General features: G+C 38.7%; 1 protein-coding gene across 1 annotated transcript; it reads right to left on the bottom strand.

Annotated features, from left to right (window-relative positions):
• Window positions 1-15,379: 15,379 nt before the first annotated feature.
• On the bottom strand, window positions 15,380-51,696 carry LOC122004334 (uncharacterized mitochondrial protein AtMg00810-like). Its single transcript, XM_042559240.1, has 2 exons — window positions 50,834-51,696; window positions 15,380-15,593 (listed from the first exon to the last, which is right to left on the bottom strand). The coding sequence occupies exons 1-2, from the start codon at window positions 51,694-51,696 to the stop codon at window positions 15,380-15,382; spliced, it is 1,077 nt and encodes a 358-aa protein (XP_042415174.1).
• Between the last annotated feature and the right edge of the window lie 20,393 nt (window positions 51,697-72,089).

Raw genomic sequence — 72,089 nt, forward strand, 5'->3', positions numbered from 1 at the left:
TTCCGACAGTGGCAGCCTCTTCGTCGATCGACGTCTTCAGTTGCGATTTCTTCAGGAGATCATTATGAGTGGTTACCGCTTTCGTTTCGATTTATTTCATGCTCTCAAAAAGACCATCAATGGTATCAGAGCAAAGTTTTGAATGCATGAAAATCGACGCGGAGATCACTCTCAGGTTTTTTCTTCTTCTGTCGCGAAGAAGAAATAAACAGTGAATACTTTTCATCAATTGAATTGATTATTCAATCGATTCAAAATCGCAATGAGTTCTTCGATCGATTCATGGATCGATTGAAGAGAAATCAAAAACGTGAACAGTGCCATTTTTGACGAAGCACAGAGTTGAATTGATTCTTGAATTGAATGAAGTGCACAGTTTATATTTTTAAATATTTGAATCGATTCAATTCCAAGTTTGAATCGATTAAAGATCAAAGGAAAAAAGGCAGTGCTGCATGTGCATGTAAGTTTTTTTTCCTTCACATATATAAACCGTGGATGTTTAAAATTTAATTAAATATATTTATGAATTAATTAAATATATAAGGAAATGTATTTATTAATTAATAAATAAATATTTAATTAATTTATTGTTCAATTTACTAAAAATGGAACCAGACTAACTTGCCCAATCAAACCCAAGTCTGGTTTACATTATTAGTTGATTTAAGCAGACCAGTTTGATTCAATGATACCTAAAGCTGGTTCAAATTATTTGTTGATTTAACCAGCTCGGTTTATTATTGAAATAATTAGGGTGATCTTGATTACAGAAGTTTGGTTGATCAAATATGACCGGATTAGTTCTGTTGTGTTAGATTTGATCATAAAAATTAGATTTGTTATAATGGGTCAGACTTGGATGAATCAAACGGACCTAGGTTTGATTAATAAGTCTGAGATTGACTCAAATGAGCTTAAACAAAAACAGAACATAGGTCAAAAATCCCTGTCCAATTAGATTAGTCCTAATGAGGACAATAGATTAAGCTTATGATCCGGATTCTTGATCGACCGATCCAATGTGTCAGTCACATGAGACTCTCCAAAATAAGGAAATTTGTTTTTCTTAATTGCTTGTGCATTCTGTATATTTTGTTCTATATGTGGGAGTTGAATTAGACCGATTTTTGTTAATGGTCTGTCGATTTTATACTGACATCATGATTTTCAATTCCATATACAAAGAACGATATACACGATGGCTGGTCGCTATGAACGACAACATGAGCTATGGGAGGAGATCAAGAGGCTGGAATATGACCCGGATCACGGAGTCGGTAGGCTTATTGGTCGGCTTGATTGGTTGTTCTGGAATCTCGAGCGAGAAGGGTATCCAGTCCAAGAAAAGGAAAGAAGATGGTCTCTGGTTTATTCATTATCGGAACATTTAAGGCAGATAGCATTCCAACTTTGGGATGATTCTGATGGGCACATCTCATATTCAGAGATGTGTAGGGAGTTACTTCATTTGGAATGGGGTCCTGAAGAATCTGAAGAGGATCCAGATCCCGAAGAAATGGACCTCGAAGAATCTGAAGAGGATCCAGAAATTGATTCTGAAGATTTAGAGGAGGATCCAAATCCCGCAGAATCTGAGGATGATCCGGAGATGAACCTCGAAGAATTTGAAGAGGATCCAGAAATGGATCCTGAAGATTTTGAGGAGGATCCAGAGATGGATCCCGAGGAGGATCTAGAGATGGATCCCGAAGAATCAGAGGAGGATCCTCAAGAGTATGTAGAAGATCCAGAAATGGATCTGATGGATACATCTGAAGCTGAACCACCCATCATAGAATCCGGGATAAACGGGATGCAATTACCCACTACTCTAGCATTTATCCTAGTGGGAGTAGTGCTAGCTTATCTATGTTACTAGTGTTCTGTTTACTATCGTTATATACGAACAGTGTTAGCTCATCTGATTTTTGAGTCATGTAATAATTTCTGTCGTTATGTACGAACAAAATTATATAATGAAAAGTTATGTTATATGTTAACAAACATGGAAATGATTAGTTCATTTCATGACATGATTAGTTCATATGAATATGATTCATTCATATATCCATATGATTAGTTCATATGAAAAATGATTAGTTCATTTTAATAATGATTCGTTCATTAGATGGGATGTGTGTAATATGATTGATCAGTGTTGATTATATTAGAACATACAAATGATGAGTGAAACAATGTTATCACTTGATTTTGTAAACTAACTCTAATTTATACTGAGTCAATAAATAATTGCGTATATATGAATTACACTGAAATAATAAATAATGTGTTTATTTATATAGATCATGACAACTAAAAACATCATAGCTGAACTCAATAAGGGTGAGAAATTATATGGGGATAACTACAAAATCTGGCACCTCAAGATACAATACGTTCTTGAGGAACAAGAAGTTCTAAAGGTTATAAATCAAATCATGGAAGAACCGGTTGATGGTTCTACAGCACAGCACTGACGTGACCTTGGTGCCTATAAGACATGGAAAAGGAATGACTCCATTGCTAAGGGTATATTGATTAGTTCAATGGTGGATGACCTGGTATTTAAGTATGAGTCATTACCATCTGCTCATGTTGTCTGGGCATCCCTTAAATAGAAGTACAGTGGAATAAGTCTGAGTAAGCTCCGTCAACTAACTATCAAGTTTGATAGTGTTAGTTAGAGCCCTAGAGCCAATCATTTGATGATTGTATTATGGACTTGTTGTATCATATTCTATATAAATAAAAGGCATTTGTTTTGGTTATTATACTTACTTGTATTGGTGCCAAATAAACTAAGTATAATAGCGTCCTTGAGTAGAAGGTTCTCACCTATATCAATCGGTTAGTTGAATCGATAGTGAGATAATATAGGGAACACTACTCTTAATCATTCCTAGTAGAGTATTAACATTCAGGGACAATGCTAATGCAATAAGACTAGCATGTAGGTCAACTCGATGACGTGATCTCACAAGTCATGGATATAGAGATATCAAGTTGACACATGGGTATGCATTAGAGAATGTATACTGAATGACCCGCCATGAGAAAGTATCATGGATCATTATATGAGTGTCATATACTTTCTCATGTGGCTATTAGTATGACTACTAGTCCTTAGACCTAAAGTCACCATGGTTCCCTACATAAGGAGTTATGTACTTTGGTTTCGTCAAACGTCACCCGTAACTGGGTGGACTATAAAGGTGATTACTGGGTATGTAACAAATTATGCGGAGGGATGTGAGTGATGTAGATGGGATCTATCCCTCCTATATGACGAGAGAGACATCGGTATTCTTGATAGAGTGAGACCACGAAGTGCATGTCCATGCCCAAATGAGTCAATATAAAATATTGAGCTTATTTGATTTAGTGAGTCTATTTGGAGTTCAAGATTTAGATTGATTAGAGGATGACACGGTCTATGCCTCACATTAATCAATCTAGATGTCTAGGATAGAAGGACACTTGTCATATATTGTGAGGAGTCATAATTAGTAGTCACAAGGTGATGTTGGATCTCAACATTCTTGTAACTTGGGTAGGAATGATGTATTGCAAGATGCCGCTCATTGCTTATGTTTCTAAAGGAGTTTAGAAACATTGCCAACGTTACAAGAACCTATTGGGTCACACACAAAGAATAAGTGGATGGAGATTAGGTTCATTTGATGAACCAATTGGATTAGGTTCATATGATGCACCAAAGATTGGATTAGGATTAATTCAAATTAGACTTATTGAGTTAGACTCAATTAGATTCAATTGTTGAATGAGTCTAATTTAAATTTGATTCATTGAGTCAATTTATATTAATGAATTGAGATTCATTAGATTGAAATTGGCTTGAATCAAAGGTTGGATTCAACTCAACAAGGAAGAAAAATTGGTCAATTTTGACTTGACCAAATGGGAAGTTGAAACATCAAGTTGACTTGATGTATTGCCACTTCATGAAGGATGACTCATCCTACATGGCATGACTAGCCTTGCCACATCATCTCCAAGTCATCAAGGAGGTTGCAAATCCCATTTTCATTTAATGTGGCCGGCCACATTAAATGGAATGGGAGTTACATGTGTGGCCGGCCACATTTGTTGAAATGTGGGTTTTCATTTCATGGCAATTAAGTGTGGTTATTGTGGCATCTTCTTCCTTGTGTTCTTCCTCCTCCTTCTCTATTGTTGCCGTGGGTTTCAAGCAAGGAAGAAGAAAGGTGAGTGAATCTAATCCAAGAAGAAAGGTTAGTGAAAGTCACATAGAGTTTTTAGAGGAGTGTGTTCTCTTCTTTTCCTTTCTTCATCTTCCAATCCTATCCGAGAGCATCAAGAAGTGCTAGCACACTTGTGGTGTTCTCTTCTCCATCCTTGAGTGTTAGAGAACACATCTTGTTCGTGTGGATACTTCTAGAGGATTGTCTACGTTGACAATCTTGAGATCTGGCGTACCTTGGACTTGCGGGATTGCGAAGGGCTTCGCCTCAAAGGTATAACCTTTTTCCCTTGTAGATCTAAGTGTAGATCTAGGTAAACTCGTACTCGTAGTTTTTCAAAAAAAAATTCTTTGCACGGATCCGTTGGCTAGGGAGTTTCGGGGTTTCTGCGACGCGAAAAAGCGGTTTTCGCGGCCCGAAAAACCCAACAGATAGCTGTAAAAAGCGCTCGAATGTTACCATGGCCCAACATCTAAGGAAGATGGGTAACATGATTCGAGAGCTTAAGACTGCTGGTTATGCGTTAACCGATGAACAACAGGTTCAGACAGTTATCCGTTCCCTTCCTGATTCTTGGGAAATGATGAAACAGAATCTGACCCACAGTGAGAGTATCAAGACTTTCACCGATGTCTCACGCCATGTTGAACTTGAGGCGGAGAGGATTGAATTCGCAAGGATTTCTGGTCAAGCTTTTGTAGCTGAAGGTTCTGGTTTCAAGAATAAGAAAAGATGGTTTAAGAAAGGAAAGGGAAAAGGAAAGGAGGCTAGTACTGTTACTGTTAAAAACCAAATCAAGAAGAAAGGAAAGAGATATGGACAAAGACCTATGAGCAAGTTGACCTGCTTCAACTGTGGCAAGAAGGGCCATTTTGCTCGGGATTGTACTGAGCCTAAAAAAGTAGGTCCATTATTATCTTCTTTCCACGAGCAATATGTTGTAAGTACAGTGTTGTTAGCTGATTCATATCCTTTGTGGATTGTAGATTCAGGAGCAACGAACCACGTAGCACGTGATTGAGCTACATATGTGGAGTACCGTCGGGTACCAGCTGGCAACAAATGGATATATATAGGAAACAATGCAAGAATTGAAGTCAAAGGAATTGGCACTTGCAAGCTCAACCTATGTGGTGGGCGTACCTTGTTTCTTCATGATGTCCTATATTCTCTTGAGATTCGACGGAATCTGGTTTTTGTCATTTTTCTTCTTGATTTAGGTTATAATGTAAATTTTTATAGCCGTTGTGTGGAAATTAGAATTAACTCTGTGTTAATTGGGTATGATTATGTAACAAATGGTTTTATGGTTCTTGATGTAGAACTAAATAATAATGATGGTTGTTTTTCAAACATTGCTCTTACTAGTAATGTTGATGTTAATGATGAAATTTGGCATGCTAGGCTAGGACATATAGGACAAGAACGAATAAATAGATTAGCTAAGGAGGGCCTTTTAGGCACTCATGCTAAGATTAACTTGTCTATATGTGAGCATTGTCTTGCTGGAAAGACGACTAGAAAATCATTTGGTAAGGCTATTAGGGTTGAATCACCATTGCATTTAATTCATTCGGATATTTATGGTCCAATGAATATGAAGGCTAGAAATGGGAGTTCTTATTTCATTACATTTATTGATGACTTCACACGTTTTGGTCATGTGTATTTGATTTCTCACAAATCTGAAGCATTGGATTGCTTTATTCCTTACTTGAACGAAGTTGAGAATCAAATGGAATGTAAGGTTAAAACCTTGCGCACTGACCGTGGAGGTGAATATTTGTCTGATCAGTTCAAGATAATGTGTAATGAAAAAGAGATTATTAGACAGCTAACTATCCCTGGAACTTCACAGCAAAATGGGGTTACTGAAAGAAGAAATAGGACTCTTCTTGAAATGGTTAGGTCTATGATGGCGCAGGCTAATTTGCAAATCTCCTATTGGGGAGATGCATTATTAGTTGTGGCCTATATACTTAACAAAGTGACTTCAAAGTCAGTTCCATCTACTCCACATAAATGTTGGACATGCATAAAGTCGGATTTAAGTAATCCTCAACCTTGGGGGTCAGCTACCTACGTTCATGATAAGACTCACGAACATGGAAAATTAGGACCCAGAGGTAAGAAGTGTATCTTTATAAGGTACTCTGAGACTTCTAAGGGTTATGTTTTTATTGGTGAGCGACAAGATGGAACCATCTCTGAAATAGAGTCAAGAGATGCTACTTTTCTTGAAACTGAGTTCCCAACACGAGGTGAAGTTGATAAGACAATTCCTCTATATGAGATAGAGGAGGAGGATAATGTTCCTTTATCAACAAATCAGGAGATGCCTGAATCTAGTCAACCGAGTGGGAGTAATTTGCCACTGAATGAGTCAGTTTCTCAACAGTCTAACCTTTGAAGAAGTAGTCGTCAGATTATTCCTCGGAAAAGGTTTGATATTGAGAATGAGGCATTGATGATTCTCCCAGTTGGTGATGAGGAACCTCGAACAGTTGAGGAAACTTTGAGATGCTCAGTTAGAAAAGAATGGAAAACTGCAATGGATGAAGAAATGGAGTTAATGAGAAAGAATCAAGTTTGGGATTTAGTCGATCTTCCTCCGGGCCGAAGGGCTATTGGGAATAAGTGGATTCTCAAAGTAAAGAGGAAAGTAGATGGATCGATTAATCGATACAAAGCTCGATTAGTTGCAAAAGGATATACCCAAATGGAGGGTATTGACTTTGAAGAGACATTCTCCCCAGTTGTGAAGTTTGTATCAATACGTGTCATCCTAGCTATAGTAGTACAATATGACATGGAATTACATCAGATGAATGTAAAAATGGCTTTCCTTAATGGTAATTTTGACGAAGAAATCTATATGGTACAACCAGAAGGTTATGTTGCTGAAGGCCAAGAGAAAAGAGTATGTAGACTTTGGAAGTCTATATATGGGCTAAAGCAAGCGTTAAGACAACGGAACATAAGATTTAATGAAGTAATATTGTCTTATGATTTCGAAATGGTCAATGAGGATCATTGTGTTTAACCAAAGAAAGGAGAAAGGAAAGTTTGTCATTTTATCATTATATGTTGATGATATGCTAATAGCTGGAAGCGACATAAAGTGTGTGATAGAAGTCAAAAGTTGGCTTTCATCACAATTTGACATAATAGATATGGGAGAAGCAGAGTACATCTTAGGAGTGAAGATCGTTAGAGACCGATCAAAAAGGCTCTTGGGTTTGTCTCAAGAAGCATATATAACTAAGATGCTACAACACTTCAATATGTCAGATTGTAACATTGAACAGATGCTTATAGTGAGAGGTACTATTTTGAGCAAAAGTAAGTATCCCAAGACTCTTGAGGAAATAGACGAAATGAAGAAAAAACCATATGCTAGTGCTATTAGTAGTTTAATGTACACTATGTTGTGTACTCGTCCTAATATAAGCTATGGTGTTTCCTTAGTTAGTCGTTTTCCAGTTAAACCTAGGATCGAGACATTGGAAAGCGATGAAGAGTATAATTAAATACCTCAAAAGGATAACAGATTATGTATCTATTTTTTAAGGATCAAAGATGAGCCTGAGTGGCTACACAAATGCAGATTGGGCAGGAGACCTTGATGACAGAAAAACCACATCAGGCTATACCTTCTTGCTAAATGATGGCGCCATCTCATGGAATAGCAAGAAGTAGGCTTATGTAGTCTTGTCGACATTGGAAGTTGTGTGGCTTGTGTTGGAATGTATACTAAAAGCCTAACTTTTTGTATAAACATTTATTTAGAAATAAGAATCACATTAGTCAAATGTCTACATTTATGCTAAGTGTAGTTGTCCATTTAATTTATATTGTAGATAACATGGTGTGAAGAGACACACAGAAGATAATGTTATCAGATTCTTATAAATTATAAATAGTTGTTCACAACCAAGATGGAATGGACAAACCATTGGAGTGGTTGTAGTGTAATTTGGTATTAGTTTATCTAGACTATAAAATTACACTAGTACACTATGAGTGTATTGAGCAAGACCATTTGAGGTAGTTTCTTTTTATACTGACTATATAAAAGAACAAAACCTCTGTTATTATGGAAGTGCGTACTCTTAATCATGATATAATAACAAGTACGTATATTTAATATTTATTTCTTTAATTTATCAAAGGGTGTGATTTAGCTCGTTAAATCAATAGGCCCGATAAGTTGGGAAATAATATTATTTATATGATGTGTTGTTGATTATAGAATGAAACTATGTCTTAGTAATCTAGGTTGATGATGTCCCCTTGAGGAGCTCATAAGGATTGTCATGTAAACCCTGCAGGTAAACCTAGTCCGGCATGACAATGAAGTTGAGTGGTACTACTCTTGGAGCTAGATATTAATTAAGTGAGTTGTCAGTAACTTATTTAATTAGTGGGCATTCTATATCTTAAACATAGGGAGATTAATGCACTCATAATAAGAAAGCCCATAATGTAATTTGGGATCGGTGCTGTAGTTCAATAATAACTCTTTAGTGGAATGAGTTATTATTGATGAACTTGAGTTGAGTGTTCGGGGCGAACACAGGAAGCTCAAGCTCATCGGGAGACCAAAACCAATTTCTCCTCTCGGTCCCTGTTGTAGCCTCTATAAAACCTTGTATCCACTAAGTCCACTTCTTATCCAAGTAATGGGTCGGACATAACCTTGCTTGGAGCAAGGGGGTCGGCCAAGCAATGGCTTAGAGCTCAAGTAGTGGCCGGCAAGCCATGCTTGGTGACCAAGCATGAGGCCGGCCATAGGAATATGATTAAAGAAGATTTTATTTTTTGTTAAAATCTTTCCTTTTGGAGCCATTCATGAAGGGATTTAAAAGAGAAATTTTAATTTTTAAATTTTCCTTTTATAGTCATCTTCATGGTTTTAAAAAGAGAGTTTTAGATTTTAAAATCTTTCCTTTTATAGCTATCTACAAACGATTAAAGAGAGATTTTAATTTTGTTAAAATCTTTCCTTATTTGTAGTTGTCTATAATGTTTAAAAGAAAGAGTTTAATTTTTGAAAAAACTTTCCTTTTATGTAACCATGATTTAAAAAGAGAAGTTTTAATTAATCTTTCCTTTTTTGTAGTTGTCTACATGTTTTAAAAGAGAGAGATTAATTTTTAAAACTTTCCTTTATTGCCATGTACAATAGGAATTTTAAAAAGAGAGATTTTAATTGTTATTAAAATTTCCTCTTTTAAAGGGAGGCCACAAATAAGGAAGCTTTAATTATGTTTAAAACTTTCCTTTTTGTAGATGATCCTATCTGAGAAGCTTAACAAAACGGAAAGCTGGGAGAAAAACCTGCTGCTGATGAAGAATAATACCTGGCTGAATACCAATCCGAGAAACCCAAAGCGGATCAGGGAGAATAGAGTCACAGAATGTCCTCCTTGTGCGAAGATCTAATGAAGAGAGAGAAATCTGACTGAAGAAAGCTGAGATCCTAAGCTCCCAAGGCTTCCTACGCACAAGAGACCAACCAACACTATCGTCAGTGACCTAAGACCGGGGTGGGAATCCCTAGCTAGGCTCTCCGACGCTCAAGTTAGTGATCTCTCTCGGTGTGGAAGCAGGAAGAAGAAGATCAACAGTAGCTGAAAACTAGGGTTATGAATGTGAGGAGTGATGTGAACTTACCTCACCAACGGAGAGGATTTCCCTTTTTATACCACTTCATATAACCTCCGTAGTCATGAAGTGGACCCCGGTTTGTTAGAGTTTGTTATGAGATGACGCAATCTGCGTACTTGTGGTAAATGACTTTTAAGGAATCTTTTTTATACCCCAGATGTACCATCTTTGTCGTCTAGTACCTGCAACAAAGTCTAAAAACACATTTCTCGCTAAATATGTAACACCTGTTATACAATCACATATTGCAAATATCTTCATAAAACTACTTTATTTGAAATATTTACTTCTGTTCGGTTTCACAAGTTATTTCAAAGTGTATCTATCATTCCTACCTGTCCCTCCTATTTTTGCTATATCATAAATAGTCTCATATAACACTGTTCCTTACATCGGTCGAAACTGAACCTTAAACTAGGTCTGATCAATTATTATTTCCTCTCACGAGGCTTCTTGGGCGATACTTGTCCATAACCCTCTAAGTTTATTATCCCAGCTAGTATTGGGATACATTTTATTAAATATGTAATCTTGATCAATATATTGGTATATCCTTTTCAAGGCATTATCCAGCTTAGACAGGCCTACCTCTTTCAAGGTATGTGTCGGTTGACATTACTCTACTCACTTGGAAGTATATCTTAATCGATACTGGCCCACCTTCCTTGAGGCATTTCTTGGTCGATATTGGTCTATCTACTTTAAGGTATATCCCGACCAATATCGGCCTGCCTCCTTTGAGATATATTTCGACCGATATTGTCCTACATCCCTTAAGGCATATCTTGGTCTATCTACTTTAAGGTATATCCCGGCCGATATCGGCCTACCTCCTTTGAGATATATTCCGACCGATATTGTCCTACCTTCCTTGAGGCATATCTTGGTCGATATTGGTCTATCTACTTTAAGGTATATCCCGGCCGATACCGGCCTACCTCCTTTGAGGTATATTCCGACCGATATTGTCCTACCTCCCTTGAGGCATATCTTGGTCGATATTGGTCTATCTACCTTAAGGTATATCCCAGCCGATATTGGCCTACCTCCTTTGAGGTATATGCCGACCGATATTATCCTACCTCCCTTGAGGCATATCTTGGTCGAGATTGGTCTATCTACTTTAAGATATATCCCGGCCGATATCGGCCTACCTCTTTTGAGATATATTCCGACCGATATTGTCCTACCTCCCTTGAGGCATATCTTGGTCGATATTGGTCTAAATGTAAATTCAAGCAATCTTTTGTATTGAATCGGGTAACTCTATTGAATCCTTCTAATTCATAAGAATAGACGTGATGTTGTGCCCAATACCCACTTGTATATCATAAACATTGTCATTTCGACAAATATTCTCTCGTTTATCACAGACAAGGTTGTCTCGATCAATGTTATACTTATCTATTGTGGCTAATCGTTATACCGACCGATATTCGCTTGTTTATCACAAACAAGGTTATCTCGGCCGATGTTATACTCATCTATCATAGCTAAAGTTATGCCAACCGATATTATAAGTAAAATTATTTCGATCAATGCTAGTTTATACTTTATAATGACATTAATTTGAACCATGCTATATGCCTAAATAACTTTTCTTATTTTTTCTTGTTGTTAACCTGGATTTAGTCAGACTCAGTCCCTCTTTCTTTATTATGTCTAGTAAACTACGTCTTCTCTCCAGAATTTCTTTGCTTGTGATTGGCTTTTCCATGGTAAGAGAATGTTGGAGGCGTATGACGAGGTATTACCAACCCCAGCATGATTCGATTTGTCGCGTCCAACATAAATGCTCCTGTAACACATACTTTCTCTCTTTGCTACGTTACACGAGCATTTGTCCCTTTTCTGTAATCCACAACGTCTACTGAGAGGAAAGTGTTTTGATCTAACGACTGCTGTGCATCTTCCAAACCCTAAACCCTTCGTCTTCTTATCAACTGATCCCCTTCATTTCTTGCCTTAGCGTTCTTTTCTCGCTGCAGTCTTTGATCAAACCTCGCGCTCACCGCTTTTCGGCGATCTCCTTTTTTGCTTCCAGTAAGTAACTTGCTGTCCCGCTAGCCTCTACTTCTGTCTATGGATGAGGAAACGATTACTCCTTGGTATGTCCAAATGTCTTCTTCCTTTGATAAAAATGCTAGGCTTGCCATCCGCCGTCAGTATGAAATTCCCAGGGAATATAACATCTTAATCCCGAAACCAGATCATCATCCTCATCGTCCCCCCGCTAATTGCGTGACTTTTTTCAAGGATCAATTGATAGGAGGTTTAAGGTTTCCCATTCCTCCCTTCCTAATCGAAGTGAGCCAGTATTTTGATATTCCTTTACAACAATTTGCACCTAACGCCTTTCATTATCTGTGTGGTGCCTACATGCTATTTCGTCTGTTAGATATCCCTCCTACTCCCCAAAACTTTTTCATGTTTTCTTACCCAAAGTGTTTGGAGCCCGGTGTTTTCTTGTTCCAATCCCGGACCAAGATGGTCCTTTTTGAGGATATGCCATCGTCTCTTAAAGCTTGGAAATCTCGTTTCTTCTTTATAAAGTTTCCAGGACCCATTCCTTGGTCTCATGCCTGGAGATCCTCCTTACCTCCCTTTCCCGACATCAGGGAGTTTCATCTTCATCCATCCTTTCCTATTTATTGTGAAAAATTGTTATGTCATCGGCTTTCTATCCCTAAGTGGTTGAGGGTCGATCTTCTATACTTATTTGGTCTAAGCCCCGTCAAGCCTATTACACAAGACTCTTTAGGTAAAATCCTGCTTCCTCCTTGTTGATTTTAACTAACTAAAACATTTTTTCTTTCTATGCAGTGGAGAATTTTTATTCTGCTTTAATCGATGAAGAACTGCGTCTGGAAGAGAGTGCCCTTTGCGCCAAAGAACAAGAGCTTCTTGTTGCTATTGCTCCGCCACCTCCGGTTGAAGTATCCAGTTCTCAAGTGGTTCTTGAGGACCCCGAAGGCCTTCCTACAGAAGTTCCTATTGTTTCTTTGCCAGCTGCTTCTTCACCGGTGGTGGCTGCCCCTTCAGCAGCCAGTCCCCTTACTATCATTGAGCTTACTTCTCCTGTGAGCTCTGGAAAATCAATTGCTGAGGTTACTCCCGGCAAACGCCCGGGACGCAAACTCACTCTAGGTCCTCCCCCCAAAAGGAGACTCATTCTTTCCGCCGAAGAATTGCCTTTAGAGGACTTTGCTTCTACTTCCTTTCCTTCTGATGAACTTACTTTGGCTGACCTTTATCCCTCTCTCATTTTCTCTACTCCACCTTCCTCTAGTACTACTGCTCCTGGTGGCCCTTCTTTTACCTTTCCTCTATCTGTACCCACATTTGGATCTTTACCTTCTTCTTATCTAGTTTTTGCTCCCCCTTCTATTCCAACTTCTTCTTTTTCTACAAGCTCTTCTACCATTCCCGTTCTCCCTATCTTACTGGGAGGTTCTTTTGCTGATGCCTGGGAAAAAATTCAATCTCTTTTTGGGGAGCTCTCTCCTATTGAGGCAATTAACCGATTTTCTAACAAGGAAACCCAGGTATGTTCGTCAATATTTTATTCATTATCTGTCTTTTACTATTTTACGATCCTTTATCATTTTCCCAGCGGTGGCTAGAGAATATGGGTTTGTCTCGGTTGATGCACAACTTATACGATGAGAACAAGAAGCTGAAATCTGAGAATGAAAAACTGAAAAAGCGGGTTACTAAGTTGTCTTCTGTCACGCTTTTCCCTGTCTCCAAAAAACAACTTGAAGTTCAGATTGAGAGTCTCCAGTCACAATTTAAATCAGCTACGGATCTCAACAAAGAATTAACTTCCAATTTAGAGAAACAGACGGTCGAGCTCAACAAGTTAAAGTCTAATTATGAGTCGGCATTGGCTGATAAACTTAAGGTTTTGCAGTTGAAGGATGACGAAATAACTTCCTTGAATACTTCCCTAAATCCAGTTAAAATCGAGGTTTCCACCAAAGAAGCAGAACTGAAGACTTACCAAACGGCTTTGGTTGTTTACAAGGCTGGTGAAGATAGTCGTTTCAAGGATAGGGCCACCCTCATGATTAACTCTACTGAGTTCAACCGGCCAATTTTAAAGTCTATCTTGGCAGCTTTTGTTAAAGTCTACATAACATTTTCGAGCTGTCTTCTGATCACCTCGCACTTCCCCGACCTAGTCATCAATAGGAAATTTAATCTTTTGATAGAAAGTAGAAACGACCGCCCTAAACTCGTTTACTGCCGGCCGACCCAGTATCACATTATAGAGGACGGGGCATCCACCACCATGAAATAAGATCTTCTCGTTCTCATTAGGGGCTCCTCCCCCAGAGATATGGCCAACTTTATTTGACCAAGCGGTTGTACTTCATTACCCGTGAATCCATATAAAGGAGTCACCATCAGTTGAAGTTCGCTTGGGTCGATCTGTAATTGATCAAAAGCCTTCTTAAAGATAATATTGACAGAACTACCAGTGTCTATAAAGGTGCGAGAAATAGTATAATTGGCTATCACGGCCTTGATTATCAATGCATCATCGTGTGATATTTCCACCCCCTCAAGATCTCTAGGTCCAAAACTTATCTCAGGACCAACTGTTCGTTCTATGCTGCACCCCACAACATGAATCTCCAGTCTTCATGCATGTGCTTTTCTGGCCCTATTAGAATCCCCATCAGTGGGCCCACCCGTGATCATACTGATATTGCCCCGGGCGGCATTACTCTTATTTTCTTCTTGTCTTGCTGTCATGGCTTCAGATGGAGTCTTCTCAGACATCTTACTTGTACCGGCCGGGGTGGATAATGCCTCCGGCTGAGGCTCGGCCGGGCGATATTCCAATTTGAACGGACTTTGCTGCCTGGGGTACTGCTGTCGATAATAGTTTTGCCTTTGGTAGCTGTAAAATACCGAAAAAAATGGCGAATAATGATAAGGGAATTTTCCAGAATTTCTGGGAATTTTTCCGAGACCGTATGGACGAGTTTACGGGGATAAAAATGGGGCCCGGGAAAGCCTGTTTAGGCTGCCCCATTTAAGCGAGGAAATGTTTTATTTCTTTGTTGTTTACTTTTCTCTTTTCTTTTATTTCTCTTCGCCGTTTCTCCCCGATCCCTGCCGAACCCGAGCCTTTTCCCCCCTCCGCGCCCTTCCTTCTCCTCTCCCACCAATCCTTTGCCCTAATCGCTCGGTGGTTCTTCTCCTTTTCTTCCCTCTCCTCCGCCCGAAGCCAGGCCTCCGGCAACGAGAGCCACCCTTTCTTCTCTTCTCCTCTGCGCGCTGACACCAACCCCCCCCCCCCCCCCCGATCCGCTGGCATCCGAGCCCTAGGGTCGGCCACTCCTCTTCTTCGAGCGTCGGCCATCAGATCTGATCTAGTGCCGACCTTTCTTCTCTGCCTTTGCGCCGACGCCCCACTCCCGACGCAACAGTCGTCGCAACCGATTGCAAGCCATCGGAGGTTTGAGTCCACCTCACAGTGTCTCTGCCCTAGCCTTCAGCACGTTGTGCCCTAATTCTATTCCCTCGGCTCCGATCCATCGTTGCTGCAAGAGAAGTCGTACTCTAGCAGTCACTGTTTCCTTCCTTATCACCGACTGTCGATGATCTTGGACTGGGGAAGAATTTCCGTAGGGCTTGCTGTGGTGTTCTTGGTCCAGCATCCCCTTGTTCCTGTAGCCATAGCGGCTGTGAATTTAGGTAAGGAGTGGGAATCTTGATACGTATTGAGATGATGTGGTCTATGGATTAAGCATTTGCTTAGTTGTAGATCATAGTGTATTTGATTGTGTTAGATGATTATTCATGTGTTGGTTGATTAGGGATATGTGGTGAATTGTGAAGGGGATGTGGATCTATTGGGTTGATTCACTTTGATTTATTCCTAATAAGTTTAGGATTTAGTCATTTTGATTTAATGATATAATTAGTTGTAACATGTGACTACAGGAGGTTGATTCGAGACGGTGTCTCGACGAGGGATCTATTTCGGATATGATCCTCTTATCGGAGGCAGGTACCTCTTAACTTATCTTTTATGATATTGTCAATTGGATATGCATAGTATTTTATAGCTATAAGCAATGATCATGTTTGCCTTTGGTATGTCACTGTTTCTTACCCATAGCATGTTCTGTTGGGCGTTTGTTATGTATCCATGTTTACGTTTCGTGATTATTGCCATGAGTACCTTAGTTCCTAGAGTAAGTGACATACCATGCTTTACTAAGTTTAGGACTAGATTCTGATTTTTATTATCTGGCATGTGTATCTATATTTTTATATCATACCTGATCTGTGTACCTAGACCTTTTGCTTTGATCCATGTATATTGTTGGTACATATTTTATGGAGGTGGATATGTTCAGGACCTAGGTTGTTATACCATAGAGGACCTGTATACCCTAGATCTGTGGATTTGACTTACTTGTACTAGGGTACACATTTATATATATATATATATGTGGATTTGGTTCAGGATATTGTCATGCTTAGTTTCATGCACCATTCTCATGATTGCATGCTGCGTGATAGGCTACTCCATTATTGTAGAGCATATCGCCAGTTTCATCACTATTCGGTGCTCCGTTGGTCCGCTCATGGGTAGCGTGACGCAGCGTGGTAGCACGTCAGTTTTGCTCTGTTCGGTGCTCCGTTGGTCCGCTCATGGGTAGTGTGACGCAGCGTGGTAGCACGTCAGGGATCCCTCCCCGTCATGGTGTACCGGGAGAGCATTGCACTCCCCCATTTATGATTTGGGGTAGGAGTATGTGTGTACTCCGACAGCATCCCGTCCACTCGGTCACTCATCAGGGGTAGTGATGTCAGAGTGCACGGTTGTCACAGCCCTACCCACTCGGTCTCACCTTTGTGTGTGAGATGGCTGACTGGCGTCAGGGGTGACCATGTCATTGGCATCATACGCATTAATGCATTTATTGCTTGTGCTTGCTGCATTTATTTGCTGCATTTGGTTGGATGCATATGTTTGACATGCATATAGGATTTATGACACTCTCGGTTTGACGACCCTTTTGTTCTGGATAGTAGTTCCTGCTGAGTGCAGCTTCCTCAATTACCTTTCAATTTTGCATTTTTCCTATATATGATTAGGAAGTTGTATTCCATGTTTATTGCTGTTAGATACATCTTACTAGGCATGTCTATTGGTATTCGCTGAGTTGTTGAACTCACCCCCGTGGATACTATTTTTTTTTCAGGTACCAGGTTATTTATGGAGTCGCTTGGAGTATCCTGCATGCTGGTCCCCTTGTCACATCAGAAGACTTGTTTTCGCTGTTGTGCATTTGTAATTTGGTATTTGTGTATCTAGATTGTGTTTCAGTTTTGTTTCCGGAGTGGTGTTTTGTAGTGTGGTATAAGCCTAGCCGACTAGCAGTCTTGTGATTGGTGTTCTATCAGTTTCCGTTGTGTTTTGGTTTTAGTATAGCCGAGTGGGCTGTAAAATATATATATAACTGCGTGGTTGTTGTATATTTTGTTCCAGCCGAGTGGGCAGATGATATAAACTGCGTGGTTGTGTATATGTTTCAGCCATATGTGGCTGATGTTATTGTGCCTGTAGAAATGTTTCAGATTATCACCCGTACAGGGGAGGTGCTGCCGAAATTTCTTCGGACAGGGACTTCCCCGGGGCGTGACAGTAGCGCTCTTTGTTTGCTCTTTTATTTCTCAAAACAAAACAGTCTTCAGTATGATGCCTGCTAGTTTTATGATAAGTGCACCATCTTCTGGGGGCTTCTGGCTGTATCTCCACATGCTGCACTGCTTGCGGACGATATTCCGGATGTCGATGAGGCGGATGAATCACTCGAGGCCCCCTTGGTGGAGGAACAGGAGCAAGAGCTTTCTCCTTAACCGGAGGAGGGGAAGAAGTAACGCCCTCCTTTCTACGGGCAGCTTGAGCTTCTTCCACATTAATAAATTCAGTGGCACGTTCAATTAAGGAATCAAAATTGGTAGGAGGGTTTCTCACCAAATCTTTAAAGAAATCATTATCATTTAAACCTTGGGAGAAAGCGCTTACTAAGATTTCAATAGTAGCATTGGGTACATCGATAGCTACCTGATTGAATCTTTTGATGTAGGCTCTGATGGATTCTTTGGATGCTTGTTTAATTGAGAATAGACTCCAAGGAGTCTTATGATACCTCTTGTTACTGGAGAAGTGGTGTAGAAAAACCTTCTTAAAATCCTTAAATTTTTGGATGGATTTTTCTGGCAGTCTCTTGAACCAGTGTTGAGCTGCTCCTCCGAGTGTCGTAAGGAACATCTGGCACTTTACTCCATCAGAAAATTGCTGTAATAATGCCACATTTTCAAATTTCAATAGATGATCCTCTGGATCTGTAGTCCCAGTGTACTCGCCGATCTGTAAATTTTGATATCGCTTAGGGAGCGGATCATCAAGCACGCTTTGAGAGAATGGAGAAATGATTTTTTCCGGCGAGCTATCACTTGTCATCATTTTAACTTTACGCTTTCCTCTATCTGGTGCTTCGCCAGAAGATTCCTGAAATACTGGCCTTCGTCCCCCCTGTTCCATGGGAGTACGAAGAAAGGCTCGTGGACGCCTTGTCGGAGAAACTGTAGCTGGAGGAAAATATGCATATTCTTCCTCCTCTGGCTCTTTTCCCTTCCGGTGCTCAGTATTTGAGATTGCTGGATTATGAGCAATTGGCAGAGGCGCTCCAGTATAAGCATGAAGTTGTTGTTGTTGTTGTTGAAAAGCTTTTTGTACATGAGAATTAATGAGGAAATCCAAATCCTCACGGCTAATGGTGAGTAGATTTGATTTTCCAGCCTCTTCCATCTTGTAGTCTCATATTCAAGTGAAGTTCCCACAGACGACGCCAAATATGATCATGTCTGAGAAGCTTAACAAAATGGAAAGTTGGGAGAAAAACCTGCTGCTGATGAAGAATAATACCTGGTTGAATACCAATCCGAGAAACCCAAAGCGGATCGGGGAGAATAGAGTCACAGAATACCCTCCTTGTGCGAAGATCTAATGAAGAGAGAGAAATCTGACTGAAGAAAGCCGAGATCCTAAGCTCCCAAGGCTTCCTGCGTACAAGAGAACGACCAACACTATCGTCAGTGACCTAAGACCGGGGTGGGAATCCCTGGCTAGGCCCTCCGACGCTCAAGTTAGTGATCTCTCTTGGTGTGGAAGCAGGAAGAAGAAGATCAACAGTAGCTAAAAACTAGGGTTATGAATGTGATCAGTGATGTGAACTTACCTCGCCAACGGAGGGGATTCCCCTTTTTATACCACTTCATATAACCTCCGTAGTCATGAAGTGGACCCCGGTTTGTTAGAGTTTGTTATGAGATGACGCAAGCTACGTACTTGTGGTAAATGACTTTTAAGGAATCTTTTTTATACCCCAGATGTACCATCTTTGTCGTCTAGTACCTGCAACAAAGTCTAAAAACACATTTCCCGCCAAATATGTAACACCTGTTTTACAATCACATATTGCAAATATCTTCATAAAACTACTTTATTTGAAATATTTACTTCTGTTCGGTTTCACAAGTTATTTCAAAGTGTATCTATCATTCCTACCTGCCCCTCCTATTTTTGCTATATCATAAATAGCCTCATATAACACTGTTCCTTACATCGGTCGAAACTGAACCTTAAACTAGGTCTAATCAATTATTATTACCTCTCACGAGGCTTCTTGGGCGATACTTGTCCATACCCCTCTAAGTTTATTATCCCAGCTAGTATTGGGCTACATTTTATTAAATATGTAATCTTGATCAATATTGATATATCCTTTTCAAGGCATTATCCAGCTTAGACAGGCCTACCTCTTTCAAGGTATGTGCCGGTCGACATTACTCTACTCACTTGGAAGTATATCTTAATCGATACTGGCCCACCTCCCTTGAGGCATATCTTGGTCGATATTGGTCTATCTACTTTAAGGTATATCCCGGCCGATACCGGCCTACCTCCTTTGAGATATATTCTGACCGATATTGTCCTACCTCCCTTGAGGCATATCTTGGTCGATATTGGTCTATCTACTTTAAGATATATCCCGGCCGATACCGGCCTACCTCTTTTGAGGTATATTCCGACCGATATTGTCCTACCTCCCTTGAGGTATATCTTGGTCGATATTGGTCTATCTACTTTAAGGTATATCCCGGCCGATATCGGCCTACCTCCTTTGAGATATATTCCGACCGATATTGTCCTACCTCCCTTGAGGCATATCTTGGTCGATATTGGTCTATCTACTTTAAGGTATATCCCGGCTGATACCGGCCTACCTCTTTTGAGATATATTCCGACCGATATTGTCCTACCTCCCTTGAGGCATATCTTGGTCGATATTGGTCTATCTACTTTAAGGTATATCCCGGCCGATATCGGCCTACCTCCTTTTTGGTATATTTCGACCGATATTGTCCTACCTCCCTTGAGGCATATCTTGGTCGATATTGGTCTATCTACCTTAAGGTATATCCCAGCCGATATTAGCCTACCTCCTTTGAGTTATATCCCGACCGATATTGTCCTACCTCCCTTGGGGTACATCTTGGTCGAGATTGGTCTACCAACCTTAAGGTATATCCCGGCCGATATTAGCCTACCTCCTTTCAGGTATATCCCGACCGATATTGGGCCGTCTTATTGATTCTGCTATCTCTTTTCTCCTTTTCACCAGGGGCCCACTAAACATAACCCATATCAGTAGACAACATGGTTTAAAAGGAAGCTTTAATTTTTTGTTGTAAAATTTTTTCCTTTTTAGACTCCATGATGTGGCCAGCCATAGGAAGAAGAAAAGGAAGTTTTAATTAGACTTTCCTTTTTTGACAAGATCAAGGATTATAAAAGAGAGAGAGAGGATGCTTCATGAAATAATACAACCTAAGCCTTGTTTTCTCTTCCTCTCTTCATTGTGGCCGGCTCTTTTGCTTCTCCCTAAGGGTCGGCGGACACATAACTCTTCTAATCCTTGGTGGCTGAATCTCTTCTTTCCTCTTCTCTTTTGTTTTCTTCCTTTGAGGCCGGCGGTTCTTCAAGCTTCATCAACTTGGTGGCTGGTTGCTTGGAGAGGAAGAAGAAGAGAATAAAATTTTCTATTTTGGCATCCCTTGACGGCTCCAGAGTCTTGGAGAAGAAGTGGTCCCGGTGGAATTTATCTTGGTAGATCATCGCCCACACGACGTCCAAGAGGAGGTGAGGAATACAACAAAAGATCAAGAGGTCTTTAGCTACAAAGAAAGGTATAACTAGTTGTCTTATTCCGCATCATGCTAGTTTTCTTTGTATGAATTTTGAAATACCAAACACAAGAGGCTAACGATTCTAGGTAATCGAATTTATGTTTCGATTTTGTGTTTCTTTTATTTTTCGATCTTGTGATTCGATTGTTCTTAATGGTTAAACCTAGGGTTACTATAAGAAGATTAGATATTGAATTTTGTTTAAAGGCTTTGTCTAGGAAGTGGTGGATGATCCCATACCCAAGAATGCCTAGTGCCTCATCATGTTTAACCTGGAAGCCGATCCTTGAAATAAATATTTAATCAACTTTGTAACATGGGTGAATTTGGATTAATAATGTTAAGCATCGTTTACGATTCAAGTCTAAACCTCTAAGAACAGATAAGTTGAATTTGGAATCAATAATGTTAAGTTCTATTTGTGATTCCAGATTTAATTTCTAAAGAACACAATAGGTTGCTAGGAAAGGTTCGGGACTTGTACAAAATTTTTATATAGGGGAACCAGTACTATATTTCGAGTAGCAACCAACAATTGGTATCAGAGCTAGGGTTTTCCTTTGTGTGTTTAGTTTTTCAGTTTAATTATGCACATGTTATACATAATTTAGGCAGGATAATAGTAGGATATGCTAACTCTGTGGTTGCAGGCTCCAACTATTATGGCTTATTGTGATTATGTGTGATTGGACCCTTGGACATGTCAAGGGCATTTTATGTGTGTGCATGATTGTATTTATTAAATACAGTAGGAGCTGTATTAGGCCTATGATTTTACATTTTTGTTCGATCTAGACTTCATGTACATTCCCTTGTGGAATATATTTTCGATATATGTAAAATTATATTTTTGTCGCGGATCGTATCCTTGCAAGGCGTGGTATTATTGGAGGACTAGAGGCGCAGCAGAAAAGGAAGCTCGATGGACCCAACGACATAAACCCTAGGGCTGGCAGCACATGGAGGACAGTGATGGAAGAAGCCATAATAGTTGGAAAATTAATTTCCATATTTATTGCTTTTATTTACTGTGATGTGTGTGTGCATGTGATGTGTGCTTGCATGATAAAATTCCTGACCTTAAATAACTAAGTGGGAGAGGGATTTTAAATAAATTCCATGGTCTCCATTATTGGTTTATAAGTGATGCAAATAAACTTGCGTGTTGGCTCTGAGTGTCTTCCTCCACAACGGATGAGTTTGTTTTCGGATCACTAGATCAAACTTCCTTATTGGATGATTATAGGAAATTATTTAGGATGTGTGTGATCTTCTCCAACTGAATGAGTGCAATTCTATTTAATGGACTTAGTGTCAAGTAATGGTATACACTTAGGCATATTTAATAGTATCCTCACCAACGGAGTCACTGCTATTATATGTGTGACCGAAGGAAAACCAACTATTAATTTGTCATAAAACTAGGTTGACAAGATAATAAAATTAATGGGTAAACCCCCTCTTACAAATGTTTGAATTTGTATACGTCCACACTAACGTGGTATACAAAATTCACGGTGTTTGAGGTAATTTTATTTGTCATAAAGTTAGGTTGACAAGATAATTAATGGGTAAAACTCTCCTCTTATAAATATTTGAATTTGTATACATCCACACTAACGTGACATACAAAATTCACGGTGTTTGAGGTGTTGGTGAATTTAAATGATATTGTTTTGATGAATCAATATTATTTTAAATTCTAAAGTTTTGACCAAATATTTGATTAAAGATAGACCAACTATTAATTTTATTTGTCATAAAGATAGGTTGACAAGTCAATAAAATTAATGGATAAAATCTCCTCTTACAAATGTTTGAATTTGTATACGTCCACACTAACGTGACATACAAAATTCACGGAGATTTTGAGGCGTTGGTCTTGACCAAATATTTTTGTGATTCTTAGGATTTTAAATATTTTTCAATTCCCTAGATGTTAGAGAATACACTTACTAGTCCCAATTATAATGATTGGGAACAAAACTTGGACACTAAGGTGGACTGTCCTCTCAGAAATGAGAGCAATAAAGGTATATTTTATTCATTAGTTGTTGAAACATGTTTAGTGGTATTATCTACCGGTACCTAGTGAGTAGATATAGAAGACACTGATCAGGGGTTCCAGGAAACTCGACAACTATATGAAGGGGAAAACACCGTCTACATGAGCATTGCTGTAAAAGTAACAGTTATTGCAGTGGGAGATATTTATCCTTTGATAGAAATAAAACATTGATTGTCTTTACGTACCAAGTTTTAGAAAGAACTTGATTTCAGTTTCAAAAACTATTTAAGGATGGATATTCTGTCTCTTTTGATGACAAAGTTGTTATCAAAAAAATAGGGAAGTTATCTGTTCAGGTACGTTGGATGACAATGCTCCCACGATGCAACATTAGGAAATTAATAACACATCTTCTTAATAAGAGGAAGCAACCTTCAGAAAAGAACCAAACATATATTTGGCATCTAAGACTAGGTCATATTAACTTGAGTAGGATTCAAAGGTTAATAGCCAATGGACTTTTGGCTTTATTGGTGGTGGAAAACTTTCCAGCCTGCGAGTCTTGCTTGGAAGGGAAAATGACCAAGAGACTTTTTAAGACTAAGGGGTATAGAGCCAAAGATGTGTTGAAGTTGGTTCATTCTTATTTGTACCTATGACTATCCAGGAAAGAGGTAGTTTCGAATATTTCATCTCGTTTAGACGACTATTCGAGATACGGGTACATTTACATGATGACCGCAAGTCTGAGTGCTTTGATAAGTTCAAAGAGTACAAGGCTGATGAGGAGAAACGTCATGGTAAAAGTATCAAGACATTACGGTCTGATCGTAGTGGCGAGTACCTCTTAGGAGAGTTTAGGAGTTATTTATCAGAGGTTGGGATTCAATCCAAATTGTCTGCACCTGGTACACCCCAATAGAATGGTGTGGCAGAACGAATGAATATGACTCTTTTGGAAATGGTTAGATCGATGATGAGTTATTCAGAATTACCAAATTCGTTTGGGGATATACTCTGGAAACGACTATGAACATAGTACCTTTTAAGCCAGAACCCTCTACTCCCATAGAATTATAAAATGGGCATAAGCCTAGTCTAAAGCATATTCAGATTTAGGGTAGTCCAGCACATGTACTGAAGGGAGACACTGATAAGTTGAAATTATGAATAGGAGTTCATTTGTTTGTGGGTTATCCTAGAGAAACGAAAGGAGGTTTATAGTCCTAAAAATCAGAAGGTCATTGTTTGTACCAATGCCCATTTTTTAGAAGAAGAGTATGTTATGAACCACAAGCCCATAAGTAAAATTGTTCTTAAGGAAATAATAAAGGACACGTCTAATCTAGTACCAACTGTACAAGATGAGATACCAAAAGAAACTGCAACACGAGTCACAAATGATGCATAATTATTAGGAGAGTTGTTAGACAACCTGAAAGATTCATGTTTTGGGAGAGTCTTTGGACTTGATCCCTAGTGAACATGAACCTGATCCCCGGACATATGACGAAGTGCTCCAAGATAAAGATGCAGCTGTTGGAACCCCAAGGTTGTTTTGGTGTGATCAACAAGTTAAGTTAGGTCCTGTTTTTTTCTAACCTTGTCTCTAAGTGTGCAGGAGCTTAGGAGCACAGGTAGTCGAGAGGAAGACACAGCTAGCGAGAAGGACGACAGTCCGAGGGACGAGGTGTTGCGGAAGAGTACACCGGCGGATGAGAAGGAAGCGTGAGGTGGTTCCGAGGGATGAAAGCCGGAGCGGAAGATTGCTCGGGGAGCAAGAGACGCAGCTAGCGAGAAGGATGGCACGCGGTGCGTCCGAGGACGAAGACTGCGGATGAGTACGCCGACGGACGAGAAGGAAACACGTGGCAATTCCGAGGGACGAGAAGCCGGAGGGAAGCCCGCTCGAGAAGACCGGAAGTTGGGTTCGGGTGAGCCCTTTTCCGGATGGCAGAGATCACCCAAGCGAACGGGTCCAGAATAAAAGACCTGGATCGAACCGGAGTAGAGTCCCGGACGAAAAAGTCAACCGTTGTTGACTTTTGGCTCCTGGGTTCCCGGAGCAGCCCGGGGCGCCCGGAACCCTTCCGGGCGCCCGGACCATAAGTTTTGACCAGATCGAGATTTATCTTGATCTGAACGTTGGGGGATAAAATTTATCCCCCCAGGGCACCCGGAACCCTTCCAGGCGCCCCGACCAAGGCTATAGAAATAGCCTTGGTTTAGAAGTTTTTCATCAGTTCAGAAATTGTAATAACGCTTGTGCGCTTTCCATTGTTTAGATTAGCTTCTTTATTTTTGTGCTTCAACGCTGTAAGAGGCTTCTCCGCCTGAAGGAGATTGATAGTGCGTTTCATCCTTTCCTTGGATTAACAACCTCCCCGGTTGTAACCAAGTAAACAATTGTGCCTCTTTCTTTTCTGCTTTTAATTTACTGCTTTGATTATTTTACAAGTGTTCTGTTGAAAGTTCAAGAAGGGTGTTTTTGTTTTTATTGTATAGGACTATTCAACCCCCCTTCTAGCCGGCCGCAACGGTCCTACAAGTGGTATCAGAGCCGAGGCGCTTCAGGAGGACTAACCGCCGAACGAAGCAACGAGATGGCCAGACCAAGCATCCACCCACCGAAATACGAAGGGGACTTCGCTACCTGGAAGAATATGATGCAGGTATTTTTTACAACAGACTTTGAATTAACTTTAACAATGGACTCTGGCTTTGTAGCTCCATAAGGTAAGGAAAAATGTCAATGGACAAAAAAGGAGCATGCTGAATTCGTGGCGAACAGCAAAGCAGAATAACATCTACTAAGCGTTCTTCCACCTCAAGAAGTCAACAGGATCGGGCACTACGACTCGGCAAAGGAACTTTGGGAGAAGTTCCTCGAGCTGCACGAAGGGATGTCCGAAGCCAAGCTCGCCAGAAGAGATCTGCTTCGCAATCAGCTCACCAGCCTGCGACTTGGGGAAGACGAGTCAGTCGCACATCTTCACTCGAGAATAAAAGAAATTATTACCGGACTTTCGAATCTCGGAGAAAAGGTAAGTAACCGAGATTCGTTCAGGTACGTTTTAAATTCCTTTCCTAGAAATACCAAATGGGCATCATTAGTAGATGCATTTTACATCTCTAAAGATTTAGAAAAGATTTCATTAGAAGAATTCTTTTCAATATTTGAAGTGCATGAGTCAAGATGTGCAGGAATGAAGGAGCCCAAGAACAACATCGCCCTCAAAGCCTCGAGAGACGAACCAGAATCGGAATCCTCTCTCGACGACGAGGAAATGGTAATGATGGTAAGAAGATTCAAGAAACTTTGTAAATCCAGATCTACTAACCATCCGCAGGGAAAGAAGAAAAGAACGATCCGCTTCTACCACTGCGACGAAGAAGGGCACGTCAAGGACAACTTCCCCAAGCTGAAGAACAAGGACAAGGAGAAGGGTAAGAAGCCTATTTAAAAGCGAAAGGCCCTAAAGGCGACGTGGGACGATACGTTGTCCAAATCAGAAGTCGAAGCATTCTCCGGACTCGCACTGATGGCGAGTCATCAAGACTGTAACACCCCTAGAAAGCCTAGATAAGAAAGTAAGAATAATGAGAGTTTGAAGGTAGTGAAAAGAAGGTGTAAATATTCTAAGTTGAATATTAAGATGGGAAGGATTTAGATGATTAAAACTTTATGAAAGAAAATAAAGTTGAGAATATAAATCATCTATATTTATAATACATGGAATTAATGTAAACAAAAGGAAGGAATATGAGATAATATATATGTGTATGAAATATTTATGCATAATGCATAATATGGTGATATATGAATTATTATGTACAAAAGAATATCAATAATATGTTAGAAGAGAAATAGGATTGAACCTTGGACCTCTTGTAAGGAACATGTATAGGATATCAAAGGGGATAGGAGAATTATTGATAAGGAGAGAAAGGACTAAGTAGTTAAGAATAAGAAAGGATTCTTTTTACTTAAAAGGAAAAGGAAGTAAAAGAAGTAAAAATATACATAACCAAGTTTTGATCCTTGGTTCTCTTGTGGATGCATGCATATGTTAACCAAGTGTGATAGGAGAGGATATTGTAAGAGGAGAGATAGGAATTTTAATTAAAGGAAAGAAAAGAGAGAACTCAAGAAGCATTTCTCTAGAATATTCTTATCATTAAAGAGGAGAAATAAATAAGGAGGATGAATCAAGTCAAGTTTTCCTCCCCTCATTTTAGTATAAATAGGCATGGAGGGGTGGCTTCATCCTCAACTCACTCTCCTCCTCTTCTCCTAGAGGTGCCGAGACACTCCCTCTTTTCTTTCTTTCTTTTTGTTGCCGAGCAACACAAGAGGAAGAAGCCTCCTCTTCTTCCTCCTCCTCTCCACCAAAAGACCTAGCCACTTCTTCCTCCATTGGTGCCGAGCAAAGCAAGCAAGGAAGAAAGGTCCACAAGCAAGTTCTCAACTCTAGGAAACTTAAGCAAAGAAGGTAAGCTTCCCCTCACCTGTGGTACAAGGCTTCTTATGTATTTTCAGATTTTTTTTATGAGGATTTTTAAAGCTAGAAACAAATTTAAGAAAATTCGGATTCAAAAGGGTTTTTTTTCAATCTAGGAATACTTGTATAAGTCCTCTCTTCATGATGATTTTTCTATGTCTTGTAAGAAAGTTTTTCCCTATATTTTTATACACATATGATGCATGATCAGAGGAGTATTTATCCCTAGAAATTCAACCAAAAATATTGTAAAGAGGTTAGGAAAAATTATTGTCTAACCAAACTAGTGCAAGGTTCCCTCTATGAAATGCTAAGGACCTTTCTATGGTTTTCTTGCTTGGAAATTAATTGGAACCAAAAGAAAACTCACTTGTATGCTTCGGACCAGAAAGGTTAAGGGTTAGAAAGACCAAAAATGAAATTATGTTACGTAACATGCCATGATATGTTATAGCATAGGAAATGCTATACATAATGAGAAGAAATGAAATTATGTTACGTAACATGCCATGATATGTTATAGCATAGGAAATGCTATACATAATGAGAAGAAATGAAATTATGTTATGTAATATGCCATGATATGTTATAGCATAGGAAATGCTATACATAATGAGAAGAAATGAAATTATGTTACGTAACATGCCATGATATGTTATAGCATAGGAAATGCTATACATAATGAGAAGAAATGAAATTATATTATGTAATATGCCATGATATGTTATAGCATAGGAAATGCTATACATAATGAAAAGAAATGAAAAAGGGAATGCATGAAAGATTTTTAGGGACATGATATGATAGTTATGCATGATAAGTTATTTTTGTATGGTTTGTACCAAGGGTGGGCTCCGTAAACGCCCCGGGGTCGATGGAGTATCTTTATATCTTTTGATCGATCCATCGACCTCCCTCTTGATTTTGAGAATCCATTTGTTCTCAATGACCTTTCTACCCTCAGGTAAGTCAACTAATTCCTAAACCTCGTTAACTTTCATTGATTCACCATTGGTCCTTTTTAGAACCCTCGAGAGCCTCTCTAAAGGTCCTCGATTCATCATCGTCCTCTGTAGTCATAATGAGAATCTCATTTTCAATTAGGAAACGACGAGGAGATATATTTTCCCGACTACTCCTACGAGGAGAGACATCCTCCCCACCTTTAGATGTACCACTCCCATTAGTGTTGGTGCAATATACCTAGATCAAGGTTGACCTGATTGACTAAGCTTGAGTTGACTCAAACTTGAGTCTTGATGTTTGGGTTTCGATGTTTGACAATACATGGAGATTGCAGATGCAATCATCCATTTGGGGAGATTGTTGATATAATTCCCCTCTGATCAAGGTTGACTAGTTAGATGTGAAGAAGAGTCAAGTAGGTCAAAGGGTTGACCAGATACTTGACTGGGAAAGTCCTAACTCGAGGTTAGACAGTTGAAAGTCCTGGTCAGTGAAGTCAGACAGTTGGGAAATCCTGGTGAGTGAAGCCAGGTGAAAGACCTAGTGAGTGAAGCTAGGCAGTTGGAAAATCCTAGTGAGTGAAGTTAGGCAAAAGTCCTAGTGAGTGAAGCCAGGCAGATGAAAGTCCCGGTGAGTGAAGCCGGGTAGTGGAAATATCCTGGTGAGTGAAGCCAGGTGAAAACCCTAGTGAGTGAAGGTAGGTGATATTCCTGGTGAGTGAAACCAAGCATATGGGAAGTCCTAGTGAGTGAAGCTAGACAGATGGAAATACCTGGTGAGTAAAGCCAGACACGTGAAAATCCAGGTGGGTTAAGGTTGATCGGACACCTAGTATTGAGAAGTCCAAGTAGGTCAAAGGATTGACCGGGTACTTGACACAAGGAAATCCAGATGGGTTAAGGGTGACCCGACATCTGGTGGAAGGAAGTCCAAGTGGGTCATGGAGGACCGGACACTTGGCACGTGACGATAAATCTAAGTGGGTCAAGGAGGACAACACTTGGTGATTAGAAGTCCAACGAGAAGTTGACAAAGAAAAAGTCTAGATGAGTCAAAAGTTGACCAAACACTTAGTGGTCGTAAGTCCAATAGGGAGTTGGCATGGAACTAGGAAGTTCGGACGTAGTAAATTTTCAAAGGCCATAACTTTTAACTCAGATATCAGAATAAGGTGATCTCGGATGTGAAACGAAGCTTGTTTCAAGATCTACACATTTTTCTACTTGCCAATCGATTGGACGAGTCAATTGATCAGCCAATCGATTGGTTGGCGCGATTTAGTGCAGAAACTGTCTTGATCGATTGGGTAATCGATCAAAACTTCTCAATCGATTGGTCGATCGATTGGTCGATCGATTGGGAGAGTTTATGAGCGAACAGTAAGCTTCTGAATCGATCAGTTTATCTATTGAAAGCTGCCAATCGATTAGTCAATCGATTGGGCTAAGTTTTTTTCGTGAGAACGTGAGGCAGAAGGAATTGATTGGTCAATCGATTTTGGATTTTCTCCAAAGAGCACAGAGGTGCTCTAAATCGATCGGTCGATTGATTCAAAGCCTCCCCAATCGATTGAGAGTCATTCAATTGATTGGGATCCGACCATTGCACAGGTTATAGCCGTTGGCGAGCGTTCTCCCCAGCGATTCCTCTCCAACGACTACAGTGCGATCTCAACGACGATTCACTAGCTTCTCCACACTTTCACAACCAGTTCTTGAAGGCTCTTGGAGAAAAGTGTAGTTACACTTTGAAGGTTCAAGAGGCAACAACAAGCAACAAGTAAGCAAGAAGAAAGAGTTTCCATTTGTATCTTTTGTATTTTCTTCTTGTGGGTGTTGTATATTGTTGTGTGAGTCTGTACGAGACTTCTTCGCCTCCGACTACAATCGAGGAGTGTTTTTATTAATGGAGAGCATGTCGTGTGTGGATCCTTGGATTAATCACCTCTTCTTGAGGTGGATAACAAGTAAATCCTTTGTGTTAACATTGTAAGTTTGCTTCGAGTTCATTTCGCTGCATATCATCATCAAAGAAGCAAGCAATCAAGCGCGACGAGCTATTCACCCCCCCCCCCCTCTAGCATATTTTGACTCTAATAAGTGGTATCAGAGTGAGGTCGCTCTTTACCGAAATCATCGCCGAAAGGGGCAAAAAGGCTAGAGGGTGAAAAAGTTAGAGCAAAATTCATCAAGTCAAAGAATTCATCAAGAGCTCAACTTCAAGATGGAATTCCGAGATGGACTCGGATTCGACACAAGGGTTCCTTTATCATACACATCAACAAGCTTCGATTCTTGGAAATCAAGAATTGAAAATTTTCTCACGATGGAGATAGAGCAATAGTTTGCTCTAATGGAAGGCTTTAAAGCTCAAAAAAATTTAAAAGGCAAAATCCTCAAGAAGAGAAAATGGAGTCAAGAGCAAGTTTAAAGGAGAGAGGCAAATGACAATGTGACCCAATTATTGGTCAATTTGTTTCCTAGCAACATCTTGAGCCAAATTGGAGAGTTTGAAGACGCCAAAGAGCTTTGGAGCAAGTTGGCGAAGGTTCATGAGATCCCCTCCACTGTACAAATACAAGAAAATCCAAAGAGGGAGACTCATTGGAACAAGAGGAAGAGGAAAAGGGCTCGGAGGTTGAGAGATGCTCAACATTCGAAGAAGAAGTCCAAGAAGTTTCATCTTCAAAGGAATGTAACAAAAAGGGCAAAGAGGGAGCATACTCTTTGTTCCATGTACAAGATGAAGATGAAGAAGCCTCTACCTCTAGGATTGAGGGGGAGAGACATTCATTGACACCAGACCAAGAAGAAGGAGAAGCTTCTACTTTCGGGTCAAGTGAAGAAGAAGATGGGGCAACCTCCACAACACAAGCAAAATTAAATGGAGGATTAAGTATTATCCCTACACGTGAAGGTATAACTAGTTCAATTAAAAATAAAAATCATATTATATGCTTTGAGTGTAGGGAACATGGGCATTACAAGAGCAAATGTCCTAAGTTGACCAAGAAAAAGAGTCAACCGACACTAAAGAGCAAGGAGAAGCCCAAGGAGACCGCCCCCACAACAAAGAAGAGCAAGGAACACATTGTGTGTTTCTTGTATCATCAAAAAGGACATTATCGAAGTCAATGTCCAAAGGGGAAGAAGTCGATCAAAGTCAAAGGAAGAATTACAAGTAAAGGGGGAGCTTCCGAGGTAAAATTCAAGGTATCATTTATTGGGCCTATCCCTTTAAATCATGGTAAAAAGTATGCTAGTTCAAATTTATATCATTTCAATGTTATTTATCATGAAAATAGGAGGCATGATATAATTAAGGAAAATTATGTTGCCTATCATGCTAAAACTACCTCACCTAAGGTTAGGAAGGTTGATAACTACTTGGGCAAGAATACTAAGGATTGTAGATACAAGCTCAAGAATAGAAATGCTCAAGGATTTAAAGTAAAATCCAAATCTAAAGACTTAAGGTATCAATTCGACTGATATCAAGTATCAATTCGATTGATTCATTTTAAGCGGTATACAGAGACAATTTGATTCGATTGATTTTAGGGATTAATTCAACTAATTGATTATACTGATTGATTATATGACGTGCATAAAGACGATTCGATTCGACTGTTATCAGGAATCAATTCAACTGATTCAATTTATGAGGTGCACAAAGATGAATCGATTTAACTAATTTAAGGGATCGATTCGATTGTTTCAGTTTCTTTGGTGCATAGAGACTAATCGATTCGATTGATACTATGTATCAGTCGACTAATACTATGTATCAGTCGACTGATTTATTTTCTAATGTGAACAGAGACTAATCATTCAACTGACACTATGTATAAGTCGATTGATTTATTTTCAAAGTGAACAGAGACTAATCGATTCGACTAAGAATATGTATTAGCCGATTGATGCTTTTTCTAAAGTGAACATAGATTAATCGATTCGACTGATACAATGTATCATTCAATTGATTCATTTTCTAAAGTGAACAGAGACTAATCGATTCGACTAAGAATATGTATTAGCCAATTGATGCTTTTTCTAAAGTGAACATATACTAATCGATTCGATTGATACAATGTATCAATCGATTGATTCATTTTCTAAAGTGAATAGAGACTAATCGATTCGACTGCCACTATGTATTGGTCGACTGATTCATTTCTAAACATGATTCAGGCATAATAATGATGTCATAAAATCAATATAAATGAAAATTATATGATATTCACTGATCCACATCATATTTGAGATCCTTGAGCTTCCCTTTATTTGATGATGTTAAATTTTTTATTTTTTGGATAGACGAAGTCCATCAGTCGTTTTTGGTCAAAATCGACATGTCGTCAGATCCTATGTGTTCATGCTGGTCCCCTGAATGTGTAAATGCCCTTGAACCTCATTACGATACAATGTATTGATAGTTACGAATTTTTGAACACAATTTGGGCACAATAAATGATGTCGTAAGATCAATGTAAATGATAATTATATGATACTCACTGAGGCTGTAACGCCCGACCTTCTGACTTTACCTTACAGGGCAGACATTACTCTTTCATTTCTAAATTTCTATATTTACATTATACACTGCTTAGTTAAGAGATCTACTATGAACTTGTTTTGACTGATAGAACGTGATTTAAAGCAAAGCAGAGCTGGGAGGGAGTCCAGAGCTTCTAGAAAATCTGGGTTGTATGGCTCTAACCGACCGTATAGCCTTACCTGAGAAGGAGCATGACATGGCCGTATGGTGATGACCGACCATGTAGTCTTACCCGAGTAGGAGCATAACCTGACCGTGTGGTGATGACCGACCATGTAGTCTTACCCGAGAAGGAGCATGACATGGCCGTGTGGTGATGACCGGCCGTGTAGCCTTGCCGAGGCCAACATTGGGCACGACCGTGTGTGCCACATGGCTGTGTGAAGAATTCCCTGTTGTGCAGGGCACGACCGTGTGAGGTTCACACGGCCGTGTCACCTTGGCCGAGAGGAAGAGGTCCGAGGCCGTGTGAATCCACACGGCCGTGACACCGCGGCCAAGAGTGTTGGTTGCTACTCGAAAAACCTAGAGGCTCCACTGTACAAAAATTTTGTACAAAGGTCTGAACCTTTTTCTAGCTACCATGTGTTCTTTTAAATTAAATTTTGGATCTCCTGCGGAACTTAACACGTTTGATCCAAAACTTAATTTATTTGTTCTTTTAGGTTTTGACTTGGATCTCCTGCGGAACTTAACACGTTCGACCCAAGTCACCTTAAGTTATTAATTCCATTAAATATTAATTTCCATAATTGGTTCCCAGTACTGACGTGGTGAGGCACATGGCCTTCTTGGATATGGGAGCAACTACCACCGACTAGACAAAATCTTTTATGGAAAGCTAATATTTAATTTCCTAAAATAACTTTAGGTTAACCGAAAAGAACAATCAAATCACAAGGAAAAGAAAAACAAAAGAACACTATATCGAAAACAAATTCGAAACTCTAGAATCATATGCCTCTTGTATTTGATATTATTTCCATAAATAACTAGCATGATGCGGAAAGGAAAAATTACTAGTTATACCTTCTAGAAAGACCTCTTGATCTTCTACCGTATTCCTCTTCTAACCTCGGACGTTGTGTGGGCAACGATCTTCCGAGATGAGAAACCACCAATCACCTTCTTCTTCCTTGCAAGTTTCGGCCATCAAAACTTCTTCTAGGATGAAGAGGTTCGGCCACCACCACCATGCTCCAAGGGATGCTAGAAACGAGGCTTGCTTTCTCTCCTTCTTCTCCTTCCTTGATCCGGCCACTAACAAAAGCTCCACCAAGAGATAAGTTTCGGCCAACAAGAGGAGAGGAGAGAAATAGGGCCGGCCACACCACCAAGGAAAAGAGGGAGAAAAATAGAATAGAGTCGTTAGCTTTGAAGCCTCCTCTACCCCCTCTTTTATAATCCTTGATCCTGGCGAATAAGGAAAATTTAATAAAAATTTCATTAATTCTTTTTCCATTGAAAAGTAAAAATTATTTAATTAAAAACAATTTTCTTTCTCAATTTTATTTGGTCGACCACACCAAAGCTACAAACAAGGAGAGTTTTAATTAATTAAAACTTCCTAATTTATCTCCAGAAATTTATAAAATTTCTCCAATAATTTAATCCCTTCATGATTGGTTTATAAAAAGGAAATTTAATAAATTAAAATCTTTCTTTTAAACATGTGGATAAAAAGAAAGTTATCTCTAAAAATTAAAATCTCTTTTAATCTACAAATAAGGAAAGATATCAAATCTTTTCTCAATCTTTTGTAGAAAATAATAAAAGAGAATTATTAATTTTTAAACTTTCTTTTAAATTATGAACATGGTTAAAAAGGAAAGTTTTCTTAAAATTTAAAATCCTCCTTTAATCAACAAATAAGGAAAGATTTCAAATTTTAAACTCTCTTTTAAACATGTAGATGATTTTCAAATAAGGAAAGTTTTTACCAAAAATTAAAACCATCCTTTTAAACTACAAATAAGGAAAGAGATTAATCTCTTCTCTTAATCTTTTGTAGAAAGCTATAAAAGGAAATTTTTAATTTTTAAACTCTCTTTTAAAATCATGATATCCACATAAGAAATAATTTTAATAAAAATCTTTTTAAATATTCTAGTGGCCGGCCACCTAAGCTTGGGACCCAAGCTTTGGCCGGCCACCTACATGGCTTATCCACTTGGTCTTGGCCGGCCCTAGCTTGGGTTCCAAGCTAGCTTGGCCAGCCCCATTGGATGGGTAAGAAGGTGGATATGCGATGGGTATAAATCTCTATATACTAGAGGCTACGATAGGGACCGAGAGGAGGAATTGGTTTTGGTCTCCCGATGAAATTAAGCATCCCGTGTTCACCCCGAACACACAACTTAATTTCATCAATAATAATTCATTCCACTAAAGAACTATTATTGAACTACCGCACCAATCCCAAATTACATTTTGGGCTTCTTCTTATTATGAGTGTGTTAGTCTCCCTGTGTTTAAGATAACAAATGTCCACTAATTAAGTAAGTTATTGACAACTCACTTAATTAATATCTAGCTCCAAGAGTAGGACCACTCAACTTCATCATCATGTTGGACTAAGTCCACATGCAGGGTTTAACATGACAATCCTTATGAGCTCCTCTTGGGGACATTCTCAACCTAGATCACTAGGACACAGTTTCCTTCTATAATCAACAACACACTATAAGTGATATCATTTCCCAACTTATCGGGCTTATTGATTTATCGAACTAAATCTCACCCATTGATAAATTAAAGAAATAAATATCAAATATATGTGCTTGTTATTATATTAGGATTAAGAGCACACACTTCCATAATAACTGAGGTCTTTGTTCCTTCATAAAGTCAATACAAAAGGAACGACCTCAAATGGTCCTACTCAATACACTCTAAGTGTACTAGTGTAATTATATAGTTAAGATAAACTAATACCTAATTACACTACGACCTTCCAATGGTTTGTTCCTTTCCATTATGGTCGTGAGCTACTGTTTATAATTTATAAGGTACTGATAACATGATCCTCTGTGTGTGACACCACATACCATGTTATCTACAATATAAATTAATTGAACAACTACATTTATCATAAATGTAGACATTTGACCAATGTGATTCTTATTTCTAGATAAATGTTTATACCAAAAGCTAGGCTTTTAGTATACACTCTCACAATCTCCCACTTATACTAAAAGACTAAGCTGCCATACATCTGATTCCCAACCCTTCAACATGTCCATTAAAAGCTCTCGCCTTAAGGACCTTAGTGAAAAGATCTATAGGTCATCATCTGATGCATTCTAGGCAGCAACAACTTCTCCTCGTTTATACGATTTCTCGTATTGGGTGGTACTTGCGCTCTATTGTGTTTACTTACCTTTATAGACTTATGGTTTCTTCGAGTTTGCTACTGCACCAATATTATTACAATAAATTGTAATAATCTTTGGACAAACCAGAAATCATATCTAAGTCTATCTTGTGGTTATTGAGTCATTCAGCTTTTATGGCTACCTCAGAGGCTTGCCATATACTAAACTTCTATGGTGGAGTCCAGAAAAACACCTATGCTTATCACTCTTCCATAGTTATGACTTTAGCTCCTAAAGTAAACATAAAACCCCGAGTTTGACTTATTATTGTCCCTATCCGATTGGAAGTCAAAATCCATGCAACCCACAAGGACCAAATTAACTGCCTTGTAAGCTAGCATATATTCTCTAGTGCCTCTAAGGTACTTCAATATATGCTTTACTGCAATCCACTGTCCTTGTCCTGGGTTACTTTGATATCTGCTAACTATGCCCTTGGCAAAACAAATTTCTGATCTCGTGCGTAGCATACATTAGGCTTCCGACAGCTGAAGCATAAAGAATTGCTTTTATTTCCTTTATCTCCTTTGATGTCTACAGAGACATATCTTTAGATAAAGTTACTCTATCCTAAAAAGTTAAGAAACCTTTCTTGGAGTTTTGCATGCTTAAAACGAGCAAGGATTTTTCTGATATATGAAGCTTGGGATAAGTAAAATATTCTTTTCTTGCGATCACTTATTGCTTTGATCTCAAGAATATATACATTCTCCCAAGTCCTTTATATCGAATTATTTGGACAACCATACCCTTACTTCTGACAACATTTTGATATTGTTTCCAACTACAAAAAATGTTATCTACGTATAGTGCAAGAAATACCACCACACTTCCATAACACCTTTTGTATACACAAGACTTATCCGGTTACTAAATTCATAGACTTTGATAAACCGGATGTTCTAAGACCTTGAAGCTTTGCCTCAGTCCATAGACTGATTGAGCTTGCACACAAGATGCTCTTAGCCCTTTGCAATGAACCCTTCTGGTTGCTTTATATGGATGCTTTCTTCAAGACTTCCATTAAGGAATGCTGTCTTGACATCCACTTGCCAAATAGATAAAAGAATCCGGATAGAGTTAAGCATGACTACCAGTGAAAAAGTTTCCTTTTTCATCAAGCCTTGCTTTGAAAGTTACTACCTTCCTGTCTATCCTTCTTTCCCTATTATAGACCTTTTTACATCCAACGGCTTTTACACCATTTGGTGATTCTACAAGCTTCCAGATTTTATTAGAATACATATATTCTAATTCTGTTATTCATTACTCTTTGCCAAGATATTACATCTTTATCTTGGAGTGTTTCGTCATATGTCCGGAGATCAGGTTCATGTCCTCCAGGGATCGAGTCAAAAAAACTCTCCCAAAACATGAATCTTTTTAGGTTGTCTAACAACCCTCCCACTACGACAAGGCACTTTCTGTAATTGTGTATCATTTGTGATACGTGTTGCAGTTTCCTTGTGGTATCTCATCTTGTACAATTGGTACTAGATTAGACATGTCTTTTATTATTTCCTTAAGAACAAATTTTCTTATGGGCACACGGTTTATTACATAGTCCTTTTCTAAAAATCGGTCATTGATGCTAACAATGACCTTCTGATTTTTAAGACTATAAACCTACTTTCATTTTACTAGGATAACCCACAAACAAGTGAATTCCTGTCCAACTTATCATTGTCTCTCTTCTGCATATGTGCTGGACTACCCGAATCCGAATATGCTTCGAAATAGGCTTACGCCTATTCAGCAATTCTATATGAGTAGAGAGTTCTGACTTTAGAAGATACTATATTCACTCCCGTTTCTAGAGTATATCCTTAAAATGATTTTGATAATATTCTTAATAACTCATTAATCTACTTATTTCCATAAGAGTCCTATACCTTCCTTTTCCTACACCATTCTGTTGGAGTGTACCAGGTGCAGTTAGTTTGGATTGAATCCCTACTTCTGATAAGTGACTCCTAAATTCTCCCAAGAGGTACTTGCCACTATGATCTCACCATAGTGTCTTTTTACTTTGTCGTTTCTCCACATCAGCCTAGTACTCTTTGAACTAATCAAAGTACTTAGTCTTGCGGTACATTAAGTAAATTTATTTGTATCTTGAATAGTTGTCTATAAAATAGACGAAATATACAATACTACCTCTTGTCTGGATAGTCATAGGATCACACAAATCAGAATGAACCAATTTCAACATATCTTTGACTCCATACCCCTTAGACTTGAAAGCTTCTTGGTTATTTTTCCTTCCAAGTAAGACTCGCAGGTTGGAAAGATTTCCACTACTAATGAACCCAAAAGTTCATCAGCTACCAATGAATCATACTCAAGTTAATATAACCTAGCCTTAGATGCCAAAGATATAATTGGTTCATTTCCGAACTTTCTCTTAAAGTTAGAAGATGTGTTACTAATTTCCATTTGTTGCATCGTGAGAGTTATTGGATTTATAAATTGCCAACCAACGTATCAGAACAGATAACTTCCCTCTTTTTCTTAATAACAACTTTGTTATTAAAAGAGGCAGAATATCAAGTTCTTTGAATAGTTTAGAAACTGAAAACTAGTTCTTTCTAAACTTGGTGCGTAAAGACAATTACTCAAAAATCCATGTTTTATTCTTATCAAAAGATAAACATCTCCCAATGCAACAGCTACCATTTTTACAGTAGTGCCCATGTGGACGGTGTTTTAATTTTCATTTAGTTGCCGGATTTCCTGGAACCCTGCAATGAATTGCGGACATGATTAATGGCATCTGTATCTACACTCCAGGTTCTGGTAGATAACACCACTAAACATGTTTCAACTAATGAATTAAATACACCTATGTTGTTCTTAGTTCTAAGAAGACAGTCTACCTTAATGTCCAAGTCCTATTTTCAATCATTACAATTGGGATTACTAAGTCTTTCTTATAGTATGACTACTAGGGGATTGACAAACATTTTAAATCCTAAGAATCACAAAAATACTTGGTCAAGATCAACTCCTTAAAAATCCCCATGAATTTTGTATGCCACGATAGTGTGGACGTATACAAAATCGAAGAGGAGATTTTATTCATTAATTTTATTATCTCGTCAACTTTACTTTATGACGAATAAAATTAATAGTTGATCTGTCTTTGATCAAATATTTGGTCAAAAACTTTTGAATTTAAAAAATATTGATTCCTCAAACAATATTATTTAAATTCACCAACACCTCAAACACCGTGAATTTTGCATGCCACGTTAGTGTGGACGATACAAATTCAACATTTGTAAAGGAGGGTTTTAACCCATTAATTTTATTATCTTGTCAACCTAACTTTTTGACAAATAAAATTAATAGTTGGTATCATTTGGTCACACAAATAATAGCAGTGACTCCGATGGGGAGGATACTATTAGATGTGTCTAAGTGTACACCATTACTTGACACTAAGTCCATTAATAAGATTATGCCCCTTCCGTTGGGGAAGATCACACGCTCTTAATTAACTTCCTATAGTCATCAAAAAATGGAAGTCTGTTCTAGTGATCCACAAACAAGCTCATCCGTTATGGAGGAAGGCACTCAGAGCCAACGCGCAAGCTTGTTTGCATCACTTACAAACCAGTAATGGAGACCACGGGATTTACTTAAAAATCCCTCTCCCACTTAGTTATTTATAAATGAGGAATTTTAACTATGCTAGCCTACTAAATATGTAAACTAACATGCACACACAGCACAATATAAAAGTAATAAATAGAAAATCTAATTTTCAACTATTATGGCTTTTATCTCTTGTTGTCCTCCGTGTGTTGTCATCCAAAGCTGCTGCCATATTTGGCCACTGCCACCGGGTCTAACTGTCGCATCCATCTTGCTCCTAGTTCCGCTGCGCCTCTGGTCCTTAGAAGGTTCCACGCTTTGCAAGATTCGATCCGCGACATAAATAGAATTTTACATTTTGATCCTATATTCCTCGAAGGAATGTACATGTAAACTAGATCGAACATAAAATAAAATTTACATCCATCGATCCTATATTCCATAAAAGGAATGTACATGTAACTAGATCAAAAATAAAATCCTAATAAAACTAAATACAGCTCCTGCTGTATTTTATAATACAATCATGTACACACAATAAAATGCCCTTGACACATCCAAGGGTCCAATCACACACATAATAACTATAAGCCATAATAGTTGGATCTTGCATCCACAAAGTTAGCACATCCTACTATTAACCTGCCTAAATTATGTATGACATGTGCATAATTAAACTAATACCAAATACACAGAGGCAAAACCCTAGCTATGATACCAATTGTTGGTTGCTACTCGGAAAACCTAGAGGCTCCACTGTACAAAAATTTTGTACAAAGGTCTGAACCTTTTCCTAGCTACCATGTGTTCTTTTAAATTAAATTTTGGATCGCCTGCGGAACTTAACACGTTTGATCCAAAACTTAATTTATTTGTTCTTTTAGATTTTGACTTGGATCTCCTGCGGAACTTAACACGTTCGACCCAAGTCACCTTAAGTTATTAATTCCATTAAATATTAATTTCCATAATTGGTTCCCAGTAATGACGTGGCGAGGCACATGACCTTCTTGGATATGGGAGCAACCACCACCGACTAGACAAAACCTTTTATGGAAAGCTAATATTTAATTTCCTAAAATAACTTTAGGTTAACCGAAAAGAACAATCAAATCACAAGGAAAAGAAAAACAAAAGAACACTATATCGAAAACAAATTCGAAACTCTAGAATCATATGCCTCTTGTATTTGATATTATTTCCATAAATAACTAGCATGATGCGGAAAGGAAAAATTACTAGTTATACCTTCTAGAAAGACCTCTTGATCTTCTACCGTATTCCTCTTCTAACCTCGGACATTATGTGGGCAACGATCTTCCGAGATGAGAAACCACCAATCACCTTCTTCTTCCTTGCAAGTTTCGGCCATCAAAACTTCTTCTAGGATGAAGAGGTTCGGCCACCACCACCATGCTCCAAGGGATGCTAGAAACGAGGCTTGCTTTCTCTCCTTCTTCTCCTTCCTTGATCCGGCCACTAACAAAAGCTCCACCAAGAGATAAGTTTCGGCCAACAAGAGGAGAGGAGAGAAATAGGGCCGGCCACACCACCAAGGAAAAGAGGGAGAAAAATAGAATAGAGTCGTTAGCTTTGAAGCCTCCTCTACCCCCTCTTTTATAATCCTTGATCCTGGCGAATAAGGAAAATTTAATAAAAATTTCCTTAATTCTTTTTCCATTGAAAAGTAAAAATTATTTAATTAACAACAATTTTCTTTCTCAATTTTATTTGGCCGGCCACACCAAAGCTACAAACAAGGAGAGTTTTAATTAATTAAAACTTCCTAATTTATCTCCAGAAATTTATAAAATTTCTCCAATAATTTAATCCCTTCATGATTGGTTTATAAAAAGGAAATTTAATAAATTAAAATCTTTCTTTTAAACATGTGGATAAAAAGAAAGTTATCTCTAAAAATTAAAATCTCTTTTAATCTACAAATAAGGAAAGATATCAAATCTTTTCTCAATCTTTTGTAGAAACTAATAAAAGAGAATTATTAATTTTAAACTTTCTTTAAATTATGAACATGGTTAAAAGGAAAGTTTTCTTAAAATTTAAAATCCTCCTTTAATCAACAAATAAGGAAAGATTTCAAATTTTAAACTCTCTTTTAAACATGTAGATGATTTACAAATAAGGAAAGTTTTTACCAAAAATTAAAACCATCCTTTTAAACTACAAATAAGGAAAGAGATTAATCTCTTCTCTTAATCTTTTGTAGAAAGCTATAAAAGGAAATTTTTAATTTTTAAACTCTCTTTTAAAATCATGATATCCACATAAGAAATAATTTTAATAAAAATCTTTTTAAATATTCTAGTGGCCGGCCACCTAAGCTTGGGACCCAAGCTTTGGCCGGCCACCTACATGGCTTATCCACTTGGTCTTGGCCGGCCCTAGCTTGGGTTCCAAGCTAGCTTGGCCGGCCCCATTGGATGGGTAAGAAGGTGAGTATGCGATGGGTATAAATCTCTATATACTAGAGGCTACGATAGGGACCGAGAGGAGGAATTGGTTTTGGTCTCCCGATGAAATTAAGCATCCCGTGTTCGCCCCGAACACACAACTTAATTTCATCAATAATAATTCATTCCACTAAAGAACTATTATTGAATTATCGCACGAATCCCAAATTACATTTTGGGTTCCTTCTTATTATGAGTGCGTTAGTCTCCCTGTGTTTAAGATAACAAATGTCCACTAATTAAGTAAGTTACTGATAACTCACTTAATTAATATCTAGCTCCAAGAGTAGTACCACTCAACTTCATCGTCATGTCGGACTAAGTCCACCTGCAGGGTTTAACATGACAATCCTTATGAGCTCCTCTTGGGGACATTCTCAACCTAGATCACTAGGACACAGTTTCCTTCTATAATCAACAACACACACTATAAGTGATATCATTTCCCAACTTATCGGGCTTATTGATTTATCGAACTAAATCTCACCCATTGATAAATTAAAGAAATAAATATCAAATATATGTGCTTGTTATTATATTAGGATTAAGAGCACACACTTCCATAATAACTGAGGTCTTTGTTCCTTCATAAAGTCAATACAAAAGGAACGACCTCAAATGGTCCTACTCAATACACTCTAAGTGTACTAGTGTAATTATATAGTTAAGATAAACTAATACCTAATTACACTACGACCTTCCAATGGTTTGTTCCTTTCCATTATGGTCGTGAGCTACTGTTTATAATTTATAAGGTACTGATAACATGATCCTCTATGTGTGACATCACACACCATGTTATCTACAATATAAATTAATTGAACAACTACATTTATCATAAATGTAGACATTTGACCAATGTGATTCTTATTTCTAGATAAATGTTTATACCAAAAGCTAGGCTTTTAGTATACACTCTAACAGAGAGGATGGGGTCCGAGGTCGTGTTAATCCACACGGCCGTGTCACGGGCCATGTGGGGGTCACACCCTGCTTTACAAAAGGGGTTGTTCTCCCCTTTGTACTCATCCCTGGGTTAGGGTTCTCTTCCATTGCTTGAAGAGGGGTCCTCCCCTTTTGGGGAGACCCTAGATCCTCCCTCTTTGCCACTCTAATTACTGCCAAACTAATAAATTCATCATAAACAACTCTTGGTAGTATTATTTTATTGCAGAGCGAAGATAAGAAAATAAATCAACACCAAGACCTAACACGTTCCATGCATTAGCAAGTTCCAAGATTTTCTTCCACTGTTTCGTCACACACACACACAAAACACTGCTCATGCTGCCTCCTCTTACTCGAGCTTTCCTTTATCTTTATCTGCAGTATAAGGAAATGCAAATCTATAAGAGAATGATTAGTAAGTACCATCTACTCACAAAACAAGTATTAAAAAGGGAACATGCTTTTCAAAACTACTTGGGGAAAACACAAAACTTACACTTGACAGTAATTCAAGCTAAAATGCCTAAATCGGGAATATGTACATGGCATGCATTTTTAAATAGGGTTGTCATGTAAAACATCCACTTAAAATCATGCTAACAATGTAAACATGAAATGGAAACATAAGTCTTGATATTCTATAGAGTTCATCAATGCTACACTTTATACCTCAAGTTCTCAAACTTAGGAAGTTTCCACTAAGACAAACAATGAATGTTGAAAACTTTATATTACATAACTAGTGAAAATAAAAATAAACTTGCTTGGGCCTGACATTGTACCACTTTGCGCGAATCCTTAATAAGATCCGGGGTAGCTAATCCCGAACCTATTAAGGTACTACTAGGCAATCTATGGCCTAGGGGCGATCTAGGAGCCCACCCATGGACCTTGTGTCAAGTACATGCCACTTTAAAGTAAAATACTTTCTTTTAAACGTTGCTTTCTTATACTTGCACTTACTTGTCATTTAAACAAGCACCTTATGTGCGCTTAATCCCCCATACTTATAGGGAAGCACTTTAGGGCACTTGAATATGCTTCTTAGCCCCAAAACTAAATGGGAAGCAAATCAAGATACTCCAAACATGCTCTTAATCCCAAAACTTTAGAGGACCTCTTACAATTATAACATGTATCTTCTTTAACATGCATAAAACATATCACAACATGTATATTCTTTAACATGCATAAAATATATCACAACATGCATCATCGAACCAACTCATACTGCAGGTGAGTAGTACTTACATCCTTTCGCTATATATCTTACTACTATAGGGTGCAGGAAAACAATCCTCTCTTATATGCCTTAATCTCCAAGTCACTCTTTCCGCGCGTACTAATCCTTCTAAAAACTCTCCTCTTAGATTCTCCTCTTGAAGAACTTAGAACCTTGGAACCTTAGGGTTCTTGGCTGAAAACTAAAAAGAGGAAAGATGAGGTTTTTGCTAGGGAGGAGAAGAGGAAATGAAAATTTAGGTTTTCTTCTCTTCCCTTCCCCTTTTATACTAAGTGGAAGTTGAAGCATCTCTTCACACATAATCAACATATAATAAATAGTTTCCTATTTCCAATGCGATGCTTTACCACCACCCTAATGGCTACTTAAACCAATCTTAGATCAATGGTCTAGGGTTAAATCCTAGCCCGGGCCATATATATATATATATATATTTATTTCTTTTCTCTTATTCTATTTTTTTTTTGCTCTTTTGGAAGAGAGGAAATTTAAGGATGTTACAGAGCCACACCATATTTGAGATCCTTGAACTTCCCTGTATTTGATAATGTTAAAATTTTCATTTTTCTGATATACAAAGTCCATCAACCGGTTTTGGTCACAATCGGTTGATGTCCCAAACTGAATCAGATTGACATGTCGCCGGATCCTATGTGTTCGTGTTAGTCTCCTGAATGTGTAAATGCCCTCGAACCTCATTAGGATACAACGTATTGAGAATTATGAATTTTTGAACATGATTCAGGCACAATAAATGACATCAGATTCGTCTGACACAATTGTCTTGTGTGTTCGGACTAGTCTGCCGAATGTATTCATGTCCTCTAACATCATTATGATACATCCGATACATCGTTATGAATAACGCAACACAAAACAAAAAATTTACACAACATACAATTTTACATGATCAATTTAACCGAACACAACACAACACAACAATTTTACACAATCCAATACAAGATAATTTAGAACAACAGAACACTACAATTTTACACAATTCAATATCAGTCCAATACAATAACATAAAATTTTTCCACACAATCCGATACTAGATAAATTTAGAACAACATAACACAACACAATACTTTTAAACAATTCAATATCAATCCAATTCAAGAACTACTCATCATTTTTAAACACAATCCAGTACAAGATCAATTTAGAGTTTTTATACACAACACAACATTTTTAAAGAATAAAAAATCAATCCAATATTAATCCAATACAGGATCAATATATGGATTTTACACACAATCCAGTACAAGATTAATTTAGAATAACACAACACATCAATTTTAAACAATACAATATAAAAACAATACAACACAATATTTTAGAAAAATAACAAAGAATACACGAGAATCTTGACTAAACACATTTCATAACAAATAATTAGATAAATTATATATTTGCAACAAACAAACATACTTCGAACTTTGATATACAAATTACAAACATACTATACAACACGTCATTTACAAACATATTACAACTCGTCAATGACAAGGTTGATAATTCATTCTACTTTGAATTTACAAAATTTGTCCTTACTGATTGATAATGCAACTTCCATTCAAAATTTATGAATGCCTTTTTGAGTGAATTTTATATCAATATTGTACAATAAATGTCTTATATATTGCATGATGAAGAAGCCACAATCATTCCAATAGTATGACAAAATTAAATTAGTAACAAATTTATAACGACAATGTATTATTAAAATTTTCTAATAATGTAATAATTTACTTATGACAAATCTGTTGTGGACAATCCACTTTAGTAGAAGCCCATTCTTCAAAAGGGTGATATTCGTGTAAACCATTATGCAGCTCCTTCAGTTTATCAGTTGAAAGCATTTTCATTCTAGAGACCTGTGAGCATTGGACAAAAAAAAATATTTATAAAAAATATAACAAGTATCATAATGCTAAAATATAAATTTCATATCTTAATATTAACCAGCTCTATAAAATATTGATCATATTTATAGTTATAGGACAACGGATTATAATGGAATAACATTTTTGCCTCAGTGTCCATGACCATTAAATGATAATGTGCATGATCAGTAGTTATAGGTATAAAAATATACTTAACTTCTCGATCAACCAGATTTGTTTTGATAATTAGACAAAATTGTTTCCCATAAGTGTGCATATGATGACTGCAAGATTCAATATATAATGATAAATTAGTTTAATTATATCACAAACATAATAAAAATTATAATATGAAGTCACATATTTACCATGAATCTAGTTGAGCAATATATAGATTTATTATATAATCAATTAGACGAGGAAGCTTCCTTGAAAAATAATGAAATACATGCATCAATTACTTCCCCATCTATAAATATATGTTACCTAAGACACATGTGAAAAAGCCATTTATAGTCAATGAGTAGTAGTCTTCTGTTAGTGTAATTTGCACTAATGGTCTAACTCAGGTTTTGATGAATGACAAGTGAGTTAAGTTAGGTGTTGTCATAGTCTAACCTTGTTATCGAGTGTGCAAGGTTGACTAAACCCAGTCAAGATGTTTGATTCTTGATTGGTTGATGACCGAATGTGTGATTCCGGTATGTCGGGATGTTCGATTCCTGATAGGTTGAAGTCCAGATGTGAGATTCTGGCAAGGGTCGGGATGTGCGATTCCCGATTTGAGAAAATTGGATGTGCGATTCCGGTAGGTCGGGATGTTTGATTCCTGAAGTCCGGATGTGTGATTCCGGAGGTAACTCTACACCTGGTAAGTTGAAGTAAGTCATTGGAGGAGAGTGATTATGTGAGGACGCATCCCGGCTCAAAGGGACAGTAGGTGTCGATCAAATTTAGGTCCATTTTGAAAATCTAAATTGAGACCCTGACTATATCCTGGTCTCGGGGAGACAGGATCTAATTGCTACTTCTTACTATGATTGTGTTAAACTTTGTCTTGTAGGGTATACTTTGTATTATTGGACTAATATATTTTGCAGGGTAAAAGGAGGATAAAATGCCTTGGGTGAATAGTGCTTGAGGCGCCTTCCATGATATGGAAGGCACTTTCGCACTGTTCATGGTAAGACGTCTTCCATAGGATAAAATTCAAACTTCATCACAGATAAGGACCGAACTGTTCGAGATCAGATTTCTCATATTGGGAGGCGCCTTCAAGGCTATGGAAGGCGCCTTCCACATCCTTTATAAGGGTGTTTCGCTCAAGCCATTAGAGACAACTACTTCACTAGCTTCTACACGTCCGATTAACTTTCTGACTGCTCCGGCTTCCTGTTGCTACTTCATAGAAGTCTGTCTGCCACCAAGCTGACCTTAAGAGTCATCCGATTATCTCCGACAAACTGACAACAACACACAAGTGCTCTTAAGTAATGGTAATATTTTATTAAGTGTTGCACTTTTTATTACTGCTTTTAAAAAAGGAAGTGTAGGTTGTTACACGATTCCTATCTCTTGTATTCGATCACCTCTTCTGACGGTTCTGGAAGAGGCTTTTAGTGAATTTCCCATCGATTGGTCCGCGAGACGGGTCTTGGAGTAGGAGTCACCGAAGGCTTTGAACCAAGTAAATCATTGTGCTCGTGTCTTTTTCCATTTTTGTCTATTTCTTTCTCCACTGCATACTCTTGTTTTAAAACATAAAAGATGAGTTTTTGAAAACCACGTGGTTCACTCTCCTCTCATGTGCATCTTGGTCCAACAAGTGATATTAGAGCAGGTCATGCTTTGAATTGGTGCAACCACCAATCAAATTGGGGGAATCATTTTTTTTAGATTTTTGGTTTTTTCGCAATTTATTTGATTTGGTAAAATTTACCATTTCAAATAATTATTTCTCATTCGGTTCTTACTTGAAATCAGTGTAACACCATTCGAGTCATAAATTTTTTTCACTCTCAAGCACTACTAATCCAAGACCAAGTCTTGTTTCTTCCTTCTAGTTTTCCTTTTTCAGTAATCAAATGACCCAACTTGAGGGATTCAGCACCGCTCGTTTTCCTCTCTTCAATAGAAATGATTTTCTATACTGGAAGAAGAGGATGAAAGTTTACCTGATAACAGACATCAAGCAATGGTTCATCATCCGACAAGAGTATCGGGCGCTTGTAGACGAAGCAATAAAAGTACCACTTGATCCAGAAAGATGGAGTCCTGAAGATAAAAAAGAAAGCCCAGATTGGCTCTGAAGCATTGAATACAATCCAGTGTAGACTCACCAACGAGGAACTCAATCGAGTCGGTCCGCATGAGAACACAAAAGAGCTTTGGAACAAGCTCATCGAGCTACATGAAGGAACTCCCGAAACGAGGGTAACGAAACATGATCTACTTCTTAATTCATTATTTAATATTAAAATGTAAGATAGTGAGACCATGAATTAGCTCCATGCTCGAATCAAGGATATTCTTAACGACCTTCATCTAATCGGACACCAACTCAAAAATCGGGAAGTAATAAGGTACGCGCTTAGCTCGTTTCCTCGAAATGCACTGCGGGCATCGATCATAGATGCCTATAAGGTCTCGAGGAACCTTTCTAAATTAAAATTAGATGAATTATTTTGTGAATTAGAGCTGCATGTGTTGGTGTAGTGAGCATCAGATGATCAAACCTGTGTTTTGATAATGACAAAGAGTTTAAAGTTAAGGTTACTTATTGTCTAACAAGTGTAAATGAGCTTGCATGAAAGTCCTAAGTATTCTTAGACGAAAGTTCTAGTGGATTCTAGGCAGGTAAAAAACCCTACGGGGAGGTAACCCTAGGTCCTAGGGGTGGTAACCCTAGGTCCTAGGGGGTAGTAATCCTAGGTTATGGAAAGTCCTAGCTACGGTTAGGCAACGAAATCTAGATTTGGGGGATTGGGAGAAGTCTTGGCAGGCCGAGGACTTTGGGAGAAATCTTAGAGTCAAGGATTCTAGGTGAAAATCCTAGGGTTGCGGACCAGGTGAAAGTCTGGACGGCTTGTGGAGCGGATGTTCAGCATGAAGTCCTGAAGTCTCGGATGCTAAGCAAAAGTCCAGGCGGTCTGGAGGACCGATTTGGTAAAAGGTAATTTCTCCTGAGAGGAGTAGGTGAGGACGCGTTCCCCGAAGAGGGAATAGTAGGCGTCAATTCGACCTAGGATTATCATGAAATTTGAAAGTCAGAACCGGACAGTCTGGAGATTGTAAAGTTATGTTTTATTCTATTTGCCTATTTTTCTAACTCTATTTCGCAGGAAATTAACATTTTGTAAGTTGAAGTTTGCAACCTTGATCGGTCAATCGAACCTCCGGATCGGTCGACTGAACCCCAAAGATCAGATCAGCTTGCGGCTAAGGTTCAACCAAGGGATCAGTCGACCGAACCTCTGGTTCAGTCGACCAAACGGTGGATAGACGCTGACTCAATCAGACCGGGTTCATCAGACCAGATAAGCCAGCGAGGAAAGTGGGATCGGTAGACTGAATGGCGGGATCGGTCGGCGAACGAAGGCTCTATTTGAAGCGACAAAATCTGGATGGGAAGCTGGGCAGGTTCAGAAGGTTCGGTCGACTGAACACCTAGATCGGTCGATCGATCAGGGTCGAGTCAATTCACAGAAGAAGAAAAAGATGAGAAAATAACTAGATAGACCTTTTATGTTATTTACTCACAGAAGTAATACTACAACAATTAGATAACCGATTGTTGAATAGACTTTGTTGAGAGAAATGATCCCTTTTCTTTCTTATTGAATCGTGCTTTCAACTTAGCCTTACAAAGCATATATATAGTTTTGAAAGAAACTGAATGGGAAGACCAAAAGTCTCTCATAATGAGGACTCTTCGTTTCACTCATTCTTGATGTGCAGCAACCATAAAGACAATGACTTTAATGTGATGGTTGCAATTCTCTCATAATGCCTAATAAAGATAGTGCTAGTTACAACACATTAATTTTAACACTCCCCCTTAATGTGTTGTCGGACTCCAAGTTTAGCTCGGAGTTGTTGAAACCTTTCTCTAGGAAGTGCTTTTGTGAGGATGTCAGACAACTGTTCTTCAGATCGACAGAACTCAAGTTGAATTTCTTTGTCTTCTATTGCTTGTCGGATAAAATGATGTTTGAGTGCTATATGTCGAGTTCGGCTGTGGTGAACTGGGTTCTTAGCCATAGCAATTGCAGACTTGTTATCGCAGTACAGCACGGTTCCTTCATCCTGATGATGACCAAGGTCGGCTAAAATTCTTTGAAGCCATATTGTTTGTGAAGTGGCTAGTGATGCTGAGACATACTCGGCTTCGGCAGATGATTGTGCAACACTTTGTTGTTTCTTGGATAACCATGAGATCATTGCTGAACCAAAAGAGAAACAGTATCCCGAGGTGCTTTTCATGTCGTCTAAAGACCCACCGAGATCACTGCCACAATAGCCGACGAGGTTAAGTGTGTGATTTTTCTGAAAACTTAGACCAAGGTCGGTTGTTCCTTGGACATAGCGCAAGACACGCTTTGCTGCACCGAGGTGGAAATGGCTCGGGCTCTGCATAAATCTTGAGAGCATGCTTGCGGCATACATGAGATCAGGTCGGGTTGCTGTGAGGTATAGTAAATTACCGATGAGGCTACGGTAATGAGTGACATCCGCTGCTTTTCCTCCATCTTCTTTCTTCAATTTCTCCCCCATAATGAGTGGTGTAGAGACAGGATTGCATCCCAACATGTTGAATTTCTTCAAAATCGTTTCTGCATACATCTTTTGGCAAATAAAGACTGTCTCTTCTTCTTGGTAGATCTCCATGCCTAAGAAATGTCGAAGTAGACCCATGTCACTCATTTCGTACTTTTGAGTCATGTCATCTTTGAACTCTTCGATCATCTTTTTGTTGCTTCCAGTGAAAATCAGATCATCAACATATAGAGTGACTATAAGAACATCGATACCTTGACGTTTGACATACAAGGTTGCTTCACTCTTGCTCTTCTTGAATCATGTTTGATTGAAGTAGTTGTCGATCTCACTATACCAAGCGCGAGGAGCTTGTTTAAGTCCGTATAGCGCTTTCTTGAGTTTGTAGACCTTCCCTTCTTTTCCTTTGAGGATGAAGCCATGAGGTTGATCTACATACACTTCCTCTTTTAGTTCGCCATTGAGGAATGCTGACTTGACATCGAGTTGATAAAGCTTCCATCCTTTGCTGGCGGCGAATGCAATTATGGTTCAGATTGTGTCTAGCCGAGCTACTGGGGCAAATGTCTCTTCATAGTCAATTCTAGGCTGCTGAGAATAGCCTTTCGCAACGAGCCTGGCTTTGTTCTTTTGAATGGATCCGTCTGGGTTACGCTTGACTTTGTAGATCCATTTGACACCTATGACTTCTTTGTCTGTTGGTTTGTCAACGAGCTGCCATGTCTGATTCTTCGCGATCACATGGATTTCCTCCTCCATTGCTTTCCTCCATGATTCTTCTTTGATTGCTTCGTCAAATTTTTTAGGCTCAACTGAACAATAATTGCACGTAGCATATATATCGTCTATCGATCTATACCTTTTTGGAGTTGAGCTCGGGGATGAGGAGTTTGATGAAGTCGGATCAGCTGAGTTGCGGCTTTCTTCATTGAGTTGAGTTGAGTTTGGATCTGATGGGCTTGTCTCTGATGAAATAGGCTCATCGTTGTCTTCTTTGTCAGTGCTGATCAGAAAGTCTTTCGTCTCGACTTTGTTTTCTTCCCAATTCCATGAAGCATTTTCATCAACTTGAACATCTCGGCTAATGATAACTTGACTTCCTTTTAGGCTAAACAGTTTATAGCCTTTGCTCATGGTGCTGTAGCTGACAAAAATACATCTTTCGCTACATTCGTCAAGTTTACTTCGTTTCACTTTTGGAATTTGAGAGTAGCATATGCTTCCGAATACCTTGAGATGGTTCACTGATGGTTTTCTACCACTCCATGTTTCAAACTGAGTCTTGTTTGGTATGGCCGTGGTTGGACATCGATTGGATAGGTAAACGACAGTGTAAAATGCTTCAGCCCAGAAGGTTTTGGGTAAACCTTTCTCGTGTATCATTGATTTTGCCATTTCAACGATCGTCTGATTTTTCCTCTCGGTAACACCATTTTTGTTGAGGGGTGTACCTTACCGTTAGTTGTCTTTCTACTCCTTCATCTTCACAAAACTTGTGGAACTCCTTGGAAGTGTATTCCTTGCCCCTATCACTTCGTAGGGTTTTGATGAAGCATCCACTCTGCTTTTCGACGAGACTCTTGAACTTTTTGAATATCGTAAATACTTCGGACTTTTGTATCATGAAATAGACCCAAGTCATACGAGTGTGATCATCGATGAAAAGAATAAAATACCTATTATGAGCATGAGAAAGGGTGTCCATTGGTCCGCAGACGTCGGTGTGGACAAGTTCCAGCTTTTCTTTAGCTCTCCATGATACTCCTTTTTGGAAAGGAAGTCGGTGTTGCTTTCCGAATGCGCATCCTTCACATACGTGTTGCTTTTCTTCTATGCGAGGAAGTCCTTGCACCATACTCTTGTCAAACAACTCCTTGAAGCTTTGGAAGTTGAGATGGCCGAGTCGTTGATGCCATAACGTTGAGGTCGAGTAGTCCGAGGTAGAAGCTCGATGAGCTTTTAGGTCGGCATAATTGATGTTAAGAGCGAAGCTTCGATTGACCATCTTGATTTTGGTGAACACCTTTGACTTATCTTGTCTATCAAAGATAATGCACTCATTATTATCGAAGCAAAGTTTGTACCCATTTTCCACCAATTGTCCGAGGCTGAGTAAATTTTGACTCAAGCTTGGCACACAGAGGACATTGTTAATGTAGCTTGGTTCTTCCTTCGTCTCGATGGCGATTCTTCCAAGTCCTTTTGATTTTGCTTGCTCTCCATTCCCGAATTGAACAGGGGTGATGAAGCTTTCGTCGAGCTCGGAGAAAATTTCTGAGGTCGGTGTCGTATGGTTGCTACATCCACTGTCTAGTAACCATTTTCTACTCTCCTTGTCAATTGCTGTGTGGCACACATAGAACATTCCGTATGCCTCCCGGGCTATTTGATTTGTCTCAGCCTGACTTGCCTGAAGAGTGTTCCTAGTTCGACAATATTTGGCGAGGTGACCAAATCGATTGCATTTGTTGCATCTCGATTGGCCTTTGAACCAACAGTCCTTCTCGGAGTGGTTTGGCTTATTGCAGTTGCTGCAATTTGATGTGTTGTATTTTCCTTTTCCTTTTGAGTTAGGTCCACCTCGTCCTCTTGATTTTCTTCCACCTTTTGACTGGTTGTAACTCGAGTTATCCTCTCGTTCATTGTTGCCAGTATTGAGCTTTGATTGGAATGCACTCTCTATTGGTTTTTCGGAGTGTCTGGACAATCTTTACTCAAATGATTTTAGGGACGCCATCACTTCTTGGACTGTGAGTGTTGACATATCCTTTGTTTCTTCGATAACGGCAACGATGGGATCATATTTCTCAGGAAGACTGATGAGGATCTTTCGCACCATTCTCTAGTCTGTAACATCTTCACCATGAGATTTCATCTGGTTGACCAAATCAAAGATTTTGGTCGAGAACTCCATGAGTGTTTCTTTCTCCTTCATTCTAGCATTTTCGAATTCCTTGAGTAGTGATTGGAGCTTAATTGCTCTGACTTTCATATCTCCTTGGAATTCGCTCTACAAGATCTTCCACGCCTCTTTAGCAGTGTCGGCACGCATGATTCTAGGAAAGATAGTTTTAGTGACTGCTCTTTGAAGGATTGAAAGAGCATTTGCGTCGGCTTGCCGAGACCGCTCTAATTTCTTCAGGCTGGCCTCATTGAGTTCGGCTCCTTCTTCGGGCTCTTTAACTCCATTCTCCACAATCTCTCATTGGTTAAGAGATCGAAAGATAGTCTTCATCTTTACGTACCAGAAGTCATAATCTTCGCCATTAAACTCCGGAATGAGATGGTTGATATTTGTTGAGGTTGAGCTAGACATAAATTTGGGTGGATTGGTAGAACCTGGATGCTCTAATACCAAATGTTGAATAGATTTTGTTGAGAGAAATGATCCCTTTTCTTTCTTATTGAATCGTGCTTTCAACTCAGCCTTACAAAGCATATATATAGTTTTGAAAGAAATTGAATGGGAAGATCAAAAGTCTCTCATAATGAGGACTCTTCGTTTCACTCATTCTTGATGTGCAACAACCATAAAGACAATGACTTTAATGTGATGGTTGTAATTCTCTCATAATGCCTAATAAAGATAGTGCTAGTTACAACACATTAATTTTAACACCGATGAATTAAATTTCCGTACAATATCATATTGATGTGACATGTATTAAACCATATGTTGAAATGAATTTATATTTAATTCTCTTTCAGATTTTCTAGTCTTAGACTCAATGAATTATTCCATATTTAAATTCAGTAGTGTCGAGATGAATTGATATGCCTTTCCCTCTTATAATTCTATTCCCATTTAACTTGTTATAAAAAAAACAAATCATAAAAATTTACAATCATTAGAATTCCAAAGAAACAAGCTAAAAGAAATTACTCAAATTCAACTTGATGCATGCAGAAGCATGCCAAGGCGCATGGTTGCAAGACAACATGATTATCTATGTCGAAGAATATTTGGTTTTAGTAATTTTCAGAAGCACTTGTTTACCGCACCGCTGGATAAGGTAGGCAATTTCAAACCATGATTAAGCATACAAAACAATGGAACTCATTAGAAGGATGTGAAGGATGTCATTAGCTATTATATATGTGCCTTCAATTTTGATCCAATTCTTTAGATATAGAATTATGTGCAATGATACATTAAACGAATGGATGGTTATGCACACTTGCTTGTATGTTATCTATCTACAAGACATTAATACGAATGTGCATAGGTTAGTACTTGTAAGGTAGTCCTTACATGTAATGCAATTCTTTATCAAGATCAAACAACTAACAAATATAATAACAAGTCTCCAACGACAGCTGAAGATGTGGTCATATGTCTTGGCAAGTGGGGATCGCTATTTCCTTGGAAATGCAATATGATCCCACTCTAACAGCTTATGAAAAAATGTATCCGTTTGATGATGCCAAATTACAATTCATTGTGCATAATTTGAACCATTCCCTATTTCAATATATTTTAATCTGTTGTCCTCATTATTCTTATGTAACTTATATTTCTTCAAGTCATACCCTGTTGTACTGAAGGTGAGTTTTACTGATCAACGTAGTTACAAATGGATCACAGTTTGAGACGAGCTAAAGATTAATAAGACTATGTGTATTTTATGAAAGATTTTGTTCCAATAAAATTCACGTTACTAGATGCTGTGCTGTAATATGAAATATACTGACTATATGCTATAAATTAATTGAGATTGGTGTGGATTTATGTACTATGGAATACATTTTAATTTAAATTCTATGGTGTGCATTGAGGTGTAATATGTCGTGCTTAAATTATATTGCTTAAGAGTGATTTAGGGTGTGACAAGATTTTTGCCCCAGTCGTTCTTAGTTGCATACCAAATCATACAACTAGTAATATCAGAAATATCCCATGCTATTAGTTTAGGGAAAAAAACATGGCAGATAGAATTGAAAACATAACAAGATATAAAATTTATAGTAACAACAATTGAAGGAAGACTTCAGAACAGGAAATATATACCTGTATTGTGACAATCACCAAATCTCCAGGATAACTGGAAACAATAGAACTAAAGGTAGAGGTTACATTTGTTGATAAAAAATATCCAGTCAACACAAAAACAAAGAAGTTAGAAATAAACCATAATTATGAAGGCATTCATCAAAGATCATGTTAGGATATTTCAATCTCATTTTACTAAAACAATGAACAATAAATTCAAATATTGACAGCTTAATAATTTACTATTAGGAGACTAGGACTAAACGATGAAGCAGAATTAGACATTGTATATCTTAACCTGGATAACAGTGTAGCAGAATTAAACGAAACAACTGATGATTTACAAAAGAAAGTATGGTATTGTATTTCCACAAAGGGTTCATATGGGATTAACAGGAGAAGGATTGTTTTAAAAATAAAAAAATGGATACCCTAATTTGCTCTTTAGTTGATACCTGTCATTTGATTTGCTTTATCTTTTATTATTTTTGTTTGATATGGTGCATAATGGTAGGGTCCAGCAGTCAGGAGTCAAGAGGACGTGCAATCAGAAGTCAAGGGGATGTGACAGTCAGAAATCAAGGGGACGTGACAGTCAATATATGAAGTGAGACCACCCGGGGCCATCCGACGTACAAAGCCAGGGCGGGGTCCACAGGTCAGGAAACTAGGGCTGCGGCAGGACGCGTGATCAGCTAGCCCGGCTTGGCCTTACCAGTCAGGTTTTCTCAAGCTAGCCCGTGCAAACAAGCTTGTCATTCTCGGTCGGGTCTGAATCATAAAAGTCGGAAGAGAGGGACTCCAATCGCACCCATCCACCCATCCAATCTGTTCGTCAGCACTTAACGGACCGACCTGGGCTGCCTCGATCACACCTGGGCAGGATAGTAGGCACTACGCGACAATAGATCAGGGAATCGTAACAACTTATCAGAGAATATCTGCTGCATGTCAGGGAATATTCCAGCGGTTGGGGTCATCTGCAAGGAGAACCTTCCTCCAGTCTATAGTTGAAGGCCACATTTCCCTCACCACTCGACAAGTCCTAACATCCGACACCCTCTGACAGGGGTCAGTCTTTAGAAGGTACGCACTGTCATATAAAAGGGGCGTCCTCTCCCTTGTGCAGGTACGCTCACTCACACACTTGTCTTTTACTTTTCTTCTTCGTACACTGTTCATCTGAGGAAAAAGTACCTGACTTGAGCGTCGGAGGGCCTGCTCCAGGAACTTTTTCCCTGGTTCTCAACCTCTAACGTTCTGTGCGCTTGTTTAAGTGTGCACAGAGTTCTAGCACCGTTGGCTCAGGCCCAGCAGTCCTTGAGGGACACGTGAGGGTCTGTTCGCTGAAGCTCGTGCGATCGCAGCATCACAGTCTCCTCCTCGTCAACGCCCTCTACACCTCATCCGACCTTCATCCGACTCAGATTTTGGACAGGATCAATTTGACGTTATCTGTGGGAACTTTCTTCACCTGTTTTGGAGCGTGAAGATGGAGGATACCAGAAAAATCAACATAACCATGATGGCGGGAGAGTACGAGCTGTCCAAAGAAGCCAAGAGGCTGATAGCCTCAGAAAATAGACCACCGCTTCTCGACCATACAAGATGCCAGCAGTTTCTAAATATTTGACTCACGCTTCTGACAGAGGGTCTAAAAGAAAACAGCCCAAGGAGTTTCCCCCGACCTTCTATCGGGAGCTGGGCCTCGATTATTATTACAAGAGCTCGGACGACTATAACAAGAAAGAGCAGCCGCAGGCTTCTATGGTGAAAAGTTCCCCGACAGGGATTTGAAGAAGAGTAAAGCTATAGTCCTCAGGGAGGAGCCTAGAGTGGAGCTTGAGGATAAAGTTTCCTTCTCTAAAGGGTACTTGAGGGAAAGTTACCCAAGGGGTACAAGCCTCCTGCTATCGGAGAATATGATGATAGCAAGGACCCAGAAGATCATCTCCGTAAGTTTATGAACGCTGCCCTGTTGCACCAGTACAACGATGTTATCAAGTGCCGAGTGTTCCTGAACACTCTATCCGACTCGGCACAAAAATGATTTGATGGATTGCCGAACGGGTCCATCACTTGTTTCTAAGATTTCAAAACTTTCCTCATGCGCCACTTCGCCAGCAACAGGAAGTACCAGAAAACTAACCATTATCTCTTCGCTTTTAAGCAAGGGCCAGCCGAGCCCTTGCGAAGTTATATCAAGCACTTCAATCAGGTGGCTCAGGATGTTCCATCAGCCACCTTTGAAATACTGATGAGCACCTTCTCTCATGGGGATAGTAGAGGGGGAATTCTTCCGAGACCTCATTTGGGATCCCGTGAAGAACTTCGGCGAGATGCTAGGGAAGGCCGCTAGCTATATCAACGTGGAAGAGGCTCAAGTTGCTCGGCGCAAAGCAGACAAAGCGCCTACCCCTGTCAACAAGTCAGAGACGAGGCTGCCTCAACCGACAGCTCAACCTCTTCCACGTGCTTGGGATGCCAAACCGCCCTTTAGTCCCGATCAGGATCCCCGACCAATTTCACGTGTGGCAGCTGTTCAAGCCCTAAGACCTAGGCCATGAGGACCTCGTTACTGTACTTATCACCGGTCCCACACCCACACCATGAGTGACTGCTTCCAGTTCGCTCATGATTCTCGGTGCGCAGCCAAGCTAGGCCTGCTCCTACCTGAACTCGTGCCTAAGCTTCAACGGTTGGTGGATGGCCAACAGGCTACCGTAGGTCTGGCGCGTAGACCCCAGGCTGATGTTACGTCTCCATAAGTGTACGGATACGTCGTAAGTAATATAAAAAGATATCATATCCATAGGGACTAGCTATAATCACTCAATATGTATCAAAATGAATTAGCTAAACAACTGAACAAGAATTACACGAACTAAAACAAAACTAGAAAATAGAAATAGAAAGGTAATGCAAGAAACTAGGTCTTATGGAAGTTCTAGGAGATTTGGTTTCTTTGTGATACTTATCAATGTAATATGGTCTACCAACCCTATCCTCAATTGTCATGCATTTGCAAGAAGTTGTCAGTTATCTTCTGCAGAAAACACCGGCTAGGGACATTAATCTACACCTTAAGAAACTAAATAGAAATGATCCCTATGAAGTCCGTTAACAGGGCAGCCCTGTCACGACTCCCCTCGGTCATACAACATAGAAATCATCATTAATCAATTCACATCAAGATATAGGGTACAACGCATTCATCTATTCCTCTTCTTTGTAGATTCTTGCATCACCCTTCAAGGTGATCCCCTAAATGTCAGTTAACGGGGTAGCCCTGTCATGACACCCCTTGGTCATATAGTCTAGAGAATTCCTCTACAAGATTCACAAGAATTACAAACATCCAATCAAGAATGGTAATTAGATCCAAACACAATAATCCACACAAGATTGAATTGATACAAAATATAACAACATCATTGAAACAAGAAGTTTGTAAATCCATGAATTCATACATCAATTTACATCATAAATACTCCCTGCATCCTAGAACAAGGAGATCCACTCCATGAAATAAGAGAAAAGAACTGAAGACAAGATGATCGTAAACATTTCGATCTCAATCAAGAAGATAAAGAAGAAATGCTTATCTAAAGACGACGAGTGATCTTTGGAACCAATCCATGCCACCAGAGTCGAATCTTGGATAGAAAACTCCTTGAAATCGCCGGATCAACGCCCAAAAGGTGAAGGAAAGGCTCAAGATTCGATCTCCCCAAAGGGAGAGCCTCCCCCCTTTCAAAAGAGGAGAAACCCTTATATAGAACAGGGGGTTTAGGCCCACACGACCCATGGCATGGCCATGTGAATCTCACACAGCCTTGCCCTCTTCCCTCTCGGCTAGAGTCACACGACCGTGTGGCTCTCACATGACCATGTCATGCTTTGTCACTAGATGCCTTGCATGGTCGTGTAAATCCACACGGCCTAGCAATGTTCTGTCTTTGGAAATGTCACACGGCTGTGTGGCACACACAGCCAGGCAATGCTTGGTCTCTGGAAGGCTTACACGGCCATGTGGCACACACGGCCATGCAATGCTTGGTCTCTAGAAGGCTTACACGGTCGTGTAGATCCACACGGTCGTGTTCTGGATTAGCTTCAAAAGTGACACGACCGTGTGGCTCTCACACGGCCGTGCAATTCTCCTTCTCTGCTGAAGCTGCACGGCTAGCCAGCTTCACATGGCCAAGGTAATTTTCCTTTGGCATGGCTGTGTGGCACTCATGGCTAATGTCTTCTTCCTTCATTTCATTGTTGAATTGGCCACGAACATCAATTCTTCTCCAAATTCGACCCCTATAGACAGAAAACACATAAGAGCATATCTCCGAACAAACAAGAGTAAATATACTAAAAGTAAGCAAGGAGCATGAAAATGCATAGATAAAACATGCGTAAAATATAGTAATGTGCATCAAAACATGATAAACAAGTGTATACAATCTACGCACATCAGCTGACAGCACTGGGCAGGGTAGTCAACAGCTTGGTCGCAACCAGGAGCCTGGGGAAGCCAGGGAAGAAGAGAATCGGGGGAATGCGGCTATCCGCGAGATAGGCATGATCTCAGGAGGACCTACATATGGAGATTCTGCTCGCGCCAGGAAGTCTCATGAACGACGCTTGGAGATACACGCCATAGGATGCAATCGAGTGCAAGCGACCGAGCCCATAATCAGCTTTGGGCCATAGGATTTGGAAGGGTTGGAGCTTCCTCATGATGATGCTCTCATAATTAAGGCCATTATAGCCAACGACCGCGTGGCTAGAGTTTTCGTAGATACTGGAAGTTCTGTCAATGTGTTATTCAAAAGTGCGTTTGAGAGCATGCAGATCGACACTGGTGAGCTCCAACCTGTGGCTACTTCATTGCATGGCTTCACCGGCAATGAGGTACATCCCCTGGGCTAGATCAAGCTAGCCATATCTTTGGGTAGCGAACCTCTGGTGTGGACCAGGAGGAGCACCTTCAGAGTTGTGGATTCACCTTCTTCATACAATGTCATCTTGGGAAGACCAGCACTGCATGAGTTCCAGACAGCTGTATCCACCTTTCTCTAAAATATCAAATTTCCCATAGGAGACCAGGTTGGGGAAGTCAAGGGAGAGCAATTGGTCTCTCGCATATGCTATATAGACATGGTGAAGGTGGAAGCTCATAAGGCCCAAAGAACGTAGGATGGAAGGATCCACGTCATCCAAGAAGAGCCTTTGCCTATAGCAGAAGAGGCCATTCCTTGGGAGGAGGTTTAGCTATATCCTGAAGGCCCCAAAAGCCTCACCCACATATCCAGCGACTTGCCCATTGAGGTCAAGACGGACTTGGTCCAGTGCTTGACTCGTAATAGGGATATTTTCGCTTGGTCCCCTAAAGAGCTACCCGGAGTCAAGCCCGAGGTGGCCGAACATAAGTTACATTTTCTGCCCGATTCATGGCCGGTTAAGCAAAAGAAGAGTAATTTCTCGGTTGAGCAAAATAAGATCATCTGAGATGAGGTGGATCAGCTCAGGAAGGCAGGCCATATTAGAGAAGTCTAGTTCCCATCCTGACTCTCTAATGTGGTCCTGGTCTCTAAGCCCAATAATAAGTGGAGGGTTGATGTGCGTAGATTTTATATACTTGTTTAGCATATTTTGATGCACATTCCTATATTTTATGCATGCTTTATCTATTCATTTTCATACTCCTTGCTTTACTTTTAGTATATTTACTTTTCTTTATTTGGAGATCTGCTCTTGTGTATTTTCTATCTACAGGAGTCAAATTTGGAGAGGAAATGATGTTCATGGTGAATCTAATCAACAAACAAAAGAAAGTCAGCGCTAGCCATGTGTGCCACACGGCCATGCCAAAGGAACAGGAAGGAAAACGATCTTGGCCGTGTGGAGTAGACCGGGTGTGTAGCATCAGCAGAAGAGGGGGCTGACATGGCCGTGTGGTTTCACACGACCGTGTCACTTTTGAAGCAGAATCAGAACATGACCGTGTAGATCTACACGACCATGCAACCTTTTCACAGGCCAAGCATTGTCAGGCCGTGTGTGCCACACGGCCGTGCAACATTTCCAGAGGCCAAGATTGGCACGGCCATGTGTGCCACATGGCTATGTGAGCCGTCCAGAGATGAAGCATGGCACTGCCATGTGAATCTCAGACGGCCGTGTGACTCTGGCCGAGAGCTAAGCAGCTGAGGTCGTGTGAGGTCCACATGGCCGTGACATGGGCCGTGTGGCGCCCAAATCCCCTTCTATATATAAAGGGTTTCTTCCTCTTTGAAAGGGGGAGGCTCTCTGTTTGGGGAGATCCAATCGGGAGGCTTTTCTCCATCTTTTGGGTGTCGATCGGCTGATCTAAAGACGTTTCCATTCCTGATTCGACTCCGATAGCAAGGATTGGTTCTGAAGATTACTCATCGTCTCTAGATAAGCATTTCTTTTCTATCCTCTTGATTTGGATCGAAATGTTTACGATCTTCTTGTCTTTGGATCTTTTCCTTTGTTTCATGGAGTAGATCTTCTTGTTCTAGGATGGAGGGAGTATTTGTGATGTGAATTGATGTAAGATTTCAAGGATTTGCCAACTTCTTGTTTCAATGATGTTGTTATATTTTATATCAATTCAATCTTGTATGGATTGTTGTGTTTGGATCTAATTACCATTCTTGATTGGATGTTTGTATTACTTGTGGATCTTGTAGAGGAATTCTCTAGATCGTATGACCGAGGGGCGTCATGACAGGGCTGCCCCGTTAACGGACATCTTGGGGATCACCTTGAAGGGTGAAGTAAGAATCTACAAAGAAGTGGGATAGATAGATGAGTTGTTCCCTATATCTTGATGTGAATTGATTAGTGATGTGCTTCTATGTTGTATGACCAAGGGGCGTCGTGACAGGGCTGTCCCGCTAACGGACTTCATAGGGGTCATGACTATTTAATTGATTAAAGTGTAGATATAAGTCCCTTGCCGGTGTTTTTTGTAGGAGATAACCGACGACTTCTTACAAATACATGACAATTGAGGATATAATTGGTAAAATCATATTACATTGATAAGTATCACAAAGAAACCAAATCTCCTAGAACTTTTATAAAACCTAGTTTCTGCATTACTTTTCTATTTCTATTTTCTAGTTGCTTCTTAGTACGTGTAATTCCTAGTTGATTGTTTAGCTAATTCGTTTTGAGATATCTTTAGTAGTTATAACCAGTCCCTGTGGATACGATATCTTTTGATTACTGACAATGAAACCGTGCACTTGTGGTTGCATAACAAGTTTTTGGCGCTGTTGCCGGGGACTACGTCTATAACATTAGAGATTATCATTTGAGTTAGACTAAAATCTAGTTGTAACTAAAATTTGAAATTTTGTTTGTTTTCATAATTACATTTTGTATTTGCAACTCAAATATGGTATTTAGATCATTGAAAGATTATGGAGCTCCAAAGTCTGTCCTAGAATTAGGACCAATTGTTCATCCAGAAACTCAAGCATGGAATTTTATGCTTAGACCATCCTTTATCTCAAAGATTTAGTAGGATCAGTTTGGGGGATTAGAGTTGGAGAACCCTTATTCATATCTCATGGAATTTCACAGATATTGTAATACATTGAAATATGAGGAGGTTTCATCTGATGCTATACGATTATTAGTTTTTCCTTTCAGTCTTAAGGATGTTGCAAAGAGGTGGTTTAATACTTTGCAACCTTAGAGTATCAGAACTTGGGATGAGTTAGAGCAGAGATTTCTGAACAAATATTTTTCACCATAAAAGACCATACATTTGAGAAATCAAATTCTAAACTTTAAGCAACTTGTCAGGGAGGAATTACATCAAGCCTGGGAGAGATATTTATCTCTTCTGCATTCATGTCCGCATCATGGTATTGAGAAATGGTTAATTTTATATTTATTCTATGTTGGACTTTCTTTCAAAAGTAAGAGTCAGTTAGATTTAGCATATGGAGGATTTTTCATGAAGAGAAGCTTGGATGAAGCATATGAGATAATTTGTAGGATAACGTCAAATCTTAATGATTGGTCAGGGCAAAAGAAAGGCGGCAAATGTATCCAGTGCATGTAGTTCCAAAGAAAGGAGGGATGTCTGTAATCAGAAATGAGAATAATAAATTAGTTCCAACATGAGCAATCACAGGGCGGCAAATGTGTATTGACTACAGGAAATTAAATAAAGAAACTAGGAAGGATCATTTTCCTTTACCATTTATTGATGAGATGCTTGAAAGATTAGCAAAGCATTCATATTTTTGTTATTTAGATGGTTATTCAGGATTCTTCCAAATTTCAATTCACCCTCAAGATCACGAGAAGACTACTTTTACATGTCCCTATGGAACTTTCGCTTATCGTCGTATGCCATTTGACCTTTGTAATGCTCCGGCTACATTTCGAAGGTGCATGATGACAATTTTTTTAGATTTAATAGAGAAAATCATGGAAGTATTTATGGATGATTTCTCAGTTTATGGAAATTATTTCGATAGTTGCTTACTAAATCTTTCTATGGTTCTTCAACGGTGTGAAGATGTAAACTTGGTGTTATTGGGAAAAATATCACTTCATGGTTAAAGAAGGAATTGTTTTGGGACACAAGATATCAGAGCATGGGATTGAAGTAGATCAAGCCAAGGTGGAAGTAATAGAGAAGTTACCCCGCCGATTAATGTGAAAGGAGTAAGGATTTCATGGGGCATGCTGGATTCTATAGGCGCTTTATTAAGAATTTCTCAAAAATTTCTAAGTCACTTACAAATTTGTTGAATAAAGATGTTGAATTCTATTTCAGTGATGATTGTAGGGAGGCTTTCAAAAAGATTAAAAGTGCACTTATCTCAGCTCTAGTAATCCAAGCACCAGATTGGGAGCTCCCATTTGAGATTATGTGTGATGCTAGTGATTTTGCAGTAGGAGCAATTTTCGGGCAAAGGAAGAACAAGATTTTATATGCAATTCACTATGCAAGCAAGACACTAGATGCAGCTCAAGTAAAATATTCCACTACAGAAAAGGAATTCCTAGCAGTAGTTTTTGCATTTGATAAGTACAGATCTTATCTAGTAGGTTCAAAAGTGATATTTTATACTGATCATGCGGCCATTCGATATTTACTATATAAGAAGGATGTTAAATCATGGCTTATCAGATGAATCTTACTTCTTCAAGAATTCAATTTAGAGATCAGAGGTAAGAAAGGGGTAGAGAATGTAGTGGCGGATCATTTATCTTGAGTATGACAAAATGGAGAAAAGGATGTAGAGTGTGATGTACCTATTGATGATATTTTTCCAGATAAACACCTATTGGCATTGGCATGTGTAAAGACACCTTGGTATTCATACTTTGTTAATTATATAGCAAGTGGAGTTATTTCCCCAAATTTCTCTAGAAAACAAAAAAAAAACTTTCTTTCGGATGTTAAAAATTATATTTGGGATGAATCGCTTCTTTACAAAAAATGTTTTGATGTGATCCGTTGAAGATGTGTACCAGAGGAAGAAGTTAAGGATATTTTGTCCCATTGTCATTCTTCATCATATGGGGGACATTTGGGATGTTCAAAGACATCTACAAAAATTCTAGAGGCAGGATTTTACTTGCCTACTCTATTCAAAGATACATGAGAATTTGAGCAATCCTGTGATCAATGCCAAAAGACCGGAAATATCACTAGGAGAAATGAAATGCCACTAAACTATATTCTTGAAGTTGAATTATTTGATATATGGGGGATAGATTTTATGGAACAATTTCCTTTTTTATATGGAAATAGGTTTATTCTGGTGGCGGTGGACTATGTGTTAAAATGAGTAGAGGCAATAGCTTCTCCTACAAGTGATGCAAAAATAGTCATCAAATTGTTTAAAAAGACAATCTTTCCATGATTTGGCGTACCTAAGGTAGTCATTAGTGATGGGGGTCTCATTTTATAGAAAAATAGTTCGAAAACTTACTCAAGAAATATGGAGTAAATCATAAAGTGGTAACACCATACCATCCACAAACTAATGGACAAGTTGAGATCTCTAATCGTGAAATCTAAGCTATACTAGAGAAAATAGTTTTAACTTCACGCAAAGATTGGTCATTGAAGTTAGATGATGCTTTATGGGCATATCGTACTGCCTACAAAACTCCCATTGGTATGACTCCATTTCAGTTAGTCTTGTTGGAATGTATACTAAAAGCCTACCTTTTGTATAAACATTTATAAAGAATCACATTGGTCAAATGTCTACATTTATATGCTAAGTGTAGTTATTCAATTAATTTATATTGTAGATAATATTGTGTGTGGTGTCACACACAGAAGATCATGTTATTAGTTCTTTATAAATTATAAATAGTTGCTCACGACTAAGATGGATAGAAACAAACCATTGAAATAGTCGTAGTGTAATTTGATATTAATTTATCTTGACTATAAAATTACACTAGTACACTCAGAGTTTATTGAGCTAGACCATTTAAGGTAAGTTCTTTTTATACTGACTGCATAAAAAAAATAAGACCTTTGTTATTATGGAAGTGTGTGCTCTTAATCCTGATATAATAACAAGCGCATATGTCTAGTATTTATTTCTTTGACTTATCAATGAGTGAGATTTAGATCGATAAATGAAGAGGCCCGATAAGTTGGGAAATCATATTATTTATAGTGTGTGTTGTTGATTATAGAAGGAAACTGTGGCCTAGGAATCTAGGTTGGTGATGTCCCCAAGAGGAGCTCATAAGGATTGTCATGTTAAACCCTGCAGGTGGACTTAGTCCGACATGACAATAAGGTTGAGTGGTACTACTCTTGGAGATAGATATTAATTAAGTGAGTTGTCAGTAACTCATTTAATTAGTGGACATTCGATATCTTAAACATAGGGAGATTAATACACTCATGATAAGAAGGAGCTCATATAGTAATATGGGATTGGTGCAATAGTTTAATAATAACTCTTTAGTGGTATGAGTTATTATTGATGAACTCGAGTTGGGTGTTCGAGGCGAACAAGGGAAGCTGAAGTTCATCGGGAGACCAAAACCAATTCCTCCTCTCGGTCCCTGTCGTAACCTCTTATTTATAAAATGTTATATCCACCCAAACCCACCTTCTTACCCACCTTAAGGTGGCCGGCCAAACCTAGCTTGGAGCCCAAGCTAGGGCCGGCCAAACCAAGGTTAGATGGGTCAAGTATGTGGTCGGCCCTAGCTTGGAGCCCAAGCTTAGGTGGCCGGCCACAACGCAATAAAAGGATTTTAATTTTTAAAATCTTTTCTTATGTGGAAGCCATGGTTTTAAAAGAGAGTTTAAAATTTAAATCTTTCCTTTTCTAACTTTCTACAAAAGATTAAGAGAAATGTTTGATATCTTTCCATATTTGTAGTTAAAAGGAAGATTTTAATTTTTGATAAAACTTTCCTTTTTTGTAACCATCCTCATGGTTTTAAAAGAGAGTTTTAAAAATTATAAATCTTTCATTTTATAAATTTCTACAAAATATTAAAAGAAAGATTTGATATCTTTCCTTATTTGTAGATTGAAATGGAAGATTTTAATTTTGAGAAAACTTTGCTTGTAACCATCCACATGTAGAGGACACAATAGGTTGTTAGGAAAGGTTCAGGACTTGTACAAAATTTTTGTATAGGGGACCGGTATGATATTCTGGGTAGCAACCAACAATTGGTATCAGAGCTAGGGTTTGCCTCTGTGTGTTTGGTTTTCAGTTTAATTATGCACATGTCATACATATTTTAGGCAGGATAATAGTAGGATATACTAACTCTATGGTTGCAGGCTCCAACTATTATGGCTTAATGTGATTGTGTGTGATTGGATCCTTGGACATGTTAAGGGCATTTTATGTGTGTGCATGATTGTATTTATTAAATACAGCAGGAGTTGTATTAGCCCTAGGATTTTACATTTTTATTCGATCTAGACTTCATGTACATTCCCTTGAGGAATATAGGATCGATGTATGTAAATTTCTATTTTTGTCGCGGATCGTATCCTTGCAAGGCATGGTCCTATTGGAGGACCAGAGGCGCAGCAGAAAAGGAAGCTCGATGGATCTGATGACATGAACCCTAGGGCTGGCAGCACACGGGGGACAGTGATGGAAGAAGCCATAATAGTTGGAAAATTAATTTTCAAATTTATTGCTTTTATTTACTGTGATGTGTGTGTGCATGTGATGTGTGCTAACATAGTTAAAATTCCTCACCTTAAAAAAAACTAAGTGGGAGAGGGATTAGTAAATAAATTTCATGGTCTCCATTACTTGTTTGTAAGTGATGCAACAAACTTGCGTGTTGGCTCTGAGTGCCTCCCTCCACAATGGATGAGTTTGTTTACGGATCACTAGATCAAACTTCCTTTATGAATGATTACTGGTTTGTAGGTAATGCATTCAAACTTGCGTGTTGACTCTGAGTGCCTTCCTCCACAATAGATGAGTTTGTTTGTGGATCACTAGATCAAACTTCCTTTATAATTACTTGTTTGTAGGTGATGCATTCAAATTTGCATGTTGGCTCTGAGTGTCTTCCTCTACAACAGATGAGTTTGATTGTGGATCACTAGATCAAACTTCCTTTATGGGTAATTATAGGAAATTGTTTAGATTTGTGTGATCTTCTCTTGGTGAAGGAGCACAATCCTATAAGTAATTAAGTAATGGTATACACTTAGGCACATTTAATAGTATCCTCTCCAATGGAGTCACTGCTATTATTTGTGTGACCAAAGGAAAACCAACTATTAATTATAATTGTCATAAAGTTAGGTTGACAAGATAATTAATGGGTAAGACCCTCCTTTTACAAATGTCTGAATTTGTATACGTCTACACTAACGTGGCATATAAAATTCACGGTGTTTGAGGTGTTGGTGAATTTAAATGATATTATTTTGAGAAATCAATATTATTTTAAATTCAAAGTTTTGACCAAGTATTTGATCAAAGATAGACCAACTATTAATTTTATTTGTCATAAAGTTAGGTTGACGAGATAATAAAATTAATGGATACAAATCTCCTCTTAAAGTTTGAATTTGTATACATCCACACTAACGTGGCATACAAAATTCACGGAGATTTTGACGTGTTGGTCTTGACCAAATATTTTTGTGATTCTTAGGATTTCAAATGTTTGTCAATCCCCTAGCTGTTATACTATAGAATAGACTTAATAGTCCCAATTATAATGATTGGAAACAAAACTTAGACTTTAAGGTGGACTGTTCTCTCAGAAATGAGAATAATAAAAGTGTATTTTTTTCATTAGTTGTTGAAACATGTTTAGCGGTGTTATCTACCGGTACCTGGTGTGTAGATACGGGAGCCGCTGATCATGTCTGCAATTCATTGCAGGGGTTCCAGGAAACCTGACAACTATAAGGAAAATACCGTCTACATGGGCACCGCTGCAAAAGTAGAAACTGTTGCAGTGGGAGATGTTTATCCTTTAAAAGGAATAAAACATTGATTGTCTTTATGTACTAAGTTTTAGAAAGAACTTGATTTCAGTTTCTAAAACTATTTAAGGATAGATATTCTGTCTATTTTGATGACAAAGTTGTTATCAAGAAAAATAGGGAAGTTATCTGTTCTGATATGTTGGTTGATAATTTATAATCCAATAACTCCCATGATGCAACAAATGGAAATTAATAACACATCTTCTAACTCTAATAAGAGAAAGCAACTTTCAGAAATGAACCAATCATATCTTTGGCATCTAAGGCTAGGTTATATTAACTTGAGCAGGATTCAAAGGATAATAGCCGATGAACTTTTGGGTTCATTGGTAGTGGAAAACTTTCCAACCTGCGAGTCTTACTTGGAAGGAAAAATAACCAAGAAGCATTTTAAGTCTAAGGGGTAAGGAGCCAAAGATGTTTTGGAATTGGTTCATTCTGATTTATGTGGACCTTTGATTATCCAGGCAAGAGGTGATTTCGAATATTTTGTCTCTTTTATAGATGACTATTCAAGATACGGGTACATTTACTTGATGCGCCGCAAGTCTAAGTGCTTTGATAAGTTCAAAGAGTACAAGGCTGATATGGAGAAACATCAAGGTAAAAGTATCAAGACACTACGATGAGATCGTAGTGGCGAGTACCTCTTAGGAGAGTTTAGGAGACACTTATCAGAAGTCTTGATTCAATCCCAACTGACTGCACCTGGTACACCCAACAGAATGGTGCAGTAGAACGAAGGAATATGACTCTTATGAAAATAGTTATATCAATGATGAGTTATTACCAAATTCATTTTGGGGATATGCTCTGGAATAGCAATGTACATTCTGAATATGGTACCTTCTAAATCAGTACCCTCTACTCCCATGGAATTATGGAATGGGCATAAGCCTAGTCTGAGTCATATTCGGATAGTCCAGCACATGTGCTGAAGGGAGATACTGACAAGTTGGAATCACGTATAGAAGTTTGTCTGTTTGAGGGATATCCTAAGGGAATGAAAGGTGGTTTGTTTTATAATCCTAAAAATCTGAAGATCATTGTTAGCACCAATGCTCGAAAAACCCTAAGAAGGAGCATGGTCGAAAAACCCTAAGAAGGAGTTCATGAAATTCTAGCAATATTCAAGCATACAAATCCTTTAAGATCTTTGTATTCTATCACATGAGCATAGTTATTTAAATTTAAAGGTCTTCCTAACCCTGAACCATTTCTTGGCCGAAACATATAAGAGGTTTTCTTTTAGATTCAAATATCTTTTAAGCAAGAAAACTAATACAAGATCCTTAATATTTCATAGGGAGAATCTTGTACTAATTTGGTAAAACAATAATTTCCCTAGCCTCCTTAAAATATTTTTACCAAAATTCTAGGGTTAAGTACCCCACTGATCAAGTATCATATAGGTATAAAAACATGAAGAAAAACCCTTCTACATAGCATAGAAAATCTATCATGAAATGAAGACTAGTTTTAAACATCACTAGATTTTGAAAGCTCTTCTTGGCCGAATTTTCTTAAACTTGTTTCTAGGTTTTAAAAATCTTCATAAAATCCGAAAAGCACATAAAAGCCTTGTACCACAGGTGAGGGGAAGCTTACATCCTTTTCGCTTGTGGATCTAAGGTATGGTGAAGAAGAAGTAGTCTCTTCTTCTAGTTCCTTTCCCTTGATTCCCTTGCTAAGTCCTCCTTGTATCTTAGGTTTTCTTAGGGAAAAATTTGGCTTTGGGGCTGAAGATGGAGGAGAGGGGACTGTGGTGTTCTCGGTGAGGGAGAGGATGAATGAGAGAAAATGAGAGAAAAATAGTTTTCTCTTTTCTTGCTCCCTTTTATGTTAAGGGGGAAGAGGTAGCAAACTTAGTTTTTGCTTTCCTTCTCCCTTAGCCCTTTTTCCTATTTTATTTTTATTTTTATTTGTTTATTTATCCTCATCATTCATGGTGAAATAAGGGGGAATGAATCCCCTTAATCCCTCTTTAAACATTTCGGCAAAATCAAAGAGGAAGAGGGAGAGGAAGGGAGGAAGGCAAGTTGCCTTTCTCTTGCTCTTTTCTTATTTTCTTTTGGT

This window comes from Zingiber officinale, chromosome 7B (assembly GCF_018446385.1).
Source record: "Zingiber officinale cultivar Zhangliang chromosome 7B, Zo_v1.1, whole genome shotgun sequence".
Taxonomy (NCBI): Eukaryota; Viridiplantae; Streptophyta; class Magnoliopsida; order Zingiberales; family Zingiberaceae; genus Zingiber; species Zingiber officinale.

Coding starts and splice junctions, on each gene's coding strand:
- LOC122004334 (XM_042559240.1), bottom strand. CDS start 51,696: ATGATCGAAGAGTTCAAAGATGACATGACTCAAAAGTACGAAATGAGT. Junction 15,594..50,833: donor AAAGCACTTCCTAGAGAAAG/GTTTCAACAACT, acceptor CTAAATTCACAG/CCGCTATGGCTACAGGAACA.